General features: G+C 34.4%; 1 protein-coding gene and 2 long non-coding RNA genes across 3 annotated transcripts; 2 read left to right on the forward strand and 1 right to left on the reverse strand.

The window, feature by feature from the left end:
- Positions 1 to 2,120: 2,120 nt before the first annotated feature.
- Positions 2,121 to 34,330, forward strand: LOC132724404 (uncharacterized). The gene is made up of 2 exons (XR_009624900.1): positions 2,121 to 2,603; positions 33,587 to 34,330. It is a non-coding gene; the product is annotated as an uncharacterized LOC132724404 (long non-coding RNA).
- On the reverse strand, positions 25,185 to 26,702 carry LOC132724413 (uncharacterized). Its single transcript, XR_009624903.1, has 3 exons — positions 26,271 to 26,702; positions 25,828 to 25,940; positions 25,185 to 25,322 (listed from the first exon to the last, which is right to left on the reverse strand). It is a non-coding gene; the product is annotated as an uncharacterized LOC132724413 (long non-coding RNA).
- A 34,812-nt stretch (positions 34,331 to 69,142) lies between the features above and the next one.
- Positions 69,143 to 72,013, forward strand: LOC132724414 (uncharacterized). The gene is made up of 5 exons (XM_060709275.1): positions 69,143 to 69,709; positions 69,956 to 70,108; positions 70,319 to 70,498; positions 70,927 to 71,091; positions 71,660 to 72,013. The coding sequence occupies exons 1-5, from the start codon at positions 69,158 to 69,160 to the stop codon at positions 71,747 to 71,749; spliced, it is 1,140 nt and encodes a 379-aa protein (XP_060565258.1). The 5' UTR covers positions 69,143 to 69,157; the 3' UTR covers positions 71,750 to 72,013.
- The last annotated feature ends 76 nt before the right edge of the window (positions 72,014 to 72,089 follow it).

Below are 72,089 nucleotides of genomic sequence, written 5' to 3' on the forward strand. Positions count from 1 at the left end.
TTGACCCCTACTTTTCCCTACTTTTTACTTGAAATGCCCTACTCAGGCTGTCAACCAATTCCTATATTCCTATAAAACTCCTATATTTTGGGTCTGAATCCTATATTTTAAAAAACCTCCTATTTTTCCTATATTCTCCTATATTTTGAATATTTTTCCTATATTTTTTTAAAAAGTATATTGCCGAGGAATTCAAAGAGATTTAAATTTTGGTACTGCTTTTGGCCTTTTGTATTTTACAGGTAAGAGAATGTGAATGCCTGCATCAGCATCACATTACTATGCTCAAGGCTGCTGTGCTCCACATAGCCAACTGCATGGTCACCATGAAAAGCAGTGCATCAGTATGTCACATTTATTTCAGTTGACCATTCAGATGATGGTCATGCATTGCTGTATCTTTCCGCTGATGCTGTGGTTTAAAGCTAATGCAGGCTGTCCAGCATCCCTAAAATTCCTAAAAAAGTGAAAAATTCGAAGGGAATTCCTAAAAATGCCCTATTTTTTCACTGAAATTCCTAATTATTTTTATCTTTTGTACTAAACATACTTATAACTTGTAACCCTATAAATATAACTCAAAGTCGACCATGTTTTGAACATTGTCAAAAATGATTTGGCCATGATTTGCCAACTCAAAATTGATGACATTGAAATGGTTTCGTTTAAACTAAAAGTTACTTTGACTATGTCAGTAACATTGCTATTTCATAATCAAAGCAGTTGTTGATAATCATGTTGACAGTTAACAGCAAAAACACTACCATATCATTGTCCTGAAACTTAAATCATAACCATAAGAGTCCACTTATTCTGGAATATTTTGACACTGCTTTGCCAACTCCAGATATCTTGAATTTAATGTTTGTTCATTTTATCCAAAATTCTGAAGTGGTCCATTTGTATCATATCATATTTGAAAATGATCATTATGAAGCTGTTGTAACACAATCTTAATTAAAAACATGTATAAATAGTTGTCAAAAATTAATGCACAATTTGTTTACTCACAACTCTTTTATTTAAATCTGCATAATATCAAAACAACATTGTAAAGTACTGCATGGGTTACATAGACTTTGAAAAATTAATTCTTTCCCTCATACTTATTTATTCTTTCCGTATCTTTGTAGGAGAAATTGCTTATTCAGTCTTTGAAATTAACGCCAGTCCGAGGCCCGAGGCCACTAAATTTAGCATCGGTCCGGTGATTATGGCAAGGTTGGTGGTCCGACGGACCAGTAGATTTTTTGTCATGAAAAAATATTATAAGAAAAATTCATCAAAATAATGAAGCAGGGTTCTCTAAAAGATTGATCTTTTTGCCTTTTTTGCAAATGAAACCCATCAATTCTGTCCTAAATGTTCAAAACACAGCGAGAGATGTCTAAATTGTATTGATCGAGTAATGGAGGCCGCCATTTTTTTCTTCGATATTTTCCGTACCGCACCGTACAGTTACAGAAATTAAACCATTGTTATTATGGTCATTATTTAGCTATGATTTTGTGAATATTGAGTTAAGTAAATATTTTGTGTGAAGGTGATTTGTTTGAAGCAAATTGCGTTGTTCATGTTCAATTCTAGTCAATTTTGCCTGAACATTTGGTCCTTATAGATTTTTCAAAGCTGTCAACATATGGCCCAGAATACAAGACATATTATGCTTCTTTCAAAATTATCAAGGGTAGCATGATAAAGTGTTTTCCTGTTCCCATCAATTTATTACCTATCTATGTATTTGGTCCGGCTAAAAACCACAAGGTCCAGTAAGATTTGACATTTAACTGGACCTAATGTCCTGTGCGTTTTAAAGATTTTCGTGAAGACTGCTTATTTTGCCACAAAGTTATCAATTTCATTCAGTTCTTGTTCTTTCATTCATATGGTGCAATTTAGGAAAGACAGACTCATATAATTAATCACACTCAAAATAATTTGGCAGTTCAGTAATATAAAGCTCATTTCCAATTACAATGTACACACATTTTGAAATTATGTGATCTAGATAAAGTGCAATTGAATGGTCTGTGTGATGAACTTTTTTGATGTGCAATTCTTTGTGTTGAATATAGATGTTTCCCATTTATTCAAATGACTGTACTAAGGCAAATGCCTTTTTATACGCCCGTTTGAAAAACGGGACGTATTATGGGAACGCCCCTGGCAGGCGGGCCGGCGGCGTCCAATTTTGTCCGGAGCATATCTCCTACATGTATGGAGGGATTTTAATGAAACTTCATAGAAATGTTCACCACTATGAGGAGCAGTGTCGCGCACATGAACCAGGTCTCTAGGTCAAAGGTCAAGGTCACACTTAGAGCTCATTGAAAAATGCTTGTCCGGAGCAAAACTTCCACATGTATAGAGGGATTTCAATATTACTTGGCACAAATGTTCACCATTGTGAGGCGGAGTGTCGCGTGCAAGATTCAGGTCCTTGCGGCCAAGGTCAAGGTCACACATAGAGGTCAAAGTTCAGATAAAAATATGAAGATGTGTATATGGACCATTTAGTCATCATTTATTGAGGGATTGTAACACAAATGGTCATTATCAAGACTATGGCTGTGATACATATAATTTAGGTCAATATATACAAGGTCAAGGTCATTAAAGATGATGAAATATCCAGATTTTGTAAATAGAATTTAATCAAAGGGCGACAACAAAGTTATTACTTTGTTCATAAATGACTTACACAATTACTCCCCCTTGATCTACTTTCACTTTCAATTCTAAAAAATAGAATTTAATCAAAGGGCATAAAAATAATCCTCTTTCTTGGACTTGAGTATGTTCTAAAGAATGTAACATTTATTTACACATGTTTCATTCATTGGTCAAGATTCTTAACTGTGATAACTATGGTGTTCTGTAGACTTGGTATTTGTTCATAAAGATCATACAGTAATTACCTTATCAAATGTAAATACTTTCTCATAGAAATCTAATTATTTTTTAATTTTCAAGTAAATATCAGTTCAGCTCATTCAAAGATTAAGAACTGTAATGAAATGTATTTCCCTAGAATAAAATCTTAAATCAGAATTTTTTAGTTATTAAATTACAATTACATGTACTTTTTATACGCCCGTTTGAAAATGCATAGAGGGATTTCAATATAACTTGGCACAAATGTTCATCATTGTGAGGCTGAGTGCCGTGCATAAAATTCAGGTCCCTGCGACCAATGTCAAGGTCACACATCCTGTGCATATCTTCCCTACTGATTTGTTTTAAGGTTCATTTAATAACACAGTGCCAAGGATAAAAACTTGCTTGCTAGATAACACTTATCCATAATGCCCCCTTCTCCATCTAAAGCTTTCGTAAACGGGCGTATTTTGTGATTATGGCACCCTTGTTACTTTTAACCTACTTTTACAAAAAATTTCATTTGTCCATAATTATGATTCTAAAGCTGCATAAATGTGCAATTCCTTTTAGACACTTGTGGTTATAACATTCCCAAAACATAGGTAGAACATGTTCTTTTTGACATGTTCAGCCATTTTAAAAAAAATGGTTTGAACATGATTTGACTATGACCATTTCTGCAGGGGAGGCATTTGACCAGTGAGTCCACACTGGTAGCACCTTTGGGGCTCTATTACTTAAGCTAGAGCATTATTTGTGAGTTACTTTTGTTCAAAATATGCAAAGGTTAGCCCACATCGTGTTCTTTTGGGACCTTAGTTTATTTAGTCATAAAAATAGCAAATTGTAGCCCTAAAATTTCTATTTACGTACCCTAAAATTCCTAATTTTAGCCCTAAAATTTCTGAAATATTAACTGTAAAATTCGCCCTAAATTTTATGTTTGGAAGGTGCTGGACAGCCTGCTAATGGTTTCCCTTCACTTATACGGTAAACATTTTATTGTAGAAACAGCATGTTGAAAAGTAAGAATAATTTACATTTATATAAGCATTGGTAAGTTAAACAATTTAAGTTGAAAACTCCTATTTTTTTTGCCTTAAAATGGTCCAAAAACTCCTATATTTCCTGCTAAAATATTCCTATATTCCTCCTATATTTTGGATAAGACCTGGTTGACAGCCTGCCTACTATCCCTACTTTTTTTAAAAAAAAGCTCGAGGATAATTGATAAAAAAATCCAGTATAAGCAGTAGATTGATTTTGATATAATCTTTATCTCAAATTTAATAAGAACCAGATGCAAGTTTAATTGTAGGAAAAAGTTGATAGAAGTAGGTCATCAGTGGTGCAAGAGGGGTTCCATGATGAGGCTGGTTTTAGCTGACATGGCAGAATCAGCGACATTAGGTGAGTTTCCTTCTATAGAAATATTACTTAGTGTTCAATTATATTTTATGTTTCATTTAAAAATTATAGTATGTTTTTGTACACAGACTAGCTTCTCAATTGTTTCATTACAAAATTATAATATGTTTTTGTACACAGACTAGCTTCTCAATTGTTTCATTTCAAAATTATAATATGTTTTTATACACAGATTAGCTTCTCAATTGTTTCATTTCAAAATTATAATATGTTTTTATACGAAGACTAGCTTCTCAATTGTTTCATTTCAAAATTATAATATGTTTTTGTAAACAGACTAGCTTCTCAATTGTTTAATTTCAAAATTATAATATGTTTTAAACAGACTAGCTTTTCAATTGTTTAATTTCAAAATTATAAAATAGATTCTCAATTGTTTCCCAATGATGTTTATGCTGAGGGACAATACTTGCCAACATCTTTGAGCATATATAGATTTTAGACAATGTTTGGCATATTGGCAAGTATTGAAGTTGCTCACTGTGATCATTTTGTCCTGAATTTTCATTGAATGAAAGATACTGGAAAAATGTAGAGAGTGTTTCTGAAAAATATGTATGCTTTAATTAGATAGAATTTGATAGCTTTAATATGGTGAGGGATTAGGAATCTTTATCTTATAACAGATAATTTAAGAATAACTAACTGTGTGTTTAGGCTTTCAGTGTGCCAATTATTAGTTATAACCATTAAAAATGTGAGAGATTGTTGTTGCATCCAAAGTTTACTTATCTCTATCTTTAAATATATATATATAATATGGCATAAATACTCATCTCTACCTTGGAATTATCTGAGACTTACTTACATTTCTCGCAAGTGTCATTAAGTTTCTTTTTAAATTCTATTTTACTAACAATTTATTATTTCAGGTTCATTAATTTATAAAAATTAACTTCACAATGCCACAAGGACTCACAAAATTTAACAATGCATGGTTAATGCAAAAAGATGAAAATGGACATGAACTCCATTCCTAGTGTAAAAATGACTCTAACTATGAATACAGTGGCTACTGTTATCTCTGTTGCAAATCTGTCCAATGTTCAAATAATGGAGTCAAGCAAATCATGTTTTAACACCTATCCTTGTTCTAGCCTGTGTTTCACATATTATGCTAGCTAAAACCATGTTTTTGCACATAACATTTTTCTTGTTTGTATTTTGTAACAACCATACTATCTTAAACAAGGTTTTAACACATTTCCTGTTTCTAGTCTGTGTACAAAAAACATGCTTACTATATGTTTAATGTTGCTAAAAGTCTGTGTTCTGACATATTCATTGTTTATAATTTTCTGTTATTTTTTGGAATTGGATCTAATAAAAAAATACCAATTCCAGGTTGATGTCCAGATTCATCCCGTTGTGGAATCCCTATTGAGACACTGGTGACTGGTTTCCTAAATGAAAAAAATGCCATGGATAATAGTTGATAAGGGTCTGTATTTGTTTTTGCATCAACTTTGGAAAAAAGGTGAGAAGAGAGTCCTACTTTCCCTACTTTTAGGCTCTGAAAATCCCTACTTTTCCCTACTTTTTTACAAAAAATTTCCTACTTTTATCCCTACTTTTTTAGCTCACCTGTCACAAAGTGACAGGGTGAGCTTTTGTGATCGCTTTTCGTCCGGCGTCCGTCCGTCCGTCGTCCGTCCGTAAACTTTTGCTATAAATGACATCTCCTCATAAACCACTAGGCCAATTTAATCCAAACTTCAAAGGAATGTTCCTTTGGTGGTCACCTTTAAAAATTGTTCAAAGAATTTAATTCCATGCAGAACTCTGGTCGCCATGGCAACCAAAAGAAAATTTTTTTAATATCTTCTTTAAAAAAACCATTAGAGCTAGAGCTTAGATATTTGGCATGAAACATCTTCTAGTGAGTGTCTACCAAGTTTGTTCAAATAAAAGCCCTGGGGTCAAAATTGGCGCCGCCCCTAGGGGTCATTGATTTTCCCTATATGCATATAGTAAAAACTTAAAAAATCTTCTTTTAAAGAACCGTAACAGCTAGAGCTTAGATATTTGGCATGAAACATCTTGTAGTGAATGTCTACCAAGTTTGTTCAAATTAAAGCCATGGGGTCAAAATTGGCCCCGACCCAGGGGGTCATTGATTTTCCCTATATGCATATAGTAAAAACTTAAAAAATCTTCTTTTAAAGAACCCAAAGAGCTAGAGCTAAGATATTAAGCATGAAACATCTTCTAGTGAGTGTCTACCAAGTTTGTTCAAATTAAAGCCATGGGGTCAAAATTGGCCCCGCCCCGGGGGTCATTGATTTTCCCTATATGCATATAGTAAAAACTTAAAATATCTTCTTTTAAAGAACCATAAGAGCTAGAGCTTAGATATTTGGCATGAAACATCTTGTAGTGAATGTCTACCAAGTTTGTTCAAATAAAAGCCCTGGGGTAAAAATTGACCCCGCCCCAGGGGGTCATAGATTTTCCCTACATGCATATAGTAAAAACTTATAAAAAATTTCTTTTAAAGAACCCAAAGAGCTAGAGCTAAGATATTAAGCATGAAACATCTTCTAGTGAGTGTCTACCAAATTTGTTCAAATTAAAGCCCTGGGGTCAAAATTGGCCCCGCCCCGGGGGTCATTGATTTTCCCTATATGCATATGGTAAAAACTTAAAAAATCTTCTTTTAAAGAACCATAAGAGCTAGAGCTAAGATATTTGGCATGAAACATCTTCTAGTGAATGTCAACCAAGTTTGTTCAAATTAAAGCCATGGGGTCAAAATTGGCCCCGACCCAGGGGGTCATTGATTTTCCCTATATGCATGTAGTAAAAACTTAAAAAATCTTCTTTTAAAGAACCCAAAGAGCTAGAGCTTAGATATTAAGCATGAAACATCTTCTAGTGAGTGTCTACCAAGTTTGTTCAAATTAAAGCCATGGGGTCAAAATTGGCCCCGCCCCGGGGGTCATTGATTTTCCCTATATGCATATAGTAAAAACTTAAAATATCTTCTTTTAAAGAACCATAAGAGCTAGAGCTTAGATATTTGGCATGAAACATCTTGTAGTGAATGTCTACCAAGTTTGTTCAAATAAAAGCCCTGGGGTAAAATTGACCCCGCCCCAGGGGGTCATAGATTTTCCCTACATGCATATAGTAAAAACTTATAAAAAATTTCTTTTAAAGAACCCAAAGAGCTAGAGCTAAGATATTAAGCATGAAACATCTTCTAGTGAGTGTCTACCAAATTTGTTCAAATTAAAGCCCTGGGGTCAAAATTGGCCCCGCCCCGGGGGTCATTGATTTTCCCTATAATGCATATGGTAAAAACTTAAAAATCTTCTTTTAAAGAACCATAAGAGCTAGAGCTAAGATATTTGGCATGAAACATCTTCTAGTGAATGTCTACCAAGTTTGTTCAAATAAAAGCCCTGGGGTCAAAATTGGCCCCGCCCCAGGGGGTCATTGATTTTCCCTATATGCATATAGTAAAAACTTAAAAAATCTTCTTTTAAAGAACCCAAAGAGCTAGAGCTAAGATTTTAAGCATGAAACATCTTCTAATGAGTGTCTACCAAGTTTGTTCAAATAAAAGCTCTGGGGTCAAAATTGGCCCCGTCCCAGGGGTTATTGATTTTCCCTATATGCATATAGTAAAAACTTAAAAAATCCTCTTTTAAAGAACTCTAAAGAGCTAGAGCTAAGATAATTAGCATGAAACATGTTCTAATGGGTGTCTACCAAGTATGTTCAAATAAAAGCCCTGGGGTCAAAATTGACCCTGCCCCAGGGGGTCATAGATTTTCCCTATATGCATATAGTAAAAACTTAAAAAATCTTCTTTTCAAGAACCGTAAGTGCTAGAGCTTATATATTTGGCATGAAACATCTTCTAGTGAATGTCTATCAAGTTTGTTCAAATAAAAGCCCTAGGGTCAAAATTGGCCCCGACCTAGGTAGGGTTGGATATCGTTCTTCACGAAACGGTCCGATACCGATACCGGTACTGACGAAACGATACGGGTATTTTATCGATACTGATACTTTTACAATACCACATCAAACCCTTTGCTGCAAGTATAAGAACTGAAGAGATATAACATGTAGTGAGTACTAGAAAATAAATATGTTACATTACTGGTCTTTCTGAAATTTCATGCTGTAAAGTATACTTTTCTCAAGTTCCATGTTTTGTTGTTTTGTGTTTACTATTTTTTACAACATTTACACATGTTAATTGTAAAATACTTTTACTTTTTCATCAAAAGAACATGACATAATTTAAACACAGAAAAATATCTTATGCAGGACAGCGGTCTGCAGCTGAGAAGTCTACAAATTTTTGTTTTAATCTTGATATCTCTACATCTGAAAGAATTTAAGACAGTTGGTTATCTATTAGTTTCTTACAGCTATTATTATTACTGTGTAGAAATTTTATTCTGATGCCGATATTCTTTTTTAAATCACATTATTGTTTACTGTAATAAATAAAAATCACTGGATTGGTTGGCTTACTTTGCAATTTGGGATTACATGTAAGAAATTTCATTAGATGTTTTTTCAAAGTCACTTATGTTTCCAGTCTGTTCTACTACAACAGCCCAAACATATTTTCCACCAGTAATTAACTTAGAAATTTGGAAATACATATATATGCACAGACTGTTTCCAAAATGACTTGTTTACATTTTCATGTAAACCTAATAAAGTCATAAAGCAAATACCTATGCTTTACAAATAATAAGGATTTGGTATTTATTAATATTGAATTTACCTTTCAATTTTATACATCCTTTATTTTTCAAAAGCATGCACCATGAACATCTTGCTACAGAAAAAAAGGGTATTGTCCTCACCAAATTGCATAATTCCATACTGCTCAAATACGCAAAAATACTAGCCAGCATTTGCAAAAAATCCTACAAAACACTATATGAAATATATTCAGTTGTTTAAAGTATCACAGATCTTAATGTGTAATACACACAAGTTGACCTTTGACAGGTGCATAATAGGCTATTCAAAAGAATATGCCTCCCTTTGATGTTGTTACTTATCACCATCAAAGAGCCGCCGACATTCACATTTTTTGACTGAAGTTCTGTCAGCATTCTTTTGTTAAGAAAATGTATACATGTTTAATAATAGTTCAGTGTTACACCAAAAACAAAAGGAGGCATATTTTGTTGGAATATTTCGGCCTCATTTATGTTCAAATCGTAATTCACGTGTGGATTTGTACATGTGGTAATGGAAGAAAAGAACATGGAAACATTAAATATGTATTCATTATGAGTGTTTAGAGACTTCAACTGAAAAAAATGATTTAATTATTTTTTAAAAGCATTGTTTGAATTAACAATTGTCATATGTTGGATTTACATTGTGATTACGGCAAAAGCTGTGTGCGATGTGTTTGGAAGGACTGTGTGCGATGTGCCGATGATTACTCAAGTATTTGATTTGTTTTCTCGTTGTTTCTTTGACATTTAAAACTTACAAACTTTTACCAAAATCAGTTTGAATAATTATATTTTACTGCCGAGTACCAAAATATTATTTTGAACATAAGCGGCACAATACTTTTACAAAAATATCGCCGCGTCACAAACTTCAACTTTGCCGCGAAAGCCGTACTCACTGCATGATAATAGTGGTTCATAGTTTGTTTTACGTGTTTGTAGTCTGTTTTTATTTAAAAATCTTCTTATTTTTTGACATATTAACATTAAATTATTTTTTTTACAAAATTACAAAAGTATCAAATCCAGTACCGGTATTTTACGAAACGGTATATACCGGTTATTTACGAAGTTACTATTCGGTATAGGACCGATACCGGGAACCGGTGTCCAACCCTAGACCTAGGGGGTCATTGATTTTCCATATATGCATATAGTAAAAACTTAAAAAATCTTCTTTTAAAGAAACCAAAGAGCTAGAGCTAAGATATTAAGGATGAAACATATTCTAGTGAGTGTCTACCAATGTTGTTCAAATTAAAGCCCTGGGGTCAAAATTGGCCCCGCCCCGGGGGTCATTGATTTTCCCTATATGCATATAGTAAAAACTTAAAATATCTTCTTTTAAAGAACCATTAGAGCTAGAGCTTAGATATTTGGCATGAAACATCTTCTAGTGAATGTCTACCAAGTTTGTTCAAATAAAAGCCCTGGGGTCAAAATTGACCCTGCCCCAGGGGGTCATTGATTTTCCCTATATGCATATAGTAAAAACTTAAAAAAATCTTCTTTTGAAGAACCCAAAGAGCTAGAGCTAAGATATTTAGCATGAAACATCATCTAATGTGTGTCTACCAAGATTGTTCAAATAAAAGCTCTGCGGTCAAAATTGGCCCAGCCCCAGGGGGTCATTGATTTTCCCTATATGCATATAGTAAAAACTTAAAAAATCTTCTTTTAAAGAACTCAAAGAGCTAGAGCTAAGATATTTAGCATGAAACATGTTCTAATGGGTGTCTACCAAGTATGTTCAAATAAAAGCCCTGGGGTCAAAACTGGCCTCGTCCGGGGGGTTTTCTAGAAAACCCAAAGAGCTAGAGCTTAGATATTTGGCATGAAACATGTTCTAATGGATGTCTACCAAGTTTGTTCAAATAAAAGCCCTGGGGTAAAAATTGGCCCCGCCCCAGGGGGTCATTGATTTTCCCTATATGCAAATAGTAAAAACTTTAAAAAATCTTCTTTTAAAGAACCCGAAGAGCTAGACCTTAGATATTAAGCATGAAACATCTCTTATGAGTGTCTACCAAGATTGTTCAAATAAAAGCCCTGGGGTCAAAATTGGCCCTGCCCCAGGGGGTCATTGATTTTCCCTATATGCATATAGTAAAAACTTAAAAAAATCTTCTTCTAAGAAACCTAAAGAGCTAGAGCTTAGATATTTGGCATGAAACATGTTCTAATGGATGTCTACCAAGTTTGTTCAAATAAAAGCCCTGGGATCAAAATTGGCCCCGCCCCAGGGGGTCATTGATTTTCCCTATATGCATATAGTAAAAACTTTAAAAAATCTTCTTTTAAAGAACCCAAAGAGCTAGACCTAAGATATTAAGCATGAAGCATCTTCTTATGAGTGTCTACCAAGAGTGTTCAAATAAAAGCCCTGGGGAAAAAATTGGCCCCGCCCCAGGGGATCATTGATTTTCCCTATATGCATATAGTAAAAACTTAAAAAAATCTTCTTCTTAAAAACCTGAAGAGCTAGAGCTTAGATATTTGGCATGAAACATGTTCTAATGGATGTCTACCAAGTTTCTTCAAATAAAAGCCCTGGGGTCAAAATTGGCCCCGCCCCAGGGGGTCATTGATTTTCCCTATATGCATATAGTAAAAACTTAAAAAAATCTTCTTTTGAAGAACCCAAAGAGCTAGAGCTAAGATATTTAGCATGAAACATCATCTAATGTGTGTCTACCAAGATTGTTCAAATAAAAGCCCTGGGGTCAAAATTGGCCCAGCCCCAGGGGGTCATTGAATATCCCTATATGCATATAGTAAAAACTTTAAAAATCTTTTTCTAAAAAACCCAAAGAGCTAGAGCTTAGGTATTTGGCATGAAACATGTTCTAATGGATGTCTACCAAGTTTGTTCAAATAAAAGCCCTGGGGTCAAAATTGGCCCAGCCCCAGGGGGTCATTGATTTTCCCTACATGCATATAGTAAAAACTTTAAAAAAATTCTGTTAAAGAACCCAAAGAGCTAGAGCTAAGATATTAAGCATGAAACATCCTCTAATCAGTGTCTACCAAGTTTGTTCAAATAAAAGCCCTTGGGTCAAAATTGGCCCCGCCCCAGGGGGGTCATTGATTTTCCCTATATGCATATAGTAAAAACTTAAAAAAAATCTGTTAAAGAACCCAAAGAGCTAGAGCTAAGATATTTAGCATGAAACATGTTCTAATGGGTGTCTACCAAGATTGTTCAAATAAAAGCCCTGGGGTCAAAATTGGCCCCGCCCCAGGGGGTCTTTGATTTTCCCTATATGCATATAGGAAAAACTTTTAAAAAATTCTGTTAAAGAACCCAAAGAGCTAGAGCTAAGATATTTAGCATGAAACATCTTCTAATGAGTGTCTACAAAGATTTTTCAAATAAAAGCCCTGGGGTCAAAATTGGCCCAGCCCCAGGGGTCATTGATTTTCCCTATATACATCAGGGCTGCCGATTTTCCGCGGATCCGCGGAAATCCGCGGATTTCGTGAGCTCCTTGATCATTTTTGAGATTGATGTAAATTCGACAAAGACAATAAATTCATTCGTCAAATTTTATACAGTACCCAAAAACAGGCACGCTTCGGCTTTTATCGTTACGCTAGCCGCCTATGGTACGTCTGTAAGCGCTTTTCTCATTGGTCATATCGAGTTTTTTCCGGTATTCTATTTTAGAATAACCAATCAAATTACAGTTTACATTGTCGCTCTTGTCTGTTGTCAAAATGCGTCAAAATGTCGGATATTTGTCAAATTTAGAGTCCAGGAAATTGATTTTAGGGCATACCAAATCATCAGAATCCAGGAGCTTTCGGGGGGTTCGCCCCCTGAGCCCCCACCAGGGCTCTGCCCTGGACCTGCAAAGGGGGCTTGCGCAGCCCCCTTGACCCCCGGTGTATTTTCCGCTGATTTTGAAATTTGCTGTTGGCAGCCCTGATACATGTAGTAAAAACTTAAAAATCTTCTTTTAAAGAACCCAAAGAGCTAAAATATTTAGCATGACACATCTTCTAATGGGTGTCTACCAAATTTGTTGAAATAAAAGCCCTGGGGTCAAAATTGGCCCCGCCCCAGGGGTCATTGATTTTCCCTATATACATAGAGTAAAAACTTAAAAATCTTCTATTAAAGAACCCGAAGAGCTAGAGCTAAGATATTTAGCATGAAACATGTTCTAATGGATGTTTACCCAAGTTTGTTCAAATAAAAAGCCCTTGGGTCAAAATTGGCCCCCGCCCTAGGGGGTCATTGATTTTCCCTATATTGCATATAGTAATTAAAAAACTTAAAAAATCTTCTTTTAAAGAACCCAAAGAGCTAGAGCTAAGATATTTAGCATGAAACATGTTCTAATGGGTGTCTACCAAGTTTGTTCAAATAAAAGCCTTGGGTTAAAATTGGCCCTGCCAGGGGAGGGGGGGGGGGGCAAAAGTCATTGTTTTTCATTATTTGTGTATAGTATTAAACTTAACATCATGAAACATCTTCTAATGGGTGTCTTCCAAGTTTGTTCAAATAAAAAGCCCTTTGGTTTAAACTGGCCACGCCCTGGGGGCCTATGTACAGGTGAGCGACCCCAGGGCCATCATGGCCCTCTTTTTTATTTTATTTTAAAAATAAAATTTTAAAATAAAGCCCACTTGAATATATGCCCAAATTTGTTAAAAAAACAAACCCACCCAAATATTTTCAAAGTTCTTGACTTTAGGGGTTTTTTACTTGTAAAACTTATTCACCATAAAATGTTTCCCCCCCCCCCCCAAATCTGTAGACAGGAGGAGGTAACTATTAAGCATTTTGAAGGAATTATGTCCCTTTTTGACTTATGCTTAAGTTTGCGTACCACCTCAAATATTTTCAAAGTCCATTGATATATAGCTTTGTTACTTTGCACATTTATTCAACATCATGCCACAAACATGTAGACAGGAGGAGGTAACTCTATCAATCATTTTGACAGAATTTTGTCCCTGTTTAGCTCGACTATTCGAAGAATATGAGAGCTATTGTAGTCGCCCCGGCGTCAGCGTCTGCATTGGTTAAAGTTTTTTATGCCCCCACAATGTGGTAGCATATAGCGTTGCACTTGTCCATCCGTCCATACGTCTGTCCGTCTGTACGTCCCAAAATCTTGTGAACGCAACTCCTCTTAAACCGGATGGCAGATTTTGCTTAAACTTACAGGGATGAACAACCATAATGTGTAGATGGTAGTAAAGGAAGGAATTTTTGCTGCGACCAAATTTAACAGAATTATGGCCCTTTGTTGATTTTTTCACTATATTCTATGTAGAAATTTTGTGAACGCAACTCCTCTTTAACCAGATGGCAGATTTTGCTTAAACTTTCAGGGATGAACAACCTTAAAGGGAAAGACAAGGTTAGAATAAAAACTTGATTTCAGAAAAAGAATACTATAAATAATAAATCTGCAAATTTTCTGCCGCCAAATAATAATATTAAACGAATGGTAACAAAATTTAAATCTCTAAATCACCGATTTCTACAAATCAGAAGGCGCGGCCATGTTTGTGTATTGGCCGTATAAAAACAGGTGCGCGTGATGTCAATTCCCCACATCTTTAGATTTATGATAAATCTAGTTGAATCGTAGCGAAATATTAATATAGTAAAGTTTTGACCAGACAATTTAATTTTCACAGGAGGTGTAGAAGAGATTTTTTTGGTTCAAAATACGTAACAATATCAAAAAATAAATAAAGAAAGAAACAAATAAAAAAATCAACGTCTACCGCTCGCACCACTTCAGGCCAGTGATGCCCGTTACTCCAAACAATGCTATGTTCATTAAATTTAAGTCTCATCTTAATGTAATTAAACAATATTTTACAGATTTAATTAATACACATGTTATTATTTAACAAAGTTTCACAATCAAATAATGCAATTAAATAAACAAACGAATAATTGGCCGTTAATTATTGAACGGCGATAATTATCATTATTATAAAAATCCTACTAAAACGTGTTCTTAATAGTACATGTAATTAAATTATTACAGTTTGATTCTGACTTTCAAATTTAAAGATGTGAACATATGTTAGTAGTGATGTACACATTTCAAAAATATAAGCAACTCTTTTGAAAAGTAAATTGTTAACATGTCTGTCAACGTATGATGCTGCGTGGTATTTATTAACATCGTAATCGTAGCCTAATATTAACTGCAGGCAAAACATTTTTATTGGCTGCTCAAAAATCTCATTTGCATAATTTATTCACACAATTGCTGGTTCTTACTACTTATGTCTAATACTGTGCATTATCCATTTTAATTGTTCCTAATTTGCACCAAATGTTCCTGTCACACTGTGTACTAACGATTTTTATTGCTCCTTGTATGCCTCTGTGCCGACAGACCTTTTGATCATGCACAATGTTGCCCTGATTGGTTAATCACCCTTGTCAAATATTCTAATGACGAAATAGACATCTATTTTTTTACGCTTCATCAGTGAACTGAATGACCTTAGGGGAAATTAAGTTCGGCACCTGTCAAGATATACTGTAAATTACAGCATTTCATAAAATAGCAACACATTTTTTTTCAGTTACCAATAATCATTTTAAATATTAAGTAGATTTATGATTTTTTGTTTTATTGGATTAAATTTACGGTAGTAGAAATGCGTATCTGTGTGGGAAAGGGATTGGGTAAGTAGATAACGTGGAAAAAAGCTATAGGGAACTGGATAAACCCGAGAATATGCGTAATTACAGGGGAATGCCAATGGGCAACCTGTTGCTGTTGGTACCAGTTTTGACTGGGTGCCTAAATCACCGAACGGACAGTTTTGTTTTTATACGATATTAGTCTAGCTGCCGATTTTCCTGCGCCATTTTATTTTTAGCGTCAATGTCGGAAAATTGCGTCCTCAGCGGATCTCTGCATATTGGATTTAGTTGAGAAAAAGATACATGACCGGCGATGTACCCTATTCGGACAGCTTGTCTAGCGAAACTTAAGTACAAAATAAAAGGATATATCGTCAATTTGAAGAAGTACCCAAATTAAATTGATGGTTTATCTTTGAAAACTAAGCAGTCATTGCTTAAATCATGTGATGGGATCATCAGCAAGCTTAAAAATCGGACAAATGATAATTAATGCCGCAGCGTCTTCAATTAATTAATTAAAGCAATTCAGTTCCATATGATGTTTTCATAAATAATAAATACTGTACGCAATAAGATTAATTAAGTTCTTCATCAAGATATATTTCAGTTGTACCAGCGTGTACACCTTTACCGGAAGTGGGTATAACACGTCACAATCTCGGTCTCGTCTGTCTCGCGAGAATGACAGAACGCCAAAATGGCGGCACCCATGAACTTATTTCTCAAGTAAAAAATAGTGTCTTAAAACACGAATTTCTCACTTATAGGGTTGATGTCAACAGAAAAACTATCATGGCACCTCTTTTTAAATGATAAATATTTATATAAGACAGACATCAATCCATCCATTCCTATTCCTTTAATGTGTAAATGGCAGTAAAGAAAGGAATTTTTGCTGCAACAAAATTTAACAGAATTATGGCCCTTTGTTGATTTTTTCACTATATACCATGTAGAAATTTTGTGAACGCAACTACTCTTAAACCGGATGGTAGATTTTGCTTGAACTTCCAGGGATTAACAACCTAAATGTGTAGATGGCCGTAAAGGAAGGAATTTTTGCTGCAACCAAATTTAACAGAATTATGGGCCTTTGTTGATTTTTTCACTATATACCATATATATGTTGTCAGTGGGTGCATCTGTGTCCTTTGCACACAGTTCTAGTTGTAAAGTCAAATATCTCAATTATTACTTGAGATATTCAATTGAAACTTACAATACTAATTTATAGTAACAAGGTACATCAGATTGACAAGTTGGATAACTCTGCCTACAATATTGACAGAATTATTCCCCTTTTTAGCTCGACTATACGAAGTATATGGAGAGCTGTCCTACTCGCCCCGGCGTCGGCATCCGCGTCCGCGTCCAGATTTTAGATTAAAGTTTTGGTGCAGTAAAATATTTTTCACTATAACTTTGTCATTTCTTAAGGTATCAACTTCAAACTTCAAATATATGTTCCTTATCATCAACCACATCTTATGTGACAAGGTTCATAACTCTAGCACCAATATTTTCAGATTTATCTCCCCTTGAACTTAGAATTTTCCTTAAAAAATACTATTTTTTACTGATTCTTCTTTATTTCTTAAGGGATCAACCTCATACTTCAAATATATGTACCTTATCATCATCCCCATCTTATGTGCCAGGGTTCATAACTCTAGCACCAATATTTTCAGATTTATCTCCCCTTGAACTTAGAATTTTCCTCAAAAAATACTATTTCTTACTGTTTCTTCTTTATTTCTTAAGGGATCAACCTCATACTTTAAATATATTTATGTTATCATCATCCCCTTCTTATGTGACAAGGTTCATAACTCTAGCACCAATATTTTCAGATTTATCTCCCTTTGAACTTAGAATTTTCCATACAAAATATTATTTTTTACTGTAACTTATTTTTTTCTAAAGGGATCAACTTCATACTTCAAATATATTTACGTTATCATCATCCACATCTTATGTGACAAGGTTCATAACTCTAGCACCAATATTGCAAGAATTATCTCCCCATAAACTTATTTATTTACTAGAAAAATGTTATTTTTAGCTCACCTGTCACAAAGTGACAGGGTGAGCTTTTGTGATCGCTTTTCGTCCGGCGTTCGGCCGGCGTCCGTCCGTCCGTAAACTTTTATTTTAAATGACATCTCCTCATAAACCACTGAACCAATTTCATCCAAACTTCACAGGAATGTTCCTTTGGTGGTCACCTTTAAAAATTGTTCAAAGAATTTAATTCCATGCAGAACTCTGGTTGCCATGGCAACGGAAAGAAAAAACTTTAAATATCTTCTTTTAAAAAACCGTAAGAGCTAGAGCTTAGATATTTGGCATGAAACATCTTCTAGTGAGTGTCTACCAAGTTTGTTCAAATAAAAGCCCTGGGGTCAAAATTGGCCCCGCCCCGGGGGGTCATTTATTTTCCCTATATGCATATAGTTAAAACTTAAAAAATCTTCTTTTAAAGAACCCAAAGAGCTAGAGCTAAGATATTTAGCATGAAACATGTTCTAATGGGTGTCTACCAAGTTTGTTCAAATAAAAGCCCTGGGGTCAAAATTGGCCCCGCCCCGGTGGGTCATTGATTTTCCTTATATGCATATAGTAAAAACTTAAAAAATCTTCTTTTAAAGAACTCAAAGAGCTATAGCTAAGATATTGAGCATCAAACATGTTCTAATAGGTGTCTACCAAGTTTGTTCAAATAAAAGCCCTGGAGTCAAAATAGGCCCCCCAGGGGGTCATTGATTTTCCCTATATGCATGTAGTAAAAACTTAAAAAATCTTCTTTTAAAGAACCAAAAGAGTTAGAGTTAAGATATTTAGCATGAAACATGTTCTAATGGGTGTCTACCAAGTTTGTTCAAATAAAAGCCCTGGGGTCAAAATTGGCCCCACCCCAGGGGGTCATTGATTTTCTCTATATGCATATAGTAAAAACTTAAAAAATCTTCTTTTAAAGAACCAAAAGAGTTAGAGCTTAGATATTTAGCATGAAACATGTTCTAATAAGTGTCTACCAAGTTTGTTCAAATAAAAGCCCTGGGGTCAAAATTGGCCCCGCCCCAGGGGGTCATTGATTTTCCCTATATGCATATAGTAAAACCTTACAAAATCTTCTTTTAAAGAACTCAAAGAACTAGAGCTAAGATATTTAGCATGAAACATGTTCTAATGGGTGTCTACCAAGTTTGTTCAAATAAAAGCCCTGGGGTCAAAATTGGCACCGCCCGGGGGGTTATTGATTTTCCTTATATGTGTATAGCAAAAACTTAAAAAATCTTCTTTGAAAAAACCCAAATAGCTAGAGTTAAGATATTAAGCATGAAACATCTTTTAGTGAGTGTTTACAAAGTTTTATTCAAATAAAAGACCTGGGGTCAAAATTGGCCCCGCCCCAGGGGTCATTGATTTTCTTTATATGTGTAGCAAAAACTTAAAATCTTCTTTGAAAAAACCCAAATAGCTAGAGTTTAGATATTAAGCATGAAACATCTTCTAGTAAGTGTCTACAAAGTTTGTTCAAATAAAAGCCCTGGGGTCAAAACTGGCCCGGCCCCAGGGGTGTCATTGTTTTTAACTATATGTGTATAGTTAAAACTTTTAAAAAAATCTTCTTTTAAACAGCCCAATGAGCTAGAGCTTAGATGTTTAGCATGAAACATCTTCTTATGGGTGTCTACCAAGTTTGTGCAAATAAAAGCCCTTGGGTTAAATTGGTGGGGTTGGGGGGCCTATATACAGGTGAGCGACCTCAGGGCCATCATGGCCCTCTTGTTAAGGTATCTACTTCAAACTTCAAATATATATTTCTTATCATTACACAAATGTTTTGTGGCAAGGTCCATAACTCTAGCATGACTATTTCTAGAATTATTCCCCTTGATCTTGGAATTTATGTTAACAAATGTTATTTTTTTACTATAACTTAATACATAATTATACATAATTGATTTTTCTTTCATAGTTTTGTCCTCCTTACTGCGTCCAGTATTTTATTAGTCGAGCTTCGCTGTCTCCTGTGACAGCTCTTGTTAACTTAGAAATTTTGGTTAAAGTTTTTTGTAAAGTCAAAATATCTCAATTATTGCTTAAGATATTCAATTGAAACTTACAATACTTATTTATAGTAACAAGGTACATCAGATTGACAAGTTGGATTACTCTGCCTACAATATTGACAGAATTATGCCCCTTTTTAACTTAGAAATTTTGGTAAAAGTTTTTTGTAAAGTCAAATATCTCAATTATTGCTTGAGATATTCAATTGAAACTTACATTACTTATTTATAGTAACAAGGTACATCAGATTGACAAGTTGGATAACTCTGCCTACAATATTGACAGAATTATGCCCCTTTGGAACTTAGAAATTTTGGTTAAAGTTTTTTTGTAAAGTCAAATATCTCAATTATTGCTGAAGATATTCAATTGAAATTTAAAATACTTTTTTATAGTAACAATGTATATTAGTTTGCAAAATTGCATAACTCTGCCTGCAATATTTGCAGAATTATTCGCCCCTTTGAAACTTAGAAATTCTGGTTAAAGGTTAAAGGTCTTCAAAGATATTTACTTGAAACTTTACACATGCACTTAGGGTCATAATTGGAGGGTCATAATTGTATGTCACTGACCAAGTTCCATAACTCCATCTTGCATTAAGGCTGATTCATATCCCCTTTTCTACTTAGTCGCTTGGTTAATGTTTACATGCAAGTTTTACATATCTCAATAATATTAAAGATATTTATTTAAAACTTCTCATATGCATTTAGGGTCATAATTGTAGGTCACTGACAAAGATCCATAATTCTATCTTGCATTTAGGCTGATTTTTCTCCCCTTTTTTCAACTTAGAAATTCATGGTAAAGTTTTGCTTGTAAGCTGTTATCTCAATAACTACTTAAGGGTTTGTGGGTTTTTTTTGGACAATTTTATGCATTCATGATAGTAAAGCAGTGATTTACTTGATAAAACATCTTAATAACAAGCCTTTGTACCTTTTCTGTCAAATTTATGTATTCATAGGTAATTAGTATTATAATACTCAATAAAACACCCTTGTGACATTTCCTTCCGAATAGTCAAGGCAATACTTTATAATTAGACTCTCTCTAAGGCCTATAACATGAATTTATAAAATAAAATTAGCCCTTTTGTGAACTTACAAAATTAAACATCAAGGCTCTTTTACTATCAAGCACTTAGAATTAGTGATGGAAATCGGATGAAATTTCTCCCAATCGATCATCGGTTCAGTCGGATGGGACATAATCGATAACTTTACGAATAAAGTCGCGTTAAAAAGAAATAGGGAGGTAACATTTCTTCCCAAGGCACTGAGTAATATTCAGTGACATGAACTTCATTTAACACTTTTCAATACAGTTTTAACCTTATATAGTCATAATTTTACGAAATAGATTTTATTTTTCAATGGATGTCAAATAAAAGCATTCACATCACATTATATTACTATTGTTTACATCACTGGTTGATCCTTTTCAGCTCCAAATTGTCTCTGATATGATTTTTTTTAGATCAGCGAGGTGTTCCTAAAAAAAAATTACCGTCAGAATTAATACCCTTTGATACTTTAAACATTTTCGACGACGTCGCGGAACAAATTTTTGTTAATCGATTATTGTCGCTTTACATAACAGTTACTGACTATCGGAGACTTGCGACAATCGGAACATCACTACTTAGAATATTCGAGCGTGCTGTCCTACCGACAGCTCTTGTTTGACTTAGTATTTATGCTTAAGTTTGCGTACCATCTCAAATATTTTCAAAGTTCAGTTACATATAGCTTTGTTACTTTGCACATTTATTCAACATCATGCCTCCAACCTGTAGACAGGTGGAGGTAACTCTTTAAAGCATTTTAACAAAATTATGCCCCTTTTTTACTTAGAATTTATGCTTAAGTTTGTGTACCACCTCAAATATTTTCAAAGTCCATTGACATATGGCTTTATTACTTTGTACACTTATTCAACATCATGCCCCCAACATGTAGACAGGTGAAGGTAACTCTATAAAGCATTTTAACTGAATTATGCCCCTTTTTAGCTCACCTGTCACAAAGTGACAGGGTGAGCTTTTGTGATCGCTTTTTGTCTGGCGTCCGTCCCTCGTCCGTCCGTCCGTCGTCCGTCCGTCCGTAAACTTTTACTTTAAATAACATCTCCTCATAAACCACTCAGCCAATTTCATTAAAACTTCACAGGAATGTTCCTTTGGTGGTCACCTTTAAAAATTGTTCAAAGAATTTAATTCCATGCAGAACTCTGGTTGCCATGGCAACTGAAAGAAAAAACTTTAAATATCTTCTTTTAAAAAACCATAAGAGCTAGAGCTTAGATATTTGGCATGAAACATCTTCTAGTGAGTGTCTACCAAGTTTGTTCAAATAAAAGCCCTGGGGTCAAAATTGGCCCCGCCCCGGGGGGGTCATTGATTTTCCCTATATGCATATAGTAAAAAATTAAAAAATCTTCTTTTAAAGAACCCAAAGAGCTAGAGCTAAGCTATTTAGCATGAAACATGTTCTAATGGGTGTCTACCAAGTTTGTTCAAATAAAAGCCCTGGGGTCAAAATTGGCCCCGCCCCGGGGGGGGGGTCATTGATTTTCCTATATGCATATAGTAAAAACTTAAAAAAATCTTCTTTTAAAGAACTCAAAGAGCTATGGCTAAGATGTTGACCATCAAACATGTTCTAATAGGTGTCTACCAAGTTTGTGCAAATAAAAGCCCTGGGGTCAAAATTGGCCCCGCCCCAGTGGTCATTGATTTTCCCTATGTGCATATAGTAAAAAACTTAAAAAATCTTCTTTAAAGAACCAAAAGAGTTAGAGCTAAAATATTTAGCATGAAACATGTTCTAATAAGTGTCTACCAAGTTTGTCCAAATAAAAGCCCTGGGGTTAAAAATTGGCCCCGCCCTGGGGGTCATTGATTTTCCCTATATGCATATAGTAAAAACTTAAAAAATCTTCTTTTAAAGAACTCAAAGAGCTATGGCTAAGATATTTAGCATGAAACATGTTCTAATAGGTGTTTACCAAGTTTGTTCAAGTAAAAGACAAGGGGACAAAATTGGCCCCTCCCCGGGGGTCATTGATTTTCTTTAAATGTGTATAGCAAAAACATAAAATCTTTGGAAAAACCCAAATAGCTAGAGTTTAGATATTAAGCATGAAACATCTTCTAGTAAGTGTCTACAAAGTTTGTTCAAATAAAAGCCCTGGGGTCAAAACTGGCCCAGGGGTGTCATTGTTTTTAACTATATGTGTATAGTAAAAACTTTAAAAAAATCTTCTTTTAAAAAGCCCAATGAGCTAGAGCTTAGATGTTTAGCATGAAACATCTTCTTATGGGTGTCTACCAAGTTTGTGCAAATAAAAGCCCTTGGGTTAAATTGGCCCTGCAACGTTTTGGGGGTTGGTGGGGCCTATATACAGGTGAGCGACCTCAGGGCCATCATGGCCCTCTTGTTATCTCATCTGAGCTTGCTCAGGGTGAGCTTTTAGGATCGTTGAATGTCGTCGTCCGTCCACACTTGTTCGTTAACACTCCAGCGGTCACATTTTTGCCTCAATCATCAAGCTTTGTCAGGATGCTTATCTAGTTGATAGCTCAGATGAGTTCAAACATGGATCATCTCAGATGAAAAACTAGGTCACCGGAGCTAGAAAAAAAGAAAAACCTTGTTAACACTCTAGGGGTCACATTTTTGCCTCAATCATCATCAAACTTGGTCAGGATGCTTATCTAGTTGATAGCTCGGATGAAATTCGAACATGGGTAAACTCGGATGAACAACTAGGTCACAGGAGCTAAAAATAGAAAAAGCTTGTTAACACTCTAGCCGTCACATTTTTGCCTCAATCATCATCAAACTTTGTCAGGATGCTTGTCTAGGTGATAGCTCGAATAATTTCGAACACGGGTCATCTCGGATGAAAAGCTATGTCACTGGAGCCTAAAATAGAATACCTTGTTTACACTCTAGTGGTCACATTTTTGCCTCAATTATCGTCAAACTTGGTCAGGATGCTTGTCTAGGAGGCTACTGTTTTGATCCATTCCAAGTATTCTTGAAATTGGTCTAAAAGTTTTGATGATTTCTAGGTCAAGTTCCAATATGGGTCACCTAGGTAAAAAACTAGGTCAAATATGGATAATGCTTGTTAACACTCTAGTGGTCACAATTTAGACTCACCTGTCATAAAAAACTTGGTCAGAATGCTTGTGTTGGTAATTGTTCAGATGAGTTTGATGGGTCAGGTGAGCGATCTAGGGCCATCATGGCCCTCTTGTTTACTTAGAATTTATGCTCAAGTTTGAGTACCGCCCTAAATATTTTCAAAGTCAATTGACATATGGCTTTGTTACTTTGCACACTTATTCACCATTATGATCACAACCTGTAGACTGGAGGAGGTAACTCTCTCAAGCATTTTGACAGAATTATGCTCCTTTTTATGCCACCACAGCATCTGTGATGCGGTGAGATATAGTGATGAACCTGTGTGTGTGTTTGTATGTATGTTTGTGTGTTCTATAGATTATGAAGTGAACTTAAAAATCTTCTCGTGAAAAACCACTAGTCCAATTTCAACCAAACTTGGCAGGATTCATCCTTGGGTGAAGGGCTTCCAAAATTGTTCAAAGAATTCATTCCATGCAGAAATCTGGTTGCCATGGCAAAAAAAATCTTCTTGTAAAGAAACACAAGGCTTAGAGCATAGATATTTTGCATAAGACATTGTCTGGTAGACCTCTACCAAGGTTGTTCAAATTATAGCCCTGGGGTCAAAATTGGCCTTGCCCCAGGGGTCATTGCTTTTTACTGTATGTACATATAGTAAAAACTTAAAATACCATCTTCCCGTCCGTACATTTTCCATGAATTTCCATGAAAACTTCCGGAATTTTCATGGAAATTGCCAACTCTGGATAATTCGGACTAGTTTTCCGGAGTTGTTAAAAGAAAACTGAAAAAAAAATCATGAATTTTCATGTACTTTCTCCATGAATTTCCAGAGCTTTTTTCATAAAACTTTTCCGGAGTTTTCCATGAAAATGTTCCGGAGTCTTCAAAGCAACTCTGGAAATTGTTCTGCTAAAATGACATTCTACTCCGGAAAAAATGTTCCAGAGTGACTCTGGAAAATGTTCCGGAGTTACTCTGGAAAAAGTTCCGGAGTTACTCTGGAAAATGTTCCGGAGTTACTCTGGAAAATGTTCCGGAGCCGCTGTGGAAAAAGTTCCGCAGTTAAAAATAGGATATGGGGTAAGATGCCATTAATTAGCCTTGAAATAATTCTGGAAATACTATGGAATTCACTCTGGAACATTTTGGGATTACTGAAATGATGGTTGCATAATAAAATTAAATGACCTTTTAATTTGCATTTAATATGTTTTTATTAGCATATCCAAAAAAGCACTCTATATATAGTCATCAAGAATTCAAACACTTATAGTAATTTGCACATTTCACAATTATTTTGAAGTCAGAGTGTTTTATTCAAACAAATGTAATTTAACATCCATCTTGAACACATGTATATAATCCTTCACTTCGCATGATGCAACATCTTCTTGACTTGTGGTGTGACCTCTCTGATGGATACTGAAAAATATGAATTAATTGTATATAAATACATGTACTTGTGTTATATGCACAATGTCAATATAATTAGTATTGTTTAAACAGGATTGATAAAAAACACAAAAGGGTGAAAAAAGTTAAGATGGAAAACTTTCAATTCAATGATTTTTGCAGAATATCAGCACAGAGTTATAAAGTAAATACCATGCTTTGATGAAAATATTATTTTTTTGGTCAAAATCAACATTATGATAAACTTGTGTCAATTATTTCCCTGCTTTTCCTATAGCTATGTAATGGCAACTTTATGTAATGGCAGTTTAAATTACTAAATGATCTTCACAAGTACTTAATTATAATACCACTGAAAGTTTGAGATGTGTTCAGTGGAGTCAGTATAACAATAATAAAATTATATGCATAAAACATGAAGAGCAACATTTTGTTCAGTGTTTGGAAAATAGCATGCATTTATATGAAAACATGTTACTTCGACTTTTTTCAACAAAACAAACTAAATTATTACCAGGATAGTTCTGTAAGCATTCTGTATTCAACAGTACATTTATTCATTTTCCCTGATCTGATATCCTTGAGAGGAAACATCTCATGTGACTCCAAGACTTGAAAGTTTGCAACCTAAATATGTTGAAAAATAAACATATGTACATGAGTAGCAAGAAATTACAATTAAGGCATATGAATTTTATTAAATGTGAATTTGGAAATTCATTGCTTGATATGGAATCTGTTTCAATCACAAATATTTTGAATGGAAAATTATAATCTCTGATTTAAAATTTCCCGCCATTATTCAAAAATGAAAAAGATTTTCTTAACTATTAATATTGTAAAGTTACATGTACATGTATGTAGAAATACAATCACTAAAACAGTGTATACTTGCAAAGAAAATTTGAAAAAACTAAAATGATAAGTGTTAAAAAATAAAAATACATTTGTACTTACTGTTAGAAATGGTTATATATACAATGATATACATGTAGTTCCCTCCATTTTCACTGAATCATGAAATACACATGTTTAAAAGTTCATATTTCCAGAAAACTTTTGTAAATTTGTCCAGTTTAAACTCATTTGATCTAATATCCAATGCTCAAACATAATTTTTCAAGTTATAACTTTTAAGCAGTTAGTCACTTTTCAATGCTTTCTGTTCAAATGACCCGCCTGGAAGGAGTGTTCTGACCTGTGATTTGTTCTGCAAGGGTATTAAGTTACTTGGGAACTACAGTGTAATATAGTAGGTTGTAAACCTACTTTACCTCTTTCTATTCTCTTATATCAGATAGGTGAGTTTAACTTTGGTGTTTATGAAAACAGTTGGTTCCACTTGAGGGGTCATAAATATTTACATTGTGGCTGATGCTGATTTGAATGTTCTAGAAATTAAATACTATACATAAGTTACCTCTACACAAGATGAATATATAGATAAAACAAGCAATTATCATAGTATTGCAAGCAATCCATAAGTCCCCTACCGGTAAGAGCCCAAGCAACATTCTGAAGGGCCATTGGCCATTCACTTATGTTCCTATTTTAAGTAAATTTGTTGAAAAAATTCTTTAAAAGTGATCACAGGAAACAGTTTTTATGTACAGACAGACGGACTGAAGGACACTCTAAAGTTATTTTTTAAACATCCCTGTTATCAAAATATAAAATTTTTAAAATCCTATCATGATTGAAGAAGTTGGAGTAAAAATTACCAATTTCTCAAAAAAAAAATCTAAGTTCAAAAGGGGCATAATTCTGGAAATAGTCTTGCTAGAGTATTGAACACTCACAAATGTTGAGTGATAATAAGAAACATTTATATGAAGTTTGAAGTAGATACATTCAGAAAAAGAAGTTATTAAAAAAAAAACAATGTTTTTTCATGAAAATATTAAGTTCAAGGGAGGTAATTCTGATAAATTTTGTGCTAGAGTTGTAAACCTTGTCACATATGATGTGGTTGATTACAAGCAACTTATATTTAAAGTTTGAAGAAAATACCTTAAGAAATAAAGAACTTATAGTGAAAAAACTTAAAAACTAGAATCAGAAATCTTGAAATTCAGTCTATTTGTTGCCATAGCAACCAGAATTTTCAACATAGGAAGATGAGAAAAGGATGTGCATAATTTCCATACTGCCATATACCCATATGTCAAGTTTCATAAACATATTTTCAGTACTTTTTGTGTTATCACTGGATCCAGGTTATGTGTAAAATTTGCCATATTTTCAGTCTATTTGTTGCCATAGCAACCAGAATTTTCAACATAGGAAGAAAAGAAAAAGACGTGCATAATCTCCATACTGCCATCTATCCATATATCAAGTTTCATAAAAATATTTTCAGTACTTTTTGCGTTATTGCGGGATCCAGGTTATGTGTAAAATTTGCCATATTTTCAGTCTATTTGTTGCCATAGCAACCAGAATTTTCAACATAGGAAGAAAAGAAAAAGACGTGCATAATCTCCATACTGCCATCTATCCATATATCAAGTTTCATTAAAATATTTTCAGTACTTTTTGTGTTATCGCGGGATCCAGTTTTGTGGACGGACGGACTGACGGACGGACAGACGGACGGACTGACGGACGGACAGACAGACGGACGGAGGGTAAACCTAAAGTCCCCTCCGGTAAACCGGTAGGGGACTAATAATTATATACTTCAATAGAGATACATAATAAATTTATCATCAATTAATAAAGAAACATAAGTGCATAACAATTACATTTGTTCTTAAATTTAATTGTTTCTCTTTAATTGTGTATTTATTTTTTCCAACTAAGGGTAATATATAATAATGAACCTCTCAGATCTGAGGCTTGATATGAGATACCTTGAAAATAATGAGAGTTAAATGAAAAAATACCTAAATGCATTTTTAATGCCAAAGTGTGGCAATGGAGTTGCATGTGTTTTTTTTAAGCTTTTTTTTTGCAATAAAAAAAGAAACAGTTGAGCTCTTGAGGGGCTTATGATGGTTTCATTTTGTTTAACTATAAGTGTTTATTTTGCTAACTGCTACTTTTAATTACAATGAGTACACATGTTGACCAATCTCAATGCTAAGTAATTAAATTCATTTGTTCTTGCTGTTCAACATTGTGTTAATGCCATATTTTAAATTGTCTTTTTTTTTTCATTATGTCTTAAAACCAGAAAACTGTCTTATATTAAAAAGATTATTTATGACTACTTAGGAAAAAATATTTAAGTTAAATGTATTAAGTGAAGTATATGTAAATGCAGAAATAAAATGGAAATTTCCTAAGTCCAAAACTTTCTCAAAAATGACTAAGTGTTTTCCAGAGTAAAACTCCTTGAAAATTGTCTAAGTGTTAACTTTCCAGAGTTTCCAGAACTGTTTCATGGTTATTTCTTTGATGAAAAAGTCAAGTTCCAGAGTTCTCCATGAAAATTGTTCCAGAGTACTCTGTAAATACTGTGGAAAAAAGCTTGTTTCCATGAAAATTCATGGAAATTCATGGAAAATCAGTTATTTTCCAGAGTTTTTCCAGAAAGACTGTGGAAAATCTACAGACGGGTTGTCTGAAGGTACATTAGGCTTGAAGCTTTGATATTCGGTATATGATATCATCTATAGGTACTCTACCAAAGTTGTTCAAATTTTGCCTCTAGTGTCAAAATCAGCCCCACCCCAGGGGTCATAGGTTTTCCTTAAAGATGTAAAGTGAACTTTGATATCAGCTGGCCTAGAATTTGACAAAGTGTCTTACTTTGTTGTCCTTTGATGTACAGTCATGGAATTTAGGCCATGTGAAATTACCTTCACCACCAAATTCGCTAAAATCAACTATCAACTGCATTAATAGATTCCTTCTCTGATTTTTGTGTCTCCTTGAAAAGGCTACATATAGGGGTTATTATCCCCTGCCGATGGAATCGGGAGGGGGATATAGTTTTGGTGTTGTCTGTCTGTCCGTCCATCCGTCCGTATGAATTTCGTTTCCAGAGTAGTTCTCTGCAACTACTGGCTGGAATTCAACGAAACTTTATGGGAATCATCAATATCAAGAGGAGATGGGCATCTGACCGTCCGTTCGTCCATACGTCCGTCTGTTTGTCCGAATTTCGTTTCCGGAGTAGTTCTCTGCAACTTCTGGCAGGAATTCAACGAAACTTTATGGGAATCATCAATATCAAGAGGAGATGCGCATATCGTAGGCTTGTTCCGGTCAGACACTTTAACTCAGAGTTATTGCCCTTGATTAGTTTATGATGTAGTATGCATATAGAGTAAAAATCGTTTCCGCGCTACTTCTCTGCAACTACTGGCTGGAATTCAACGAAACTTTATGGGAATCATCAATACCAAGAGGAGATGCGCATATCATCGGCTTGTTCCGGTCAGACACTTTAACTCAGAGTTATGGCCCTTGATTAGTTATGCAGTATGCATATGGAGTAAAAATCGTTTCCGCGCTATTTCTCTGCAACTACTGGCTGGAATTCAACGAAACTTTATGGGAACCTTCAATACGAAGAGGTGATGCGCATGTCGTCGGCTTGTTTGGGTCAGACACTTTAACTCAGAGTTATGGCTCTTGATTAGTTATGCAATATGCATATGGAGTAAAAATCATTTCCGCACTACTTCTCTGCAACTACTGGCTGGAATTCAACGAAACTTTATGGGAATCATCAATATCAAGAGGAGATGCGCATATCGTAGGCTTGTTCCAGTCAGACCCTTTAACTCAGAGTTATGACCCTTGATTAGTTATGTAGTATGCATATAGAGTAAAAATCGTTTCCGCACTACTTCTCTGCAACTACTGACTGGAATTCAACAAAACTTTATGGGAACCTTCAATACCAAGAGGAGATGGGCATATCATCGGCTTGTTCCGGTCAGACACTTTAACTCAGAGTTATGGCCCTTGATTAGTTATGCAGTATCCATATAGAAAAATATTTGTTTCCTCGCTACTTCTCTGCTACCACCGGCTCAAATTCAATGAAACTTTATGGGATACTAAGAGGAGATGTGCATATAGTCGCCTTGTTCCAGTTAGATACTTATAACTCAGATTTATGGCCCTTGATTAGTTATGTAGTATGCATACATCTCATTGGCATTTCCAGATTTAACTATTTAACACAAAGTTATGGCTCTGTTATTTCCCTGAATATTTATCAAGTTCAAAGAATATTACTGTTTATGCCATGATTAATATATAAATAAAGCCTTATGTCTTCAGTTGTTGTGTTAATAATAACCAGTACTCGGCGGGGGATATAAATTCAACGAATTTGCTTGTTTTTGTCTGCGGCGGTGGTATCAGCGTCTTCGGTGTCGGCGTCCCCTTAAGCTTGTCCGGAGCATAACTCAGTCACTATAAGTCGGATTGACTTCAAACTTGGTATGCATGCTTCTTTCAATGACCAGAAGTGCAGTGCACAAGGACTGGTACTCTGCACCTCTTAATTTTTTAGTTATTGCCCTTTGTAAAATTTCATACTTTAATTTTGTCCGGGCCATTTCTCTTCAACTATAAAAGTTATGGACTTGAAATTTCATAGGATGATAGATCTCATTAAGAAGAAGTGCAGTGCACAAGAACCAGTACTCTGCACTTCCTAATTTTTGAGTTATTGCCCTTTGTTAATTTTCATCCTTTATTTTTGTCTGGGCCATTTCTCCAAATGTATAAAAGCTATGGACTTGAAACTTCATAGGATGATAGATATTATTAAGAAGAAGTGCAGTGCACAAGAACCGGTACTCTGCATTTCTTATTTTTTGAGTTATTGCCCTTTGTTAATTTTCATACTTTATTTTTGTCCACGTCTTTTCCCTCAAGTATGAAGGCTATGGACATGAAACTTCATAGGATGATAGATCTTATTAAGGAAAAGTGCAGTGTTCAAGAACCGGTACTCTGCATTTCTTATTTTTGAGTTATTACCCTTAAATAATTTTTATGCTCCCCGAAAAAATTTCGGGGGAGCATATAGTCGCCGCCTTGTCCGTCCGTCCGTCCGGCCGTCCGTCCGTCTTTCCGTCCGTCCGTCCGTCCGTCCGTCCGTCCGTCCCCTTTTCTTGTCCGGGACATAACTTTGAAACAACAAGAGGTATCAACATGAAACTTTGTAGGTAGATAGATCTCATTAAGTAGGTGTGCAGTGCACAAGAACCGTAACTCTGCCTTGCCTAATTTTTGAATTATTCCCCTTTGTTTATTTTTACACTTTGAACTTTGTCCGGGACATAACTCTAAAAGTATAAGAGGTATCAACATGAAACTTTGTAGGTAGATAGATCTCATTGAGTAGAAGTGCAGTGCACAAGAACCGTAACTCTGCCTTGCCTAATTTTTGAATTATTCCCCTTTGTTTATTTTACACTTTGAACTTTGTCCGGGACATAACTCTAAAAGTATAAGAGGTATCAACATGAAACTTTGTAGGTAGATAGATCTCATTGAGTAGAAGTGCAGTGCACAAGAACCGTAACTCTGCCTTGCCTAATTTTTGAATTACCCCCCTTTGTTTTTTTACACTTTGAAATTTGTTCCGGGACATAACTCTAAAAGTATAAGAGGTATTAACATGAAACTTTGTAGGTAGATAGATCTCATTGAGTAGAAAGTGCAGTGCACAAGAACCGTAACTCTGCCTTGCCTAATTTTTTTAATTATCCCCCTTTGTTTATTTTACACTTTGAACTTTGTCCGGGACATAACTCTAAAAGTATAAGAGGTATCAACATGAAACTTTGTAGGTAGATAGATCTCATTGAGTAGGTGTGCAGTGCACAAGAACCGTAACTCTGCCTTGCCTAATTTTTGAATTATCCCCCTTTGTTTATTTTTACACTTTGAAATTTGTCCGGGACATAACTCTAAAAGTATAAGAGGTATCAACATGAAACTTTGTAGGTAGATAGATCTCATTGAGTAGGTGTGCAGTACACAAGAACCGTAACTCTGCCTTGTCTAATTTTTGAATTATCCCCTTTGTTTATTTTACACTTTGAACTTTGTCCAGGACATAACTCTAAAAGTATAAGAGGTATCAACATGAAACTTTGTAGGTAGATAGATCTCATTGAGTAGGTGTGCAGTGAACAAGAACCTTAACTCTGCCTTGCCTAATTTTTGAATTATCCCCCTTTGTTTATTTTTTACACTTTGAACTTTGTCTGGGACATATTTCTTAATGTATAAGAGATATCAACATGAAACTTTGTAGGTAGATAGATCTCATTGAGTAAGTTTGCAGTGCACAAGAACTGTAACACTGTCTTGCCTACTTTTGGAGTTATTGCCCTTTGTTCATTTTGACACTTTGAACTTTGTCTGGGACATTACTCTAAAATTATAAGAGATATTAACATGAAACTTTGTAGATAGATAGGTCTCATTGGGTGGAAGTGCAGTGCTTAAGAATCATTACTCTGCCTTGCCTTATTTTGAAGTAATTGCCCTTTGTTTATTTTTACTTTTTGACTTTTGTCCTGGACATTACTTTAAAACTATTAGAGATATCAACATGAAACTTTGTAGGTAGCTAGATGTAATTGGATAGAACTGCAACGCTTCAAGAACCTAAACAAAGCCTGGTCTAATTTTGGAGTTATTGCCCTTTGTTCATTTTTTTTATACTTTCCTGTGTCCAGAACCTTCTCGGGGAGCATCACCCGGTTCAACCGGTTCTTGTCATACTTTATTTTTGTCCAGGCCATTTCTCATAAATTATAAAAGATATGGACTTGAAACTTTATAGAATGATAGATATTATTGATAAGAAGTGCAGCGCACAAAAACTGCTGCTCTGCACTTCTTATATTTTGAGTTATTGCCCTTTGTTTATTTTCACATTATATTTTTGTCCTGGCCATTTCTTCTAAACTATATTGTTCACAAGGCGACACATCTGACTCGCGGAGTTTTAGTTTATTTGAATAACAATAGATTTAACCACTAATTTGATAATAACAATTAAATAGGTCAGTGATCTATGTATTATGGCAATCTTCAATTGTAAAGAAATAAAAAAAATTGTGTTCCTACATTACTATTTAGTGTTGTATAAATACGATGGCATAGCATTTTTATACGCCCGTTTGAAAAACGGGACGTATTATGGGAACGCCCCTGGCGGGCGGGCGGCGTCCAATTTTGTCCGGAGCATATATCCTACATGTATGGAGGGATTTTAATGAAACTTCATAGAAATGTTCACCACTATGAGTAGCAGTGTCGCGCACATGAACCAGGTCTCTAGGTCAAAGGTCAAGGTCACACTTAGAGGTCATTGAAAAATGCTTGTCCGGAGCAAAACTTCCACATGTATAGAGGGATTTCAATATTACTTGGCACAAATGTTCACCATTGTGAGGCGGAGTGTCGCGTGCAAGATTCAGGTCCTTGCGGCCAAGGTCAAGGTCACACATAGAGGTCAAAGTTCAGATAAAAATATGAAGATGTGTATATGGACCATTTAGTCATCATTTATTGAGGGATTGTAACACAAATGGTCATTATCAAGACTATGGCTGTGATACATATAATTTAGGTCAATATATACAAGGTCAAGGTCACTAAAGATGATGAAATATCCAGATTTTGTAAATAGAATTTAATCAAAGGGCGACAACAAAGTTATTACTTTGTTCATAAATGACTTACACAATTACTCCCCTTGATCTACTTTCACTTTCAATTCTAAAAATAGAATTTAATCAAAGGGCATAAAATAATCCTCTTTCTTGGACTTGAGTATGTTCTAAAGAATGTAACATTTATTTACACATGTTTCATTCATTGGTCAAGATTCTTAACTGTGATAACTATGGTGTTCTGTAGACTTGGTATTTGTTCATAAAGATCATACAGTAATTACCTTATCAAATGTAAATACTTTCCCATAGAAATTTAATTATATTTTAATTTTCAAGTAAATATCAGTTCAGCTCATTCAAAGATTAAGAATTGTAATGAAATGTATTTCCCTAGAATAAAATCTTAAATCAGAATTTTTTAGTTATTAAATTACAATTACATGTACTTTTTATCTTCCCTACTGATTTGTTTTAAGGTTCATTTAACAACACAGTGCCAAGGATAAAAACTTGCTTGTTAGATAACACTTATCCATAATGCCCCCATCTCCATCTAAAGCTTTCGTAAACGGGCGTATTTTGTGACTATGGCACCCTTGTTCACAAATACAATCTTGTTTGACTTAGAATTTTCGTTTAACCCATTACTTCATATACACGCCTTTTAACGCCTTTTTCACCCCCCCCCCTTTTTGTTGTCTCAAATGATGAAAAAATGCCTTATTTAGGCCCCAAACACTTGTTTTTGTTTGAGAAATGTTGTTAAAAAAAGTGACCTCTTTTTCGGCGCGGCCCCCCAACCAAAAGATACATCAGGGGGTTGCCAGAAGGGGGATGTGCCCCCTTCTGTTTGGGGGTTTGAAGGGGGCGGAGTCCCCCTCATCGCCAAGAAAAAATTTTGGACTTGTGAGAGGCTGTAAATGACCCCAGATTGATCATAAGGTAACGTGTAACCAACGCTGAAAAGCATTTGACTCTATCTCAATCCATTGAGAAAGTGCAGCACTTTGAAATCAATTTTGATGGAAAAAATCAACGCAAAATAGTGATTTTTGGCAATTTTGAGATGTCCCCTCGTTGCCATGGTAACAGAAAATTTAAGCCTGAGCATGTTGTTGCAAGTGCAATGGTCCAGTCAACATTTGTGCCAAGTTTGATTAGTGTTGAAGCAGTTTTTATAGTATTATAGCAATTTGAACTTGTAACGGGAGACTTTTCAATGAAAACAGCCATTTTTCACAAAATGCTCATGAAGTAATGGGTTAATGAAAAAAATAAAAAAATCTACAAAACAACAATTTTTCTTCAAATTTATTTGACAGACCATGTTTAAACATGAAAAAACGCGATTAAGGGTAATTTCAAGTATTTTCATCATTTTCAGTTAACCCATTACTTCATATACACGCCTTTTAACGCCTTTTTCACCCCCCCCCCCCTTTTTGTTGTCTCAAATGATGAAAAAATGCCTTATTTAGGCCCCAAACACTTGTTTTTGTTTGAGAAATGTTGTTAAAAAAAGTGACCTCTTTTTCGGCGCGGCCCCCCAACCAAAAGATACATCAGGGGGTTGCCAGAAGGGGGATGCGCCAAGAAAAATTTTGGACTTGTGAGAGGCTGTAAATGACCCCAGATTGATCATAAGGTAACGTGTAACCAACGCTGAAAAGCATTTGACTCTATCTCAATCCATTGAGAAAGTGCAGCACTTTGAAATCAATTTTGATGGAAAAAATCAACGCAAAATAGTGATTTTTGGCAATTTTGAGATGTCCCCTCGTTGCCATGGTAACAGAAAATTTAAGCCTGAGCATGTTGTTGCAAGTGCAATGGTCCAGTCAACATTTGTGCCAAGTTTGATTAGTGTTGAAGCAGTTTTTATAGTATTATAGCAATTTGAACTTGTAACGGGAGACTTTTCAATGAAAACAGCCATTTTTCACAAAATGCTCATGAAGTAATGGGTTAATGAAAAAAATAAAAAAATCTACAAAACAACAATTTTTCTTCAAATTTATTTGACAGACCATGTTTAAACATGAAAAAACGCGATTAAGGGTAATTTCAAGTATTTTCATCATTTTCAGTTAACCCATTACTTCATATACACGCCTTTTAACGCCTTTTTTCACCCCCCCCCCTTTTTTGTTGTCTCAAATGATGAAAAAATGCCTTATTTAGGCCCCAAACACTTGTTTTTGTTTGAGAAATGTTGTTAAAAAAAGTGACCTCTTTTTCGGCGCGGCCCCCCAACCAAAAGATACATCAGGGGGTTGCCAGAAGGGGGATGCGCCAAGAAAAATTTTGGACTTGTGAGAGGCAGTAAATGACCCCAGATTGATCATAAGGTAACGTGTAACCAACGCTGAAAAGCATTTGACTCTATCTCAATCCATTGAGAAAGTGCAGCACTTTGAAATCAATTTTGATGGAAAAAATCAACGCAAAATAGTGATTTTTGGCAATTTTGAGATGTCCCCTCGTTGCCATGGTAACAGAAAATTTAAGCCTGAGCATGTTGTTGCAAGTGCAATGGTCCAGTCAACATTTGTGCCAAGTTTGATTAGTGTTGAAGCAGTTTTTATAGTATTATAGCAATTTGAACTTGTAACGGGAGACTTTTCAATGAAAACAGCCATTTTTCACAAAATGCTCATGAAGTAATGGGTTAATGAAAAAAATAAAAAAATCTACAAAACAACAATTTTTCTTCAAATTTGTATGACAGACCATGTTTAAACATGATAAAACGCGATTAAGGGTAATTTCAAGTATTTTCATCATTTTCAGTTAACCCATTACTTCATATACACGCCTTTTAACGCCTTTTTCACCCCCCCCCCCTTTTTGTTGTCTCAAATGATGAAAAAAATGCCTTATTTAGGCCCCAAACACTTGTTTTTGTTTGAGAAATGTTGTTAAAAAAAGTGACCTCTTTTTCGGCGCGGCCCCCCAACCAAAAGATACATCAGGGGGTTGCCAGAAGGGGGATGTGCCCCCTTCTGTTTGGGGGTTTGAAGGGGGCGGAGTCCCCCTCATCGCCAAGAAAAAATTTTGGACTTGTTGAGAGGCTGTAAATGACCCCAGATTGGTCATAAGGTAACGTGTAACCAACGCTGAAAAGCATTTGACTCTATCTCAATCCATTGAGAAAGTGCAGCACTTTGAAATCAATTTTGATGGAAAAAATCAACGCAAAATAGTGATTTTTGGCAATTTTGAGATGTCCCCTCGTTGCCATGGTAACAGAAAATTTAAGCCTGAGCATGTTGTTGCAAGTGCAATGGTCCAGTCAACATTTGTGCCAAGTTTGATTAGTGTTGAAGCAGTTTTTATAGTATTATAGCAATTTGAACTTGTAACGGGAGACTTTTCAATGAAAACAGCCATTTTTCACAAAATGCTCATGAAGTAATGGGTTAAGTTTGCATACCACTTCAAACATTTTCAAAGTCCATTGACTTATGGCTTTGAAAATTTTTGCACACTTGTTTACCATTATGCCCCCAACCTGTAGACAGGTGGAGGTAACTTAATTTATCAAGCATTTTGACAGAATTATGCCCCTTGTTCAACTTGGAATTTACGTTAAAGTTTGCATACCACCTCATTGATTTTCAACGTCCATTGAGATATGGTTTTGAAACTTTCCAGACTTGTTCACCATCATGTCTGCAACCTGTAGACATGAGATAGTAACTCTATCAAGCATATTGACAAAATTATGCCCTTTTTTCAATTCAGAATATATGTTAAATGCTGCGTACCACCACAAAAAATCACCATCATTCCTTCATTCTGTAGACAGGAGGAGGTAACTCTATCAAGCATTTTGACAGATTTTTGCATTTTTTCGACTTAGAATTTACATTTATGTTTGCGTACCACCTCAAATATTTTCATATTCCATTGACATCTAACTTTGAGTTGAAACTTTATACCCTTGTTTGAGAAAATAATTAAGGTCACTCTCCAAGGTCTCTATTTGTCATTATCAAGGCTCTTTTACAACGAAGCACTTAGAATAATCGAGCATGCTGTCATTACAACAGCTCTTGTTTCTTAATGACTTGTCTTCATCCTTGGACATTTACAACCCTTCGGAGTGCCTCTTGTTTCAGCGTTTTTTTCCCTATATAAGTGGTACCGAATAAAGGACCCATTCACAATCATAAACGGACATTCACAATTTTCAGACTGGGTCTGGCGGAGCCGTTCACAATTCTGATGAAATTTCACAATTCTGATTAATTAAGCCTTTAATAACGAATTATTTCCTCTCTTGATGATAAAATTTTGCCTGTTGTGCTTTGTTTATCTTAAATGCGTTTAGCCAACCATGATTTCCGGTGCATTCGCCCTTTAAATTTTCGTACTGTTTAAATATGAAACTTCTAGGGACGAATCAATACTGAAACAAGCGTCTGGTAATTTCTGTAAACATCATTCAAAATGTCTCTTAACAGTATATTTCGTTAAAAAAATTATATGTTCTTACTGCTTTTAAATAAGAAATTAACAATCTTAATTAAAAAATTCACAATCTGTTAAGAAACAATGCTTTTTTCCACAATTTTTATGATACGGACTCATTCACAATTCAGGGAAAAAAATCGCTGTGTTTATTTGTGTGTTTGGATGTAAAAGTCAGAATTTTATATTTAGCTCACCTGTCACACAGTGAGAAGGTGTTCATCTGTCACAAAGTAATAAAGTGAGCTTTTGTGATGGATTTGTGTTAGGCATCCGTCTGTTTGTAAACTTTTACTTAAATTGACATCTCATTATAACCGGTAAGCCAATGTCATCCAAACTTATCACAGGGATGTTAATTAAGTGGTCACCTTTAAGAATTGTTTAAAGAATTTAATTCCATGCAGAACTTTGATTGCCCAAAGAAAAAACTTAAAACTTTTCTTTTAAAAAGCCCAAAGAGCTTAAGAGGGTTAAAATTGGCCCTGTCCCTGGGATGCATTCAGATTTGCCTAAAAGCTTAAAAATCTAATTTTAAAATAACCCAGACAGCTGGAGTTTAGATACTAAGCATAAAACATCTTCTACTAAGTGTCTACCAAGTTTGTTCAAAATCAAAGCCCTGGGGTCAAAATGGGGAGGGGGGTCGTTGTTTATCCCTATATGGTGTATAGTAAAAACTTAAAAGATCTTCTTTTAAAAAAGATATTTAACATCAAACATGTTCTAATAGGTGTCTACCAAGTTTGTTCAAATAAATGCCCTGGGTTGAAATTGACCTTTCCCCGGGGTCATTAATATTCCTTATATGTGTATAGTAATAACTTTAAAAAATTTCTTTTAAAAAAACCCAGAGCTAGAGTTTAGATACTAAGCATAAAACATCTTCTAGTGAGTGTCTACAATGTTTGTTCAAATAAAAGCCCTTGGGTAAAAATTGGCCCCGCCCTGTTTCAAATATGTCCGCCTCATATTAATAACAAGGGTACTTTGATACCCATGTACCAGAAAACGTAAAACATTTATTCAAGTGTTTTAATAATGAAGTCACAATTCTGCATGTCAGTATTCTGCCGCCTGTAATAACTTGTGTTTCATGGAAATCAGTTTATCACATATATACATGTAAAATGTTGAACTAGATAAGAACTCTACAATTTCGTCAAACATTGACAATTTATACAATATGTGTTATCTCTTGTTTCAGTGGCCTAATGGATCAAAATTTCAGATTCTTTGTTGTGCAGAATCTCCCATGACATTTTACAAGGAGAATTGTGTGATGATAGATCAATTTGTAGAAAAGCTTCCTCTTGTCTTGGTAAGATTTTTCAGATATCTTTATGATGGACAGCCTAATAAACTGTATATTAGAAGAAGTGGGGATATATTGCATTAAGTGACTAATTGCATCACATTTGTTGGTCGGTTGGTTGGTTGGTTCTTCTGTCAGTCAGTCTTAAGGCAAAACTGTGTCCAGTCAATAACTTAAGAACACCTTGCTTTATGAACTTTAAACTTGGTATGGAGATTAGTTATGACCTGTAGATGAAGCCAATTGTTTAATAGGCAAAAGGTCATGGTCACATTGAATGTCAAAATGGTTTACAAACAATATTTTAACTTAATTGACATCCAATGGCCCTCAATTTTCACAGCTGCATTAAGGTCTTGCATGGCCAGTAGATGATTCTTATTGCTTTTGGGGTCAAGGGATCATAGGTCAAGGTTATATTAAACTTGTATGTCAAAACAGTCTCCAACAAATGACTTGACAACTAATGGGCCCTTTGGTATAAAAATTGCCAGGTGCATTGGTCTGGCCTAGTCGATGATTCCTTAATAACCAGGTCAAAATTCAATGTGAAAATGACCTAATTAGCTGCGTGTAGGTGACATACATGCTTTACAAACATATCTTGAGATAATCTCAGTGAAAATATGTAGAGACAAATCGCATCATTCCTGAGATTCCTGACTTTGTTGAAGAACTGTAATTCAGTTAAACACAAGTTGAAAACTAAAACTCTTTTTCTAAGTAGAGGGAAAGAACTTTACAAATTATTATTATATACCAAACTTCTTAAGCACTTTTTTCATGCACATTGACACCTTCAAAAGTATTGAACAGTATAACCAAATAAATGATACAATATTTAAAAGGGAAAAAAACAAATTAAAACATTGCTCAAGTCACAATTTAAATCAAATGTAGTTAAATAGTTTTTAAAAAAAAACACATAAATAATAAAATACAGGTAAGAACCTAAAAAATAATCAGTCCAAATAAAACCTCTTAAATAAGTTGAGTTTTAAGTGCTCTCTTAAACACTGGTAGAGTTTCACAGCTTTTAAGTTTTCTAGGTAGGCACTCCACAGTTTAGGGCCTGCTGTTATAAACGCACGGTCACCAGAAGTCAGTCCTTCTACACGATACAACCAGTCTCAAACAATCATTCTGGGACCTAAGTTGTCTGGATGGGATATAAATGTCTAGCATGTTTTGTATGTAAGTAGGTGCCTGTCCATGAAGCGCAATAAATACATATTTAAGAAGTTTGTACTCGACTTTGATGTGCACAGGAAGCCAATGTAGTTCCTTTAAAACTGGGGTTATGTGGCAGTTACGCGGTGTCCTGGTAATAACACGAGCAGCTGTATTTTGAACATTTTGGAGCGTGTTGAGAACGTACTCTGGAGATCCATATAGCAACGAATTACAGTAATCTAATTTTGATGTCACTAACAAGTTTATCAAGGTTCTGGTTGAATCAACAGTCAAGTATTTCCGAATTTGACCTATTTGTCGTATTTTCATGAAGCATGAACGAGAAACTGAGTTCACTTGTTGTTCCATGTCTAAATGAGAGTCCAATACGGCGCCAAGGTTTCTAACTGTTGTTGATGGTTTTATTACAAAATCACCGACTCTTACAGTAAGATCTTCAACATCACTTCGTTTTGGTACAAAGACGATCACCTCTGTTTTGTCTGCATTGAGTTTAAGAAAGTTATTATTCATCCATAGTATGATGTCATTCAAGCATGTTCAATCCGTCGCAAGGTCTCATTGTGTGAAATGACTTCCTTTGGTTTAAATGTCATGTACAATTGCTAATCGTCAGTGTAGAAATGATGTTGAAGTTTATGCTTCCGACAGATCGTGCCCACAGGTTTGGTGTACATGATGTAATTCTTTGGACCAAGAACGGACCCTTGTGGCATAGAAAATGTCATACATACAATAACTCAGAGATATTGCCCTTGATTAATTATGCAGTATGCATATGGAGTAAAAATCGTTTCCGCGCCATTCTCTGCAACTACTGGCTGGAATTCAACGAAACTTTGTGGGAACCTTCAATACCAAGAGGAGATGTGCATATTGTCGGCTTGTTCCGGTCAGACACTTTAACTCAGAGTTATGGCCCTTGATTAGTTATGCAATATGCATATGGAGTAAAAATCGTTTCCGGAGTAGTTCTCTGCAACTACTGGCTGGAATTCAACGAAACTTTATGGGAATCATCAATATCAAGAGGAGATGCGCATATCGTCGGCTTGTCTGGTCAGACCCTTTAACTCAGAATTATGGCCCTTGATTAGTTATGCAGTATCCATATAGAAAAATATTTGTTTCCTCGCTACTTCTCTGCTTCTACTGGCTCGAATTCAATGAAACTTTATGGGATACTTAAAGAGGAGATGTGCATATAGTTGCCTTGTTCCCGGTCAGATACTTATAACTCAGATTTATGGCCCTTGATTAGTTATGTAGTATGCATACATCTCATTTGCATTTCCAGATTTTACTATTTAACACAAAATTATGGCTCTGTTATTGCCCTGAATATTTATCAAGTTCAAAGAATATTACTGTTTATGGCATGATTAATATATAAATAAAGCCTTATGTCTTCAGTTGTTGTGTTAATAATAACCAGTACTCGGCGGGGGATATAAATACAACGAATTTGCTTGTTGACTGGGAGTGCAGGATCAGATATTTCTACATTTACGTCTGTTACAATTTGCAATATAGTTTTAGGGGTGCCTTGTAAATAACCGCTTCTCCACCACCACGTCCTTGGCAAGGAACATGGGCAATTTTGCATCCACTAGGTACTAATTCGGCAATACACGCTGCATCACCAGGACCACCAAGCCACGTTTCTGTCACAGCGATGATGTCAAAATCATTGGAAATGATGTAAACTCTTATTTTCACTGATCTTGAATTGTGACAACATACTTTAATCTTAGTAAGAGGTGTTGATAAGGATTTTTGTATCGATATATCGGTAATGAATTATTGGCGATACAGCGATATATCGATTGCCAGGCTAAATTTCAGCTTTCAAGTCTTTTTAAATGTTTCCTAAGGACACTGACAAAGCAGTTATATTTAGGCAAATGCAAAAAAGATAAACTGTGAAAACTGAACAATTTGTTTCTTTTTAGCTCACCTGTCACAAAGTGACAGGGTGAGCTTTTGTGATTGCTATTGTCCAGCGTCCATCCGTAAACTTTTACTTTAAATGACAGCTCCTCATAACCCACTAAGCCAATTTCATCAAAACTTCACAGGAATGTTCCTTTGGTGGTCACCTTTTAAATTGTTCAAAGAATTTAATTCCATGCAGGACTCTGGTTGCCGTGGCAACCGAAAGAAAAAACTTTAAATATCTTCTTTTAAAAAAAAACAAAGAGCTAGAGCTTAGATATTTGGCATGAAACATCTTCTAGTGAGTGTCTACCAAGTTCGTACAAATGAAGGCCCTGGGGTCAAAATTGGCCCCGCCCAAGGGGGTCATTGATTTTCCCTATATGCATATAGTAAAAACGTAAAAAATCTTCTTTTAAAGAACCCAAAGAGCTAGAGCTAAGATATTTAGCATGAAACATGTTTTATGAGTGTTTACCAAGTTTGTTCAAATAAAAGCCCTGGGGTCAAAATTGGCCCAGCCCCAGGGGGTCATTGATTTTCCACATAAGCATATAGTAAAAACTTTAAAAAATCTTCTTTTAAAGAACTCAAAGAGCTAGAGCTAAGATATTTAGCATGAAACATGTTCTAATGGGTGTCTACCAAGTTTGTTCAAATAAAAGCCCTGGGGTCAAAATTGGCCCTGCCCCAGGGGGTCATTGATTTTCCTTATATGTGTATAGCAAAAACTTAAAATATCTTCTTTGAAAAAAAACCCTAATAGCTAGAGTTTAGATATTAAACATGAAACATTTTCTAGTAAGTGTCTACAAAGTTTGTTCAGATAAAAGCCCTTGGGTCAAAATTGGCCCACCCCGGGGGTCATTGATTTTCCTTATATGTGTATAGCAAAAACTTAAAAATCTTTGAAAGAACCCAAATAGCTAGAGTTTAGATATTAACCTTTTCCCTTATATAAGCGTGTTTCGACGGCTTTTTGCCCCCCCCCCCCCTTTTGAGGCCTCAAACAGTGAAAAAATGTCCTATTTAGGCCCCAAACACTGTTTTTCGTTTGGGAAATGTTGTTAAAAAAGTGACCACTTTTTCGGCGCTGTCCCCCATCCAAATATTACATCAGGGGGTTGCCAGAAGGGGGATGCGCCTGCTTCTGTTTGGGGGGTTTGAAGGGGGGCAGAGTCAGAGAAAATTTTGGACATGTGACAGGCTAAAAATGGCCTCAGGTCGATCTTAGGGTAACTAGTAACCGACGCTGAAAAGCCTTTTACTCTATCTCAATTCATTGAGAAGTTGCAGCATTTTGAAATCAGTTTTGATGGAAAAAAAAACAATGCAAAATAGTGATTTTTGGCAATTTGGAGACGTCCCCCGTTACCATGGTAACAGGAAATTTACCATTGAGCATGCTGTTACAGAGGCTATGGTGTAGTCAACATTTGTGCCAAGTTTCTTTAGTATTGAAGCATTTTTCATAGTTTCATAGCAGTTTGAACTTGTTACAGGAGGCTTTTCAATGTTAACGGCCATTTTTGGCAATATGCTCATGGGGTAAAAGGTTAAGCATGAAACATCTTCTAGTAAGTGTCTACAAAGTTTGTTCAAATTAAAACCCTGGGGTCAAAACTGGCCCCGCCCCAGGGGTTTCATTGTTTTTAAATATATGTGTACAGTAAAAACTTAAAAAATCTTCTTTTAAAAAAACCTTAGAGCTTAGATGTTTAGCATGAAACATGTTCTTATGAGTATCTACCAAGTTTGTTCAAATAAAAGCCCTTGGGTTAAAATTGGCCCCGCCGGGGGACTTTCAGGCCAACAAGTCAAATACTTTTTGCATGAACAAGTTGAAAATTGCAAATTTATAAGAAGTCAAGGGCAATAACTCTAACAGAACTGAAAAAAGTTGATTTATTCTAGTTCAACCACTCAAGGAACAAATAACACAACATAATGAAACGGTTTTTACTAAATCAAGGGCAATAACTCTACAAATACTGGATAAACCCACAAGCGAAATCCAAGTTGCACAACCACATATGCTGATCAACATTCCTATTAAGTAATAAAACTAGATTAAATACATTTTGAGGTATGCATGACACAAATTGAAAATTGCAAATTTTCACTCGGTCAAGGGCAATAACTCTGACAAAACATTATAATTCACAAGCTTAACCCCTGGTGCAAAACTTCACATGCTGATCAACATTCCTGTAAAGTTTCATGACCCTATGTTAAATACTTTTTGAGCTACATGTGACACAAGTTGAAAATTGTAAATTTTTACTAAGTCAAGGGCAATAACTGTAAAAATACTAATATCCACACGAAAATACCCAGGTGCTCAACTTCACATGCTGATAAACATTCCTGTAAGGTTTTATGACTCTAGGTCAAATAATTTTTGAACTACGTTTGACACAAAAGAGAATGGACGGACAGGCAAGGGTAAATCTAAATGCCCCCCCCCCCCCCTTAAAGTGGGGGCACAGAAATCAGTATATTCAAAACACATAAAATATTAACATATTTTTAGAATAGGAAAATTCTACTACATGATCTTATAATTGTGACTTCTTGCTTTCCTTTATTTCAGAATAATGAGGTCAATCACAACAATTTGGCTTTTTATCCATCAATCTCCGGAAGATTATCAGTGGGATATTCTGAATGACAAAGATGTTAAAGTTCTTCAATAGTTGGATATTATGATTTCACACCTGATACCTAGCTGTATGGGGACAGAGGTGGATTAAATTTGTGACTAACAGCAGCAGAAAAATCCCCCAACCATCATTACTTGCCAATACATTGAATAACGTTCTGGTTCCTGGCTTAATGGAAACATTATAGAAAATTTTTGCATCGCACAGATATCTGGTATCTGTTTTGTACAATTAGAATTTGAATCTCAAAGAACAATTACACCAAGACCACTGTCAAATATTTCAGTATTTCTTTGAATAAACTTTTATGTTAAAAAGATCATTGACATAATTTCATTTAATTAGATATACAGTACATATATAAATCTGTTTCTGCAATTTAAGAATGATATTTAATATATAACAAGAATTGTTAAATAATTTTTAGCTTGACTATTCGCAGAGCTAATGCAGTTACCCATTTGTTGGTGTTGGCATCCATGTGGTTAAGTTTTTTCTTGTAAGCTGGTATCTCCATAACTTCTGAAGGGAATGGATTGAAACTTCAAACACATGTTTTCTGTGATTGTCTAACATAATTGGCACAAGTCCCATAACTCTGATTTGCTTTTTTGCATTATAATGCCCCTTTTTCGACTTAGAAATTCTTGGTTAAGATTTTGCTTGTAAGCTGGTATCTCCATAACTACTGAAGGGAATGGATTGAAACTTCACACAACACTTGTTCTCTGTGATTATCTAACATGATTGGCACAAGTCCCATAACTCTGATTTTTTTTCATAATTATGCCCTATTTTCGGCTTAGAAATTCTAGGTAAAGTTTTTGCTTGTAAGCTGGTATCTCCATAACTACTGAAGGATTTGTGACTTTTTATACCCCCAAAAACGAAGTTTGGGGGGGTATATAGGAGTCACCCGGTGGTCGGTCGGTCGGGCGGTCGGTCGGTCGGTCCAGACGTCCGTTGCATTTTCCTTGTCCGGACCATAACTTGAAGACTAATGGTTGGAATTCAATATAACTACATACAATGGTCAAGCACATTGAGAGGAAGTGCAGTGCACAATAACCATAACTCTATCTTGACTAATTACAGAGTTATTGCCCTTTGTTACTTTTCCTTGTCCGGGGCATAACTTGAAAACTACTGGTTGGAATTCAAAACAACTTCATACAATTGTCAAACACAATAAGGGGAAGTGCAGTGCACAAGAACCATAACTCTATCTAAAGTAATTACAGAGTTATTGTCCTTTGTTACTTTTCCATTGCTTTCTTTTGTCCGGACCATAACTTGAAGACTAATGGTTGGAATTCAATATAACTACATACAATGGTCAAGCACATTGAGAGGAAGTGCAGTGCACAAGAACCATAACTCTATCTTGACTAATTACAGAGTTATTGCCCTTTGTTACTTTTCCTTGTCCAGGGCATAACTTGAAAATTACTGGTTGGAATTCAAAACAACTTCATACAATTGTCAAACACAGTAAAGGGAAGTGCAGTGCATAAGAACCATAACTCTATCTAAAGTATTTACAGAGTTATTGCCCTTTGTTACTTTTCCATTGCTTTCTTTTGTCCGGAGTATAACTTGAAGACTAATTGTTGGAATTCATTATAACTTCATACAATGGTCAAGCACATTGAGAGGAAGTGCAGTGCACAAGAACCATAACTCCATCTTGACTAATTACAGAGTTACTGCCCTTTGTTACTTTTCCATTGCTTTTTTTTGTCCGGAGCATAACTTGAAGACTAATGGTTGGAATTCAATATAACTTCATACAATGGTCAAGCACATTGAGAGGAAGTGCAGTACACAAGAACCATAACTCCATCTTGACAAATTACAGAGTTATTGCCCTTTGTTACTTTTCCTTGTCCAGAGGATAACTTGAAAACTACTGTTTGGAATTCAATACAACTTCATACAGTTGTCAAGGACATTAAAAGGAAGTGCAGTGCATAAGAGCCATAACTCCATTTTGACAAAATACAGAGTTACTGCCCTTTGATACTTTTCCTTGTCTGGAGCATAACTTAAAACGTACTGGTTGAAATTCAAAACAACTTCATACAGTGGTCAAGCACAAAAAGAGGAAGTGCAGTGCACAAGAACTATAACTCCATCTTCAGTATTTATAGAGTTATTGCCCTTTGTTCCTTTTCTTTGTCTTTCTGGACTTAATTATTACAGAGTAATTCAATAAAACTTCATCAATGGCCAACCACATTGAAAGGAAATGCAATATACAAGAACCACAACTATCTTTAATTGCCCACAACCATAACTCTATATTTCAATTCTTTTACAAGATATTCTGTTACTAGTAACATCCTCATTTCCGAAGCAGTCTTGTGGGGGTATTAATCACATTTAGTGATAGTTCTAGTTTTTTTTTAACAATTTTATTCATTCATAATAATAAAGCTGTGATAAACTCTATAAAACATCTTAATAACAAGCCTTTGACCTTTTCGGACAATTTTATGTATTCATATAGGTAAGCATTATTATATTCAATGAAACACCCTTGTGACAAATTTTTCAAATAGTTTAGTGTTTCTGTCCTCCGACAGTTCTTAGTAATGTTGATTAAGGCCTATTACGCTTTAGAAATTCTATCATAAAAATGTTTCTTTCAAATTTCTTCAAAATAAAATTCATATTGCTGTTTCACCTAATTTATTTTATTTTCCAAAACATTTTATTTTAGTTTTTGTGTTACAGTTTCCAAAAATAAACCCTTTTGCCATATACATAATTTCTCTAATGCTGATTTTGTTATGTTGGCAACAATGCTATAATTAAAGTGAATTGATATTAGTATGGAAGTCAAAATACTACTTTGTTTACAATTTGCCACCTTAATTACACATTACTGCAGGTTCAGTGCTAATTTTTAGCTCACCTGTCACAAAGTGACAGGGTGAGCTTTTGTGATCGCTTTTCGTCCTGCGTCCATCCGTCCGTAAACTTTTACTTTAAATGACATCTCCTCATAAACCACTAAGCCAATTTCATCCAAACTTCACAGGAATGTTCCTTTGGTGGTCACCTTTAAAAATTGTTCAAAGAATTTAATTCCATGCAGAACTCGAAAGAAACCGAAAGAAAAAACTTAAAAAATCTTCTTTTAAAGAACCCATGGAGCTAGAGCTAAGATATTTAGCATGAAACATTATCTAGTAAGTGTCTACCAAGTTTGTTCAAATAAAAGCCCTGTTGTCAAAATTGGCCCCGCCCAAGGGGGTCATGCATATAGAAAAAAATTAAAAAATCTTCTTTTAAATAACCCATAGAGCTAGAGCTAAGATATTTAGCATGAAACATCTTCTAATAAGTGTCTACCAAGTTTGTTCAAATAAAAGCCCTGGGGTCAAAATTGGCCGGGCCCCAGGGGGTCATTGATTTGCCCTATATGCATATAGTAAAAACTTTAGAAAATCTTCTTTTAAAGAACCCAAAGAGATAGAGCTAAGATATTTAGCATGAAACATGTTCTAATGGGTGTCTACAAAGTTTGTTCAAATAAAAGCCCTGGGGTCAAAATTGGCCCTGCCCCGGGGGTCATTAATTTTCCCTATATGCATATAGTAAAAACTTAAAAAATCTTACTTTAAAGAACCCATAGAGCTAGAGCTAAGATATATAGCATGAAACATCTTCTAATAAGTGTCTACCAAGTTTGTTCAAATAAAAGCCCTGGGGTCAAAATTGCCCCCGCCCCAGGGGGTCATTGATTTTCCCAATATGCATATAGTAAATACTTGAAAAATCTTCTTTTAAAGAATCTATAGAGCTAGAGCTAAGATATTAAGCATGAAACATCTTCTAATAAGTGTCTACCAAGTTTGTTCAAATAAAAGCCCTGGGGTCAAAATTGGCCCCGCCCCAGGGGACATTGATTTTCCTTATATGTGTATAGCAAAAACTTAAAAATCTTCTTTTAAAGAACCCGAATAGCTAGAGTTTAGATATTAAGCATGAAACATTTTCTAGTAAGTGTCTACAAAGATTAAATAGATAATTAAATAAAAGCCCTTGGGTCAAAACTGCCCCTGCATCAGGTGTGCCATTGTTTTTAACTATATGTGTAAAGAAAAAATTTGACCAGCTAGACCTTAGATGTTTAGCATGAAACATCTTCTAATGAGTGTCTACCAAGTTTGTTCAAATAAAAGCCCTGGGGTTTAAACTGGCCCTGCTCCGGGGGCCTATATACAGGTGAGCGACTTCAGGGCCATCATGGCCCTCTTGTTTATTTTGGCGATATACGAAAATTATGTATATGAAGATACATTATAATTCATTATGATTTTGACAGGTTATATTGCCCAGTATTTAGAGCTTTAAGTATAAAACCCAAGTCACCAAATGATGGTTATATAACAACATTTCATGCACGGCCATATAACATTTCATAAGTCTTTATAACCAAATTTTGATATTGCTCTCCTGCAGCCTTTGTTTTGAAACAGTAAATGGTAATTTGCATTTGCAGTTATGAAGATTTGTTACGGCATTTTGAATATATAACCCAAGCTGCTAGGTGGGGATTATAATATTGCTTAAATCCGTTTATATATATTTAACCTATAAAGAATCTTATATATGCATTTATAATAGAGCAAAATTCCTTCATTAGAGAAAAATAAAGAATTCATAAATTGACAAGAGAGGTGTATAAAGTATTTATAAACGTCATGATTATCCAATGAAAAGTGTAGTTTCAAGTTTGCAGTATTATTTAATTAAACTGCATATTTGTGTTACCATTGATTTATTTTTAGCTAGCATATGATTTATCTTATTTGTAAATAATCATTGTTCAGAGTGATGTCACTTTAAAGCTGCATGCCTCTTAGATAAGAACTACTAAAGAATATTGTATATTTTGGAGATAAATTGATAACAATGTTGGCAAGCTTGAGTATTTTAATAACAATACAGAGTGCACTTCTGAACAATAGCATTCGCAATATCAAATTGCACATTTTTTTCTAAACTGTACATAATATTTATAATGTATAGATATGATACAAATCATCTGAGCATGCTTTCAAACAGCATGCCTCCGGATTCTTTGAAATTTTTGAAAATGTATTCAAAAGTAAAATATTGTGAATTGAACTGACACATTGCAAACAATGCTTACAATTTCATATAATCCACGTAAATTACCAAAAAGAAGTGAAAATATTTTGCAATTTTGTAAGTAACGAAGGAGAAGTATAGGGATGTATTCTGTATTTAAATTTCTTCCTTTCCTTTATTTCAGAATAATGATAATCTTACAAAACATGTAAATTATTAATTGAATCTTAAATCTTTTTTTTTTCTTAAAATACTAGTACATTTTTCTCAAGTTTGATTTTATTGAACTATTTTAGCACATCTGGAGGCATGCAGCTTTAAAGAGCTGAATGGATTTTTTATTGGAATTTGTGTATATAGATATGCTTATTGTATAAATTTCTCTTAATATCTGTATAGAATGTAATTATTATAAGAGGAAATTTTTGCATTTGAGTGAAATATTTAATATATTTTCACAAAATATGATAAGTGGTTTGAATTCAATACGCAATTTATTATAGCCATAACTGTCTTGAAAAGACAAAAGCATAACGAGATAATTTCTGATGATGAAATGAATAGCTGAAGACAGTCTTTGCAAAAGAGAAACATCTTAGAAAGTTGTTACTTTCATATTTATTTTTCATATTTGTTTTTTTCACAAATAGTACTGGAAATTATTAAAGCGACAGCCTCCAGTTTATATGAATTAACCCCTTAAAAATGGCCCACGTTTTTATCTGGAGCGTAATACATATTTACTTAATGTTTTTGAACTATAAGTTGTATTTTATTTAATTTTTGAAACTTCATTGGTTGATAAAATTCATTGAGAAAGAGCGCAGTGCACAAAAATGATATTTCTTCCATCATAATTTTTAATTATTTCCCTTTTTGTTTTGAAAGTGTCCGTAATTTTCATTAAAAGTTTGTCTTCTTTGTATAACACAAAATGTATTTGAGATGTAGACTGGAAACTTCTAGAGTATTTTTGTTCTATATGAATTTAGATGTCCTGGAAATTTCAGTGATGATATTTGTTTTGAAAATGTCCTTTGTTGTCATTTATAGTTTGACTTCTGTATTTGAGGTATAGACTTGAAACTAAAATCAATTGGTGATTTCTGTTTTGAAAGTGTTCTTTAATTCTTTCATTTATAATTTGTTTTCTTTGTTTACTGCAAAATGAATTTGAGATATAAAATGGTAAAAAGGAGAAGTTTAGTGGGCAAGAATGAAAATTTATCATTTGTATTTTTTGGAATTATTGCACTTTGAAATTTGTCATGCTTTAACATTTTGTTATAATTTTCATGTTTTATTGTTGTACTGTTTATTTTTTGCATTATTTTCATCTGGAACTTAATTCATCAAAGCTTTAAAGTCTAAGTTACTAATTTGAAACGATTGAATGATTATGCAGTTGACAAGAATGTCAACTCTCTATTTTATTAGCATATAGTCGTCAGATTGTCCGTCCGTACGTACCGAATTTGTGTCCGGTCCATAACTTTGTTTTTTGAAGTCGGATTTTAAAACTATTTCACAGAAATGATCACCATATTGAGACGACGTGTAGCGCGCAACATTTGGCTCGCTACCTTGCAGGTCAAGGGCACAGCATGACCTTGCAGCAAAATCGTGTCCGGTCCATAATTTCATTATTTGAGACCGGATTGTAAAAATATTTCACAGAAATGATCACCATATTAAGACGACGTGTCGCCCGCAACATTTGGGTCGCTACCTTGAAGGTCAAGGTCACGGCATGACCTTGCAGCAAAATCATGTCCGGTCCATAACTTCATTATTTGAAGTCGGATTGTAAAAATATTTCACAGAAATGATCACCATATTGAGACGACGTGTCGCACCCCACATTTGGGTCGCTACCTTGAAGGTCAAGGTCACGGCTTGACCTTGCAGCAAAATCGTCTCCGGCCCATAACTTCGTTATTTGAAATCTGATTTTAAAAATATTTCACAGAAATGATCACCATATTGAGACGATGTGTCGTGTGCAACATTTGGGTAGCTTCCTTGAAGGTCAAGGTCACAGCATGACCTTGCAGCAAAATCGTCTCCGGCCCATAACTTTGTTACTTGAAGTAGGATTTTAAAACCATTTCACAGAAATGATCACCATATTGAGGCGACGTGTCGCGCGCAACATTTGGGTCACTTCCTAGAAGGTCAAGGTCACAGCATGACCTTGCAGCAAAATCGTGTCCGGCCCATAACTTCGTTATTTGAAGTTTGATTTTAAAAATATTTCACAGAAATGATCATCATATTGAGATAACGTGTCGTGCACAACATTTGGCTCGCTTCCTTGAAGGTCAAGGTCACAGCATGACCTTGCAGCAAAATTGTGTCCGGCCCATAACTTCATTATTTGAAGTCGGATTTTAAAAATATTTCACAGATATGATCACCATATTAATACGACGTGTCACGCGCAACATTTGGGTCGCTACCTTCAAGGTCACGGCATAACCTTGCAGCAAAATCGTGTCCGGCCCATAACTTTGTTACTTGAAGTCGGATTTAACAACAATTTCACAGAGATGATCACCATATTAAATCGACGTGTTGCATAAAACATTTGGGTCGCTACCTTGAAGGTCAAGGTCACGGCATAACCTTACAGCAAAATCGTGTCCGGCCAATAACTTCATTATTTGAAGTCGGATTTTAAAAATATTTCACAGATATGATCACCATATTAATACGACGTGTCACGCGCAACATTTGGGTCGCTACCTTCAAGGTCACGGCATAACCTTGCAGCAAAATCGTGTCTGGCCCATAACTTTGTTACTTGAAGTCGGATTTAACAACAATTTCACAGAGATGATCACCATATTAAATTGACGTGTCGCATAAAACATTTGGGTCGCTACCTTGAAGGTCAAGGTCACGGCATAACCTTGCAGCAAAATCGTGTCCGGCCCATAACTTTGTTACTTGAAGTCGGATTTAACAACTATTTCACAGAGATGATCACCATATTAAATCGACATGTAGCATGCAGCATTTGGGTTACTCACTAGTAACCTTGAAGCAAAATCATGTCCGGTCCATAACTTCGTTATTTGAAGTTGGATTTTACAACTATTTCACAAAGATGATCACCATATTGAGACAATGTGTCGTGCACAACATTTGGGTTATTTTTACACTTTAAACTTTGTCTGTGACATAACTCTGACACTAAAAGAGGTATACCTTCCTGTGTCCAAAACCTATTCGGGGAGCATCACCCGGTTCAACCGGCTCTTGTTATATGAATACTTTAGTTTTTATCTTAACACAATAAACCAAAATGTTATCGAAATAATTATAACGGCTTGAATTTTCATGGATGAATATCTCTCATACTAGTAAAATAGAGAAAAATGGAATCCTTAAAGAACACCCAAAAAATCAAAATTGAAAAAAAAATGTTGTAGGCTCAGAGCTTTTAAAACCCTGGCTCTTTATTCTTTGAACTCCCTTTTTGATAATGTTAATTTAGATATTGAAGATAAATTAAAACTCTTTAATTCAGTGGTATTACCAATTTTATGTTATGGATCTGAAATATGGGCACAGAACGCGTATACTTGAAGTTTCTAAAACAAATACTTGGTGTTAAACAACAAACATGCAGTACTGCAGTTTATGGAGAATTTGGTGTATTTCCTTTGTATATAGTACTTAAAGTACGTAAAATTAGAATAATTAAGTTTTGGTATAAAATTAAAAATATGCCTGACTCAGCTATGTATAAATTAATGATGTTGCAGGGACGAAATAATACATTGTTAAATAGTTGGTCACATAATGTAAAAAAGTTATTAGATGACCTTGGTTTTTCTTACCTGTGGAATTGTGATAGAATATCTGAAATGAATGTTAAATTAATTATTCAAAGAATCCATGATCAATATTTACAACAATGGTTATCTGAATTAGACTCATCTTCTTAATTAGATTATTATAGAGAATTTAAGTTAAACTTTATTCCAGCTAGTTATTTAAATACTGTTAATGTCCATGCACATAAAAAAATAATTTTGAAAGCAATAGCGAGATTAAGATGTTCATCACACAACTTTAGAGATTGAAGAAGGTCAATATAGGAATATTATTAGATGCAAAAGATTATGTAGAAGATGTAATATGAATTAAGTTGAATCAGAGTATCATTTTTTGTTAATATGTCCTTTTTATAGAGAATTAGGTATAACTCTTTTAGATAATTATTATTACACATGGCCTAATATGAATAAATTCAATAAGCCTATGTCAACACGCTGTTGACACATCTGTTATGATAAAACTTGCAAAATTGCCTATCTGGCTTTTAAAGAGGAGAAATGAGAGTGTTGTTGTATAATAAGATATGTATTTCTTTAAACTATTTTTCATATTTATGCTGTATATTATTAGATATGTTAAATATGCCAAGTCTTGTATTGTTGTATGTGTTTATGTGTACTTAAAACTGCCCATCTTTTGTTAAAACATGAAAATGAAACATGAATTATATACATGTATTTTCATACTTTTCAATATTATATTACTTTTGTAAATCTAACCGCCAATTATGTGTGGCGAAAAACATGTTTATATGTTTATGCTATTTTTATGCTGTATATTATTATACCCCCATCACAAAATGTGGGGGTGGGGGCTATAATGGATTTGCTTTGTCGCGTTGATCGGTCGGTCGGTCTCCATTTTCGTGTTTGCTCTATAACTCCTTTACCAATGGAAGGATTTTCTTCAAACTTGGCTCAAATGTTCACCTCAACAAGGTGATGTGCAGAACCCATGCTGCCCATGTGTCAGCTCAAGGTCAAGGTCACAATTGAAGGTCAAATATCAAACACAATCAAATATTACACAGTATGTTGTGTCCGCTCTGTTAGTCTTACACTAATTGAAAGATCAGGGTTGCCAGCGGATTTGAAAAGTCAGGGAAATTGGGTATTTTTTCAAGGTCAGGGAATTGTCAGGGAATTTTGAAATTTGGTCAGTGAAAAATGAAAATCGTGAAAAGTCAGGGAAAAACCATTTCAAAGGTCGAAAAATATATGCATTGAAGGTCTTTCTTGGCTATGGCAGTCTTTAGGCATTTTATATTTGACTTTATTACTCTCACAGTTAAGCATTAAATTCAAATAACAGTAAACTGTGATATTAAGAAGCATTATATGTTAACTTAGTGATTATAACACCCATTATTTACTTTAGCACATCATTCAATTTTGGTCAGTGAAAAACATGAATTGGTCAGTGAAAAGTCAGGGAAAAGTCAGGGAATTTTATTTCACCAAAGTGCTGGCAACCCTGAAGATTTTCTTCAAACTTGGCTCAAATGTTCACCTCAACAAGGGGATGTGCAGAACCCATGTTGCCTATGTGTCAGCTTATGGTCAAGGTCACAATTGAAGGTCAAATATCAAACAATCAAATATTACAAAATATGTTGTGTCCGCTCTTTAACTCCTATACCAATTGAAGGATTTTCTTCAAACTTGCCTCAACAAGGCGATGTGCAGAGTTCATGTTGCCCATGTGTCAGCTCAAGGTCAAAGTCACAATTGAAGGTCAAATATCAAACAATCAAATATTACACAATATGTTGTGTCCGCTCTTTAACTCCTATACCAATTGAAGGATTTTCTTCAAACTTGGCTCAAATGTTCACCTCAACAAGGGGATGTGCAGAGCTCATGTTGCCCATGTGTCAGCTCAAGGTCAAGGTCACAATTGAAGGTCAAATATCAAACAATCAAATATTACACAGTATGTGGTGTCCGCTCTGTAAGTCCTACACTAATTGAAGGATTTTTAGCTCACCTGTCACAAAGTGACAGGGTGAGCTTTTGTGATCGCTTTTCGTCGTCCGGCGTCCGTCCGTCCATAAACTTTTGCTTTAAATGACATCTCCTCATAAACCACTGAGCCAATTTCATCCAAACTTCACAGGAACGTTCCTTTGGTGGTCACCTTTAAAAATTGTTCAAAGAATTTAATTCCATGCAGAACTCTGGTTGCCATGGCAACCGAAAGAAAAATCTTTAAATATCTTCTTTTAAACAACCCTAAGAGCTAGAGCTTTGATATTTGGCATGAAACATCTTCTAGTGAGTGTCTACCAAGTTTGTTCAAATAAAAGCCCTGGGGTCAAAATTGGCCCCGCCCCAGGGGGTCATTGATTTTCCCTATATGCATATAGTAAAAACTTTAAAAATCTTCTTTTAAAGAACCCAAAGAGCTAGAGCTAAGATATTTGGCATGAAACATCTTCTAGTGAGTGTCTACCAAGTTTGTTCAAATAAAAGCCCTGGGGTCAAAATTGGCCCCGCCCCAGGGGGTCATTGATTTTCCCTATATGCATATAGTAAAAACTTAAAAAATCTTCTTTTAAAGAACCCAAAGAGCTAGAGCTAAGATATTTGGCATGAAACATCTTCTAGTGAGTGTCTACCAAGTTTGTTCAAATAAAAGCCCTGGGGTCAAAATTAGCTCCGCCCCAGGGGGTCATTGATTTTCCTTATATGCATATAGTAAAATCTTAAAAAATCTTCTTTTAAAGAACCCAAAGAGCTACAGTTTAGATATTAAGCATGAAACATCTTCTAGTAAGTGTCTACAAAGTTTGTTTAGTTAAAAGCCCTGGGGTCAAAATTGGCCCTACCCCGGGGGTCATTGATTTTCCATATATGTGTATAGCAAAAACTTAAAAATCTTCCTTGAAAAAACCCAAATAGCTAGAGTTTAGATATTTAGCATGAAACATCTTCTAGCAAGTGTCTACAAAGTTTGTTCAAATTAAAGCCCTGGGGTCAAAACTGGCCCGCCTTGGGGTGTCATTGTTTTTAAACTATATGTGTATAGTAAACTTAAAAAATCTTCTTTTAAAAAACCGAATGAGCTAGAGCTTAGATGTTTAGCATGAAACATCTTCTTATGGGTGTCTACCAAGTTTGTTCAAATAAAAGCCCTTGGGTTAAAAATTTGCTCTGTTGGGGGGGGGGATAATTATTTTTTCAAATTCTAATGTGTGTAGTTAAAACTTAACATCATGAAACATCTTCTAATGGGTGTCTTCCTAGTTTGTTAAAATAAAAGCCCTGGGATTTAAACTGGCCCCGCTCCAGGGGGCCTATATACAGGTGAGCGACCTCAGGGCCATCATGGCCCTCTTGTTTTCAAACTTGGCTCAAATGTTCACCTTAACAGGGGGATGTGCAGATCCCATGTTGCCCATGTGTCAGCTCAAGGTCACAATTGAAGGTCAAATATCAAACAATCAAATATTACACAGTATGTGGTGTCCGCTCTGTAAGTCCTACACTAATTGAAAGATTTTCTTCAATCTTGGCTCAAATGTTCACCTCAACAAGGGGATGTGCAGAACCCATGTCACCCTTTTGCCGGCTTAAGGTCAAGGTCACACTTGAAGGTCAAATATTGACTTAGAAAATATTCTTAAATTTTAACATTTATTTGAATATTTCTGAATCTAGAAAAGATATTTGCTTGAAACTTAAAATATATATGAAGTGTTACAATTAAGATATGCTGGTCAAACTTCATTACTCTGTATTGCATTTGGTCAAAGTTATGCCCCTTTTTAAGTCTGCAAATTTACATACAATCAATACTAGACAATATGTTGTGTCCGCTCTATAAATTCTATACTAAAAAGTTATTCCCTTAACCACCTTTTCAAGTTGTCTTCTGTCAAGGACATTGGTGGGGGTATGAACCGCATTCAGCGATAGTTCTAGTTAGATATGTTAAATATGCCATGTCTTGTATTGTTGTATGGTGTTTTTGTCTACTTAAAAAACTGCCCATAATTTTGTTAAAACAATGAAAATGAAAAAAAACATTTTTTTTGGGGGGGGGGGGGGGGGGGGGAATTTTATATTACATGTATTTTCATACTTTTCAATATTAATATTACTTTTGTAAATCTTTAAACCGCCAATTATGTGTGGCGAAAAAACCATGTATATTGTGTTTATGCTAATAAAATACTTGACTTTTTGACTTAAGTAATGGATAGTCCAAGAAACCAAAGTCAATATGGTTTTTAGTAACTTAAAGCTTCCTAGCATTTTGAAACTAGAAAATAATGGTACTGGAAAGGAAAAAAGTGTAAAATATGTTATTTGCTTACTAAGTATTCTTAGACAGATTAACATAAATATGTGTGATTTATCTTAGAGTTTTATAAAACAATGTAATAAAAAAACTTTGGCTTTGTATACTGAATTATACCATGACATAGCATGTATCTGTATTTGTATAGTAAAAGATTAAGGTCGGTCACATTGTGCAAGAAAAGAAAGACAAAGTTACAATGTACATAAACATTTTGGATGCTTTTAGTATAAGGATATTTACAAAAGTTTTGAGTATGTCAGCATCCTGATATACAAAACAAAACAATGACGTAACTAGCCGCATTTTAAAATCAAAGTACTGAAGTACATTGGTTGGCTATATATTACTTTATATATAGGAAGCCTCCGTTGCCAAATGGTTTAGGTAGTTGACTTCAAACCTTTTGTGTTATAATCTTGTCAGAGACTGTACTGTATTCTTTTTTGTGAAGACACTTTTCACCTAGCTTCCGGAAGGTCGATGGTTCCACTCAGATTCCCGCCAGTGTCTTAATTAATGCACGAGGGAAACCAGTGGTTGAAAGTCCCAATATAACCTTAATATTGTCAGTGTGACATATTTAATTTTAACAAAAAAAAACCCGTTTTTCTTTTTTTTCACTTGTTTTTCATTTTGAAAAATTTTTCAGTCTGGGACAATTTTTTGGGGAAAAGAAACGGGTGTTTGGGGAAAAATTTTTTAAACATGCCCCGAGTACGATGTCCGTGGGCCAAAAATTTTTTATAAAAATATCTGTTTAGGGTTTTACCTACTTAACCCTTTTAGAAAGGGAAAGGGAAGGATTCTGTTTTAAGTTTTCTTTAAAAAAATTAGAATGAAATTTTTCAAAATTTGTCTACTCCCAAACTAATACAACACTGGGATTAAAACCCGTCCCTGGAAAAAAAGTCCTTTAAAGGAAAATCCCCATTACTTTACAGATGAAGAAAAAATGAGGGAAAAGATCATTTTTTGCACAGTAAGGTAATAAGTTTTTTTGAAAGTTTTCGTTTTAGGACTATTTCGGAAATTCCTGATACAAATGCTGACAAGTATGATCTTAGGTTTCTGACAGATTTCCTTGGTAACAAGAAATAGACAAGATAGCAAGATAATGGAAGTATAGAACATGCACAGCAACAGTAAAGCGAAAAATCAACAGCTGAAAAACAGACAAGAGGGCCAAGATGGCCCTAGGTCGTTCACCTGACAAATCAAACTCATCAGAGCAATTACTTAGGCAAGCATCCTGAACAAGTTTGATGACAATTGAGTCAAGATTGTGACCACTAGAGTGTTAACAAGGTTTTTCTATATTTGGATGGTGTGACCTAGTTTTTGACTTCAGGTGACCCATATTCGAACTTGACATAGAAATCATCAAAACAAACTTGCAGACCAATTTCCAGGATAATTGGTTAAAACAACAGTAGCAACAAGAGAGTTAACAATATTTTTTTTATTTTTAGCTCCTGTGACCTAGTTTTTTATTCGAGATTACCCATGCTCTAACTCAGCCGAGCAATTACCTAGACACGCATCCTGACAAAGTTTGATGATGATTGAGGCAAAAATGTGGCCACTAGAGTGTTAACGAACACATGTGGACGGACGGATGACGGTCATTCAACGATCAAAAAAACTTCTGAGCAAGCTCTGGTGAGCTCATAAAAATTGTGGCATGTTTGCAGAGGGTAAACTTTTAATCCCTAGTGCATAAACTGATTCTCAACATTATATTTTTATAATTGTATCTGTGCTTCATTTAAGAAATCCGTAGTGCTCAAAGTCATAAAGGGGTCAAAGTAAACAAAATGTTTAATAATTAACACTACCGTGTATATTTGTATAAATTCTTTTTCAAAAAGGTACATTATGTCTATGATTTAAATTCTGCTGCACTGTGTCCAATGATGTTACTGTTAATACTGGAAGATGAATGTATGTGCATGTGCTACATAATGTAAGTATTTATGTCTTCAGTATTAATAAAATTTATTTTTGCGCATCCTTTGTTGCTTATTTATTTTTCTCCGTTAAGTATTGAAAACAAGTGTGTTTATAACTGGACTTTTGCTATGTTTGGCGTATGGTTTAAGTTGATAGTTGTCGTCTAACACTTTGTTTTGGTTTCGATTATTTGAACCCATAGATTATTCGAAGTAAATTTTAGTCACAAGCAATTCGAACAACCGAGGTTGGACTGTAATTTGAAAGGTCTCGCCCTAAGGATTGAAATATTCTGTTCAGTATCAAGGAAGTTATGACCAACGTTCTAGTTTTTGGACATATAAGCCTCAAAGGTCAAGGTCATTATGAGGTCACGGTCACAGAAATATATGCTGTTAGAAAGGGATTGTCCAAGATGTTGTTGTGAAAAGCTGACAAGTGACAAAACTATGAAAGAAAAATCAATTATGATATAATCAAATGTTCAATATTTTTGCACAATATGACCTTGTCAATAAATAGTAGAGATTTCTATGCTATAATGGAAAAGACAACAATTTGAAATCTGAAGTCAATCCCTTCAAAAACAAGAATGATAAGTGCAAAAAAGTTTTTAAAGTAAAAATATTAGTTATCTTGAAAACAGATGCTAGATTTATGAACCTTGTCATGCATGATGTAATGACTAAGAGCAAATAATCATCTAAAGTGTAGAGTAGATACTATTTATAATAAGAAATGTCAAACGACAAATATGCCCGCTTTCTAGCCCTTGACTAACATTGTTGGTAAGTTTGTTATAGAAACTTACCATAAATGAGTCCGGCCTTACTTCCTCTATTTTGGGAAAACGCCACATGGCAAATTTGGGAAATTTGTATCGTTAAATTTCAATTTGGGAAAAAAGTTACCGTGAAATTTGCAAATTTGGGAAAATATGCTAGCATTTAAGGTGTTACAATTGTTACAATAAATCTTAATTAAACTGTGCAGCTTTTTCTGTCATATCAAAAATACAAGGACGGGCTAAAATGTGTGCAAATGTAAAACTGATATCAATTAAAAATCCTGTTTATATTCACAAAACATGAATATATTCCATAACGCTATTTCATGACACCAAAATTGAAAATGCGGTACTTTTTCTTTTAAATTGCGGACTTCTAGATTGGGAATATTTTTTTGGGATTGGGAGAAAAAAAACATGATTTTGATGGGGAATTGAGCCCATATTCGGACACGTGGGATAGTGGGGAAATGCCTATGCGTACATGGAAGTGTTCAGTTATGGAAAAAAGAAAATAATGACCTACTAGTTATAACTAAGCAATAAGTGAAATATAAAGACATTGATTTTAGAACTAGTGACCCAGTTATGACTAATAAATGTGTGAAATCAAAAGACTTTATGATAAAAAGTTTTAAAGGTAATAAGTGGAAACCATAGTTACATTTAAGGCCCTCGACCTTATCCTTTGAACTAGTGACCCTAAAATCATCAGGGGTCATCTACTACATATGGCTATTCAATATGTGAAATATGAAGACCTTGTGATAAAGAGTTTTCGAGATAATCAGCAGAAACCAATCTGACATTTAAGGCATCTGTGACCTTGACCTTTTATCCAGTTACCCTTAAATCAATAAGGGCCATCTAAAAGTTATTACCAATCATTTTGTGAAATATGAAGACTTTTAATAAATAGTTTTCAAGATAATAAGCAGAAACCATTCTGTAATTTAAGACCCCAGTGACCTTGGCCTTTGAACAAGTGACCCCAAAATCAATAGGGGTCATCTACTAGTTATGATCAATCACTATGTGAAATATGAAGACTGTGATAAATAGCTTACAAGATAGTGAGCTTAAACTATGTTAACATTCAATGCCCCTGTGACCTTGACCTTTGACACACTGATCCTAATATCAATAGGGGACATCTTCTAGTTATGAGCAATCACTATGAGAAATATTAAGATTTTGTGATGAATGTTTTACAAGAAAATTAGCGGAAACCATTCTGTTATCTAAGGTCCTGTGACCTTAACCTTTAACATGCCTGCCCCAAAATCTAAAGGGGTCATCTACTAGATATGACCAATCACTATGTGAAATATGAAGGCTTTGTGATAAACAATTTTCAAGATAATCAGTGGAAACTATTCTGACATTTAAAGCCATGCTGACATTGACCTTTGTTCTGGTGAACCCAAAATCAATAGGGGATCTACTAGATATGACCAATCACTTTGTGAAATATGAAGGATTTGTGATGAATAATTTTCAAGATAATGAGCGGAAACCATTCTTACATTTAAGGCCCCTGTGACCTTGACCTATGACCTAGTGACCCAAAAATCAATTTTGGTCATCTACAAGTTATTGCAAATCACTATGTGAAATATGAAGACTGTGATGAACAGTTTTCAAGATAATCAGCGCAAACCATTCTGAAATTTAGTGCCCCTGTGACCTTGACCATTGGCCTGCTAACCCCAAAATCAAGATGAATATAATTAGCGGAAACAATTCTGGCATTTAAGGCCGTTTTTACCTGGTGAACAAAAAACAATAGGGGTCTGACCAATCACTATGTGAAATATGAGGACTTTGTGATAAATAATTTTTACAGATAATCTGCGGAAACCCTTCTGACATTTTAGGTCCCTGTGACCTTGACCTTTGACCTAGTGATCCAAAAGTATAAAAAAAAAATGTCAATACTGGTTATAACCAATCCCAATGTGAAATATGAAGATTTTGTGATGTATAGTTTTCAGGAAAATCAACAGAAAACATTTTAATATTTACTGCCCTAGTGAATCCAAATCAATAGGGGTCATCTACTAGTCATGACCTATCACTATGTGAAATATGAAAGCTTTGTGATAAACAGTTTTCAAGATAATCAGCGGAAATCATTTTGACATTTAAGGCATCTGTGATTTTCGACCTGGTGACCCCAAAATCAATAGAGGTCTTCTTCTAGTTATGACCAATCACCATGTGAAATATGAAGACTTTGTGATGAATACTTTTCAAGATAATCAGCTGAAAACATTCTGACATTTAAGGACCCTGTGACCTTGACTACCTACGGACAGACAGACCTACCGACCGACGTACCGACATTAGCAAAACAATATACCCCCTCTTCTTCGAAGGGGGAAAATTTATATTAATAACAAATATAATGCTAAAAAATATATATACCAATAATTCTGGGAATAGTCAGGAGCTTTTGTTCTGAATTTCATCCTTTTGACAAGGAGTTTAAAAAAATAACATAATTTCCAAGTTCAAGGGGGGAATAATTTTAGAAATAGTCATGCTAGAGTTATGAACCTTGTCACACAACATTTGGGGGGAAAATGTATTTAAAGAAGTTATAATATTTCTTTAAGAAAATTCTAAGTTCAAGGGAAGATAAATCTTCTGATTGGTCAATAGCAACGAAACGAAACGTTTGGCACATGGATGCCTAATGGCGTAGAAAGCAATCGAAAGACTATGTAGAGGTTTGAAACTCCTCGAATTTTGCGTGTATCAAATGCTACTGACGGTTGTGAGTGGTCCCATTTAATGTATTTAGTAATATTATTTAGTATATTCAAGTAATTTTGACCCATACTCGGCTAACAAACATGTATCAGTCTATGTTAACAAACCGAATCGTTGTGCCAATTATTAGTCTACCAGGGAGTTTTAGCACGAATGCGCTCGTGTCGCTGATAGATATTTCATGAACAGGAAGGGCTAGAGACGTTTGGTTGGTCTCATTGGAAGCTTAATAAAAACGTGAAATAATGGTAAAAGTGTTTTCAATTGTCGGGACAATTGTTTTCACAACGTCCCGTTAAATGATCCCCTTGCTCGTAGACTCGAATCTGGAGATTCCCGCCTTCTCTTGATTTATAGTTTATTTTTAATGGAGCTCATATTTCCCTTTTTACACATTTAAGATGAACACAGTCTGAGGTATTTTTCATCAATGTGGTCATATTTTCGTCCTAGGTCCAATACTTGTGCCTGTGATATTTACATGCAGGAAAAAACTATTACCTTGTCACAATACAATCCTGCATTTATATAATAAAAAACGTCTAGCCTTTTGTAAAACACTTACCTTTTCGCCAACATATCTCGTCAGATTTGGTTTCTTTTAGTCGATCGTCTAGTATCTTACAACTTGACAATGTGCTTCTCCATTACTGTTTATGAGTTAGGCTTTTTCATTACCCTTTTTGTTACTCATGCCACTTAAAACAAATGTTGTTTATTTTTGTTGTATTTTCTTTCTTATTGAAAAATGATTTTGAACGTTAAGTATACAAAAATCTAATGACAATGTCTCAAAGATTATTTGATATATTCAAATGTCTTCATACTCATAATTATATCAGACTATTGCTAATTTAACAACTACTCTAAAATTGTTTATTTCTAAAAGGTCTTTTAGATGGAACTTCCCGTAAAAAAACTTAAAGTTCTTTCGGGATATTAGCGAAATCCTATGAGCTATAGTATATAATTTTGTACTTTGTATCATCACCAATTTTGAATTACTAATTTTACTATAGTTACATGTAAAATCCATTTAACTTTGTCGCCATCTGTTCTCGTAATAGTTCTTGAGACAGAACATGAAAATTTTGAAAAGGAGATCCCGCGTAGGAAATGGAAAAGCGTAACAAATAATTGACATTTGCAGACTTGACTCTATTCTCTGACAGTCGATATAATACTGACAATAATTTTTCCAGCCGCGTAACACCGATTTTTAGGGATGGTCCATTTTAAATACTATAAATTTTGTGGATCAGAAAAGTGTTACAGAATATCTGAAATTACAAGTGAACACAAAGTATTGAACATCACTTAATGTGAATTAAAGTAATTATAAGTGGTAATCTCAATTGACAAAATTGCTTTTTTGGAAATAAAATGATTTCAAAACTATGATATCAACATGCAACTCTGAATTCTTGAATATATTAACAGTAAACAACAATATTTTAGGAGTGAGTCCCTTTTAAACTAAGATTTTTTTTTTTTAAAAAACTATTGATAGTTTTAACCCTGAACAGATGAGCATCAACATCACACTTGTAATTATCTGATATAAAGGCTAAAATATTTAAAAAAAATCTCATCATATATTCAAGCTTTAGTTTACTATTATGTAAACAATAAATAAGCCTCGGTTTCTTTTACATAACTTTTGATTGGCTGTTATTTTGCTTCCTAGTCGGTTTAACTTTCGGCAAGAGTAGACTTATCGTATCATGAAACGAGATTTAGTTGTAATAAAGTTATGTTTTCAAAAGCATAATAGTTATAAGGTTTTGCTACTTCACCAACGGAAGGTTTTTTTATTAAGTTGTAAGTAATATTTATTATTTTTGTTTAAACAAATCATGATTATACTAATTTTCATTGTTCCTTTTTACAGCTATTCAATTATTTTTTTTAAAATACATTATACGTTATTTTTTCAACACCTTATATATAAATTAACTTTAAGTATTTGTGAAACGTTGTCATTTTCATTTTATTTTCAATGCACAATGTCTCTCTTCTTATTCCTTTTTAGTCATTCTTGTGCAGATTTTGGTTTAAAAACTGTGAAAAACAGCTATACCAAAGACTTCAAACTCCATAGTCATATGCGTTATTTCAATTTTTCTTTCTACACTATTAGATAGAACGTAAAATATATTGTAAAACCATTATTTGTAGTGCTTGTCCGTGAAGATAATATGTAAATATACAACAAAACGAACTTATTATATCCTAGCTTACGTCAATTTCATAATCATATTGCTTTGTCATTAATTTAAATATTTTGACAATTTCAGCATCAGCGCTATTACGAGTGTATTACAATTAATTATATAGATAATTGGTGTACACTAATTTTGCAAGTTATTTTGGTCCCGCGAATATTTCCAGTGCCTTACGAACATGAGTTGAAAACAGCACCGCATAAATAATTTATTTTTGAACAGGGATTGTTTAAGTGGAGGTTTTTTATTTACTTGTCGTAAAAAGTCCTTAATAATCAATCTACATGTAGTTTTTGGTTCTTTTTTGACACCTATATGTATATTCTAAATAGGATTATTAATATTTTATATTATAATAAGTTGCCTCAAAATACTCGTCTAAAATCAAACAAATAACAATTTATGTGTTTGAATTTTGTGTTTCATACTTACATGTCTTTAACCTTTCCTACTGTAACAACTGTAAAACAAAGCTATACAAAATATAGCCAAAAATCAATATTCTGTATTTGCTTATTCAGTTATCAGCAAGATTAAAGATTCAATCTTGTATGTGCCTATTAAACAGACATATCTTTGCATTATTGATTTTAAGCGATATGCCCACAATGTCATGAATCGTCTCTATATGTAACGCGCACAATGTGATAATATTGCCGTTAAAGATAATAACAACAATAAACATGTTTTCATAGGTAAAAGAATAAATTTAACTTACTTTACATTTATGGAACTGTAGCTATTATGATGAAATATTAATTGTTTAGGAAAACAGTATCATAAAGTACAGTAGCTCGGACGTTTCGGTTGCCAAAAATAGCGTTGTTCGTGCGTCCGTTTTTCGTGTAACGTGTGTGCGTATAACGTGCAACGTGCGTTTGTTAAAACGCTTTCTCAAGCGTGCATCGTTTACAAGCGTTTAACGGTTATAGTTTTCCGTATATCGTTTTTCATTTTTCGTGCGTTTGAGAGTGTGCGTCGTTTGCTCTCGTTTAGCGTGCGTATGCGTCCGTTTATCGTTTGGTCCAGAATAGCGTGAGTCTGCGTCTGTTATTAGTTTAGAATATATAGTCTAAGCGAAATGTTGGTAAACTTTATATGATAGTATTCGACAGTTCTGTTGTTTTTTTGTTTTTGTTTTCAAGTAAAATCTTTTCTATAAATAACATAAATTTGATGTTGTTAACTCTAACATTCGATCTTATTTGTGACCCTATGATGAAGTATCATGAACACAGGACATCGACGCGCGTTATTTACACCGAAGATTAGGCATTTAATTATATTTTACAGACGCAAAGAATTTAATTACTCTTCAATTGCAAAGTTGCTGTTAATAAAATAATCTTTGAAATGTATAAGACAGGGTGTAAGAAAACTTTTGCAGAACTATAAACAAACGAGGAACGTAAATGTACTTAAAACGTACAGTATTATATTCAGCGCTTGAAACTGCATTTTGTCATTGTAAGTTTGAACGGTTACGTGTAAAGATAACAAGTGAATGATAAATTCAATATGCAGATTGGTTTTCCACTCAAAAAGTATCTCAGTAAAAAAAACTTACCTGAGATTGATGTATGATATTTTTAATCCAGCGGTACAGCAACAATTACTTGAAGTAGCACTAATTTACATGTATAAATTCGGAAAAGCAATAAACAGATGTCGGATATATATGTCCTTTAATAATGCCTTAATTTCACACTTACAATAGTTTCTCACAGATATACCCGCGATGTCAATTAGCGCATTACACAGATAAAAGACTCGATAATATCCCATCGACATTGTTTTCAGAGACACCTTATTTATTTGTGAAGGGTAATTAACGACCGGATTTACTTTTATTCTACTTGTGTGAAATTCAAAGAACCAATTAAACCTTTTACATAAAGATCAATTGTTATATCAATAAAAAGATTATAGAAAATATAAATGTTCAAGACTATTTGAATATATTAACGTTATAGTTATATATGAATATAATAGGCAAAAAATTGCTGTTGAACGTTTTGAAACGTTCGGACGAAACGTTCTATTTTGCGTGCGATTCAAAGCGTTTCGAGAAGGCGCATATCGTTTAGCGTATATCGTTTTTCGTTTTGCTTGCGTCTGCGTATTTCGTTTGGTATTTCGTGCGTTTTTTTCCGAGCGTGCGTTTTGCCTGTTAACTGAAACGTTCACCCTACTGTAGAAGACACTTACGTTCTTCAGTTCATAAACCCTGCTAAAGTATTTTGATACATGAACGGTATTCTGAACTACTATAACATGAATGCACTTACAAAATGTAACAACTTACATATTACGAATTGTGATTTAATCTCATTCCAACACTTTCGTGCTAAAGCTGTAATTTTATTGCGGCGCAAAATGACACGAGTATTTCTAAATGACAATGACATGCTTTTAGCGGGGATGTCATTCAATTGACCAGTGTATGTATTATCAGTCAAATCACAGTTTTTTCTTTTCGTCTATAATTCAAATTACAAGGCAAGTAAGAATTCTTAATAATAAAACAGTTGCATGAAATTGGCTGTTTTATATAATAAATTCAATATAATTTGAAATGTATTTTAAGAAATAAAGAAAAGAATGTTTTTGCAATATTATAAACGACATTTATTATTTTTGTTTTAATCAAGGTATTCTAAATTTGCATAAATGTCTCACAACATATACGACAAAGAAACTCGAAACTGGGTCAAAGGCAACTTTGCACTAAAATCAACGAAATCAGCTTTATGTAAGTGTATTGAAGACAAACTCAATACATTTGTAGACAGCCTTGCATACAGAAAGCCAGAATTGACACTATTTCTTCATTGTCTGAAGACCAATAACATATGCAAATTGACACAATTAAAGAAGCCTCCGAAAACAGGGAACAAATTAAAATTTCAAAAGACAGAATTTCATTGTAAACACGACGCTTGTATTCAACTAATGAAGGAATTTGTCGGCATTCACCAGGATCGCAATGTATTGAAAAACTGTTATGTTTGGGTAGCTTATCACACCAATGTTCCAAATCAAACGTCAGCTCTTGAAAGAAAAGACTTGATATGGCAATTATCAGCTTTGTACATGCATATCGACAATGGAGACGATAGGAAATGCAAGTCACTTGATGATCTTGATATTTCAAAAGTCATCAAAATAATGAGGAATTGTACAGAGCTATGGCCAGACGGCATCCTTACGCATTTGGATAAAGTAAGTTATATTACGTGCTATTTTGTATAAATAACATGAACAATTTGCATTTTCCTTTAGAAAATTTCAATATGTATTGAACCAAGTTTATACATGGAATTCGAGAAAAGAAAGTATTGAATGTTTAAGATAGATCTATGAATTAAGTTTCTGTACTGTGCATTACATAAACATGTTTGCTAGGTGGGATTGAATTTTTACAAGATTTCCGTTTTTTTAATGCAAGTTTTCCTTTCTATTCGACAGGTTTTGAATTGGAGAAATATATTGATGCATTCCCCAGATCTTAAAATGGATGACCGAAATGTGACGAGCATGCTTTCTGATTCGCGAGGGCTTCTCGAATTCCTGCAAAACCCTTCAAGATATATTGACAATGCATTAAAAACTCTCCAGAGAGTATGTTTGCCAATACATATCTAAACTCATTTTGGAAGATTACGATAGAAATTAAATGATAAAATATTTGACAAGCATAGGTCAATTTAATATTTAAAATGTAAAAAAGAAATTGAAATGATTGAAATATTGATATATAATTATAGAAATTTTCAAAATCATGCACTATTAACTATCTTTCTTTTATTTTTTATTTTCAAAATAATTTAGCTTTTAGAAAACGAAATTTACATTGGTAACCTACCAGAGGAAATGAAAGAAGTTTTGAAAAAAGCAAGTAATGCAAAAGAAAGGATAGAACGCTTATACCGTTCCGTTGATTCAGGCTCATATATAAAGACAGATCTAAAATCGGTACTTGGCCTGTTAGGCGATATATGTCAAACAGAAGTAAGTGAATTTTCCGTTCTAGTTTCTTATAATGTATCAGCGATATTCACTTGTACTGATGCACCATGTATTATATTCCATCTAAAGTCTAAAACAAATGTAACGTATGTACGTAATGTATATATTTTTTTAACATCAGATTACAGTTTTGTAAAGGAGAACATATTTTGCTAAAGTTAATTAATCAGTAACAGAATGTTTGTAATACCAAAATAATTGTGTGGATATTTACTGTGCATATAAAGCAGTAAAAACTAGTTTTAAACAAAGGAAAGGTTGACATTAGGCTATCAGTTAATAAAAAGTGTGATTTATATATATGTTAAATATATTGTAAGATTCCTCATGTCGTTATTTTGTTTTGAAAAATAGTTAACTTTGTTTTTTATCCAAAATTAATTAGAATACTGTATTTCCACAATTTTCAGGCAATGCCTTTGAGCTTTGAACCACGTAATTACAAAATAGAAATTGAGATGTTCATCGAAAGTCAGATTCAAGCGATAGACTCTGATTTAGCCTCATGTGACATCACACCGTCTGAGAAAACCCAATTGAAAAATACTCGTGGAATAATTGAAAACGTTCAAAAGGTTTTAAACTGTATATTGCTTGCAAAAACGAACAGTTGTCATATAGTTTGATAAACTATATTGTACTATTGAAATCACGATATGATATTTAATATAAATTTCTATAAATAAACGTAAAAGACTCTTAAGCATATACATTATAACAATTTCCGTCTCTATACATGCAAATGTTACCTATTGAGAGCAAAGATAGGTAAAGAAAAGAGTGTCAGTTTCATTTGTTTTTCGGGTCTGAGGCATCTCACAATTGCAAGTGTACAATTATGCGTTTTGTTATAGTTGTAAAAAGTTGCCAAGCGAGCGTTAGTGTACTCTTCTGAACCTTTTGGCAATCGTATACGTTCAGTGTAGTACATAGAAATATCTTTTAAGAAAAGGTTCTAGAAAGCTTGAATTATGTTTCTCCTTTTCATGATCTTTTATGAACATCCTAAAACATACAAAGTCAGTAAATTCATTTTTTTTCAATTTTGTTTACGCACTCAAATACGATCATATGTAAAATCATGATTTGCATTTACATGTGATTGAGATAATGCATATAAATTAATTTACAATTCAATTCCAGGTACTGAATGCGGAAACTGACAAAGAAACTCTCGTCCAATTCCAGATATTTTCGCAAAAGGAAAGCATGCACAATATAGAAACACGGTAAACATTTTATAATCATGTAAATACATATAATCTTTAAAATAAATGCAACAATCTAAAAAAAAAAGATAAGATAATCGTGCAAAAAAAGAACCAATTCAGGTTAACAAACAATAACTAACACTTAAAGACTAGATTGGCTGTTTAGTACTCTTACTCGTTTATGGATGGAATGCATTTTCCCATGATAAAAGAACTGTAACAGTATTATGAGGCTTTATAGAGCAATAACGATATAATATATTTTTCAAGGAAAGGGGTCTGTTTATGTTTTGGTTTTATATCATACAATAATTGATTAACGTGTATGTATACATTGACCAGAATGCCTATTCAATCATAGG

Source organism: Ruditapes philippinarum, unplaced genomic scaffold (genome assembly GCF_026571515.1).
Source record: "Ruditapes philippinarum isolate M1 unplaced genomic scaffold, ASM2657151v2 ctg1049_1_1_1_1, whole genome shotgun sequence".
Lineage (NCBI taxonomy): Eukaryota > Metazoa > Mollusca > Bivalvia > Venerida > Veneridae > Ruditapes > Ruditapes philippinarum.

Excerpts from the sequence above, each read along its gene's own strand:
- LOC132724414 (XM_060709275.1), top strand. The coding sequence starts at position 69,158 with ATGTCTCACAACATATACGACAAAGAAACTCGAAACTGGGTCAAAGGC. Across the intron at positions 70,109-70,318 it reads CATTAAAAACTCTCCAGAGA|CTTTTAGAAAACGAAATTTA; the intron begins GTATGTTTGCCA and ends AAAATAATTTAG. Across the intron at positions 71,092-71,659 it reads TAATTGAAAACGTTCAAAAG|GTACTGAATGCGGAAACTGA; the intron begins GTTTTAAACTGT and ends ATTCAATTCCAG.